A 72,089-nucleotide genomic window follows, 5' to 3' on the forward strand; every position below is an offset into this window, starting at 1 on the left:
GTTGACTCTCCACTTCGTGCACCATTCTTCTACCTGGGTCATTTTCTTTTGGAGTTGGACGAGAGCGTTGTTAGGTTTCCTGGATTTTTGTATGAGTGCGGTGTCATCCGCGTAACAGGCAAGTTGAAAGTTGCAGTCTTTCGAGAAGGTAGGAAAGTCGTAGACGTAAATGATATAGATAATGGGTCCTAGGATACTACCCTGGGCGACCCCACCTAGGATAGGATAAGGATTAGTAAGATGATCACCCTGTCTAACTGAGAAAGTTCGATTTTCGAGGAATGACTTCAGGATGAGGACGAGTTCTCTCGGGATATGCAGTTGTATAAGCTTATAGATGAGGCCTTCATGCCAGACGCGGTCAAAAGCTTTGGCCACGTCTAGCATGAGGAAAGCAATACTTTGTTTATTTCTGAGCGCCGATCCTATAAATTCAGAAATACGAACCAGCTGATGGGTGGTCGAGAGTCCTTTCCTGAATCCATGCTATTCTTTTGGGATGAAGTCAAGGTGGTTTTGCAGTCTATTGTAAATAATTCGCTCAAAAATCTTTCCCAGCGTAGACAGGAGACTAACAGGTCGGTAGCTGGTAAGTTTGTCAGGTGGCTTCTTGGGTTTTGGAATAAGGAAGATCGAAGCGTGTTTCCATACATTTGGAAAGTAAGAGTTCGTGAGACAGGCGTTGTAGATAGATGTTAGTTTGCAGATGACGCTGTGCGGGAGCTGTTTAAGTAGTTTATTTGAGATTTGGTCAGGTCCAGGAGCTTTTCTATTATTTGAGTTTTTGATTATATTTTTCACTTCACTTGGGGTAGTGAGTTTGATCCCAGTTTGTTCACATGGTACACTGAGCCAGTTTTTGACGTGGTCAGTAATGGCGGCAATGCTTGTTTGGTCTGCAGGGAAATCGTTGGGCGTGAATTGCTGGGTCAGGTGATCGGCAAAAGCTGCTGCTCTTTCTTCATTGGTGTACGCAATGTTAGATTGCGTTCTGATTGGATTCCGAGGATGGACAGCGAGGGTGACGGTCGCTCGTGTAACGAGCTCCCGCCAACGCAGGGTAATTCTCTGAATTTTTGTGAAAACAATGTGGTTATTGATGAAGATATGAATGAAGTAAGGGATCGGGCTCCCCCTGTGCAATCGGCGTCGCCAGATGATGAACGCATGAATCTTGTCATCCAGTTCTATGACCTGAAGCAGCAGTTCGAGGCGATTCAGCGACAGAAGAGTTTCATGAAGCGGACTCCTTCTCCGTTGGACACCAATGGATACGATCAACTCGACCGGGCGGGTAAGTCACTTTTCCACAAGATAAATGACATTGCTAATGCTCTAGATGTTCCAATTTTTCATCTTCCCTCAACTAGAGAGGAATTCTTAAATATATTGGAGAGCGAGCGCTTAGCCAAGATGGTCGCCGCTCAATCCGCAGAAGATCCTTGCAAGCACGAGGCATCTAATCCCACGCACGAGGTGCGGGGGAAACCAGTCCAGTCTACGTCATCGCGGAAGCGAAAGACGCAGACAATAGACTCAGACGGGTTTATCACCCCCGCGGCTCGAAAGCAAGGGAAGGCGCCTATTGTGGATCTTACAATAGATGATTTGGCTTTAAACGCTAAAGATAAAAATAGCTCTATTCCAAATTCTAAATTGACAGCCACTGAAAAAAATGCTACTCCTAAAAAGGAGAGGAACACCAATAAATATGAAAAGATTAAAAATTCCTTAATCAATAAGCAGTCTAACGAAGCAGAAAATATTACTGCAAGTAAAAGTGAGGGAGTTAATTCCGAGCAGGCACGGAACGTTCCCCCCCCCCACCGCAGTCTGAGATTCCGGCAATACATCTCAAAAGCAGCAAAAACTGGAAGACGCAAGTGTCTTTCATGAGAGAAATTGCCCCAAACTTACGGAGCATCCTGACTGGACCCTATCTCAAAATTTTTGTCCAGACAGAGCTGGAGTTCAGGGAGGTTACCCGCTGGATGAAGCAAGCCGGCATCCAGTTCAAAACTTTCGACTTAAAGCAGGACCGGCCAGTCAAAATTGTAATCAGAGGCCTCCCTGTTGAAACTGAAATCGGGGATATCAAAGAGGAAGTTGAGGCGATGGGATTTAAAGTGCATCGCATCGTTCGGCTTACTCAGCCTGGCTCCAGACACCCAATGCCACTTGTATATTTACAAGTTATCCCACACCCCTTCCTCGATCATCTGTTTGCCGTCACTGACATGTGGGGCACAGAGATCAGCATTGAGCGTTACCGCGGCCGCAAGGGCCCTACTCAATGCTTTCGGTGCCAGGGCTTTTACCATTCTTCGGAACTCTGCACTCTTCCAATCCGTTGTGTCAGATGCTCTGGACCCCATTGGGCACGTGAGTGTACCAAAGGATTAGATGTACCAGCCACTTGCTGCAACTGCGGTGGAGATCACCCAGCATCGTACAAATCTTGTCCCCGATACCCAGGCAACAAACGGGCTCGCGGTAAAAATTCCGCGCCTAGGACTAGGGCAGCTGCTCAAACAGCCCCCCCTCAGGGTTCTTCTAAACCCCCAGCAAACGCTGAGACAAGACGTCCCATGCCTGCTCCCCCGAGCAACGTCAGTTCACCATCTTATGCACAGATGGTGAAGAACACCACCGAGCACGGATTCAAATCCACGAATCCAAGACTGTCGGTTGCAGAAGCCCCTGCAGCCCCAGCAGTGTCAGCCACAGCAGAGTGTAGCAATGATTCAGACGACGTCTTCTCATCTACACTAAAATGCTTAATTGAAATCTCCCGCGACCCAGCGGTAGACAAGCATATTCTGCTCCTTGCCTTCAAAAAAGCAATGCCTAAACTCAGGCAAGCAGATGCTTTAATGAGGGCATTTTATATTTATGAAAGCTATGTTGAGCTTTCAACCTAATTAGGCTTTTTTAGACCCATGTCTTCTGTTTTTTCAGTGATGAACCTTTAACAACGGCATAAAATTCAATTGTATAAATAACAGTTCAAACACCATCAGAGAACTGACCATTTGCACATGGAATGCCAATGGTTTAACTTCAAAAACTCACGAAGTTCGTGATTTTGTTGTAGAGCACGATATTGACGTGTTTTTAGTCCAAGAGACTCACCTTACCCCAGGGAATACTCCCAAAATTGGGAATTATGACATTTATTGTACTGACAGGGTGTCACAGGGCAGAAATCCCTGTGGCGGCACTTGTATCTATGTGAAGCGTTCGTTAAAGCACCACATGATACCGACCCCTGATTTAAATTTTTTGGAAGCGACAATCATCAAAATTTTCCTTCAAAATTCCTCCCCGCTGACAATAGTCTCAGCTTATTTACCTCCACCGTCTACAGCACGTGGAAGGCCAGCTTTTCCTGTCAGTGATTTTGATAAAATTTTGAATATTTCAAATCACCTAATAATTGCTGGTGATCTAAATTCACGCCATACCGCATGGTTTTGTTCTAACAGGAACAGGTATGGTATTAGTCTAAATTCATGGTGCCAGAGTAACCATGTACAGATCATTGCTCCTACCCTCCCGACCTTTTACCCTCATAGAGGGTCCCCTGCAGTTCTTGATCTGGCTGCCTTTTATAACATATTCTTTCGGCATGAGATAAATGTGATTCAGGAATTGGACTCTGATCACTACCCCGTTTTGATATCCCTAGATATTCAAAATTGATACTCAAAATTAGAGGAGCAAGTCTCAACAAATTGGAACGACTTTAGATTTATTTTGGAAAAAACTTCACTCCCTCCCATCAAAATTTCCAGCAATTCGGACTTTGACAGGCATATCAAAAGTTTGGAGTCTTTACTGAAAGAAGCGAGAGCTGCGGCTTCAAAGCCACGTAAACATCCAGGTGCTAGGCTTCCACCTGAGACTAAATTCAAAATTAAGCAGCGAAATTACTTGCGAAGAATTTGGCAAAGGTCACGAGATCCCAATATCCGTGCCCAATTTCGCAAGATACAGAACGAGATAAGGACCGAAACCCGCTTATTAAAACAAGCGGAGTGGAAAACATTCATTGAGTCCCTAACGACTGAAGACAAATCGATTTGGCGCGCAGCCGCCCGATTACGCAAACATAAAACACAGATTCCACCCCTTCAAACGGCCGATGGCGCGCAGATGGCCTACACTGACTCAGAAAAGGCAAATGTCATAGCTGACAGCCTTGCAACTCAATTCACACCAAACCACGACTCCTACTGTAACCGCCCGGTTACACAGGGGCGCATACAAGCACGGGTTAAAGATTTTTTAACACAACCTATCACAACTGAACTCAGGCCAACGGACCCTACTGAAGTCATGGTTTTCATAGATAAATTGAAACCTGAGAAGGCACCTGGCATAGATTCTATTTCGAATCGCATGATCAAAAACTTCCCCCCTATGTTTATCGTATGGATCACGGTACTGATAAATTTAATGCTCAGGAGAAGCTATTTCCCCGACTGCTGGAAAATTGCAGCAGTCGTTCCCATTCCAAAACCGGGACAAAATTTAAACCTGCCCGTCAATTACAGACCCATCAGTCTGTTATCTTCTCTCTCTAAGATCTATGAATTTGTTTTACTTAATCGCCTGAATGAATTCTGTCGGGATCAAAACTTACTAATCCCGGAACAATTCGGCTTCCGACCTAAACACTCCACGGTACACCAGTTACTCCGTGTAGTGGAATTCATTCATGAAGGCTTTCGTAAGCGAGAGAGAACTGGAATTGTCTATCTAGACGTTGCCAAAGCCTTTGACAGGACTTGGCATGACGGGATTATTTACAAGCTCATGCGGCTTGGTTTTTCGGCTCATCTCATTAAAATTATTAACTCGTACTTGACCGGACGCAGTTTCCGCGTGCGAGTTAACCACGAATTCTCCTCTCCCCGCCCAATCTATGCTGGGGTGGCTCAAGGAAGTCTCCTCGCCCCCGCAATCTTTAACCTTTATGTAAATGATATTCCTAAGGCCCCAAATATCGATCTTGCATTATATGCAGACGATACAGCCATCATTTCTCAACACTCCAACACCCTCCAGGTAATCTCACAATTGCAGAGTTACCTTTCGACCTTAGAACTCTGGCTCCGTCTGTATAAAATCAAAATTAATGTCGCAAAATGTGCTGCCACCATGTTCATTCGAAGAAATATCCCAAATTTACCCAATTTAATGCTCTTCGGTGAACCTATTCCCTGGGTCTCTTCTTACAAATATCTAGGTGTTTTACTAGACCCAAAATTAACTTGGCAGCCTCACATCCGCAAAATCATAGCGGGTGCGACAGCTGTCAAGACCGCCCTACGCCCCCTCTTAGCTAGTCATAGCGACCTGTCAACTGTTAACAAAATCTTGCTCTACAAATCAATGATTAGGCCGGTTCTTACGTATGCGTGTCACGTATGGGGCCCATGCGCACTGACTAACAGAAAACATGTCCAAATCTTTCAATCTAAAATGCTTCGGCAAATTCTAAAAGCTCCGTGGTATGTACGGAACGAAGAGATTCATAACGACCTCAAAATTATGCCCATTATTCGCTATATAGAGCGACTTTCGGAAAAAATTTTCAAAAATATTCAACGTGTCGCTAATCCTGTGCTTCATATGCTACCCGTATACGATCCTGCAGTTGCTTCTTCCCGAAAGAGACCCAGAGCGGTACTCAATAGGGAATATTCGGCTCTGCCTTTTAAACGGGCTAGATATGAGCACACCGATAACCACGTGAATAATTACCTCTCGTTCCTTAACCCCCCCCGCCTCTAAAGTTCTTTAATGCACACGGCATTAACTCGAGGAACCTCTTTAACGTTTTTTTAACAAGAAACATCACAGTCAAATAGGACTGCTTTTACTTACTATCATCTTTCAACTAAAATAAAACTGAAAAAGTTCCCTCTAAAACTAAAAAATATTCTTTAAATTTTAACTTCTCTCTTCTTTTAAGAAGGAACTTTCTTAGGCGCTTAACAGCGTCCTTTTTGGCTTTTAAAAACCGCATTGACTAGCGGTCAAAAATAAAATGAAACTTCTCCCTCCCAGCTGATCACTGACAGAACCACTTTTTCGACCTGTAAACAGGTTCCCCCCTCCCCCCCACCTCGAAGAGCGCGCATCGGAATTCCCCTGCGTGCCCTTCATCTGACGTATGCCAAGAAAATGATTATCAGGGTTCAAGGAAACTTCACCTTTTATATTTCTAGTCAAAATTTTTATGGCTGCCCCTATCTAAATTATTCTGGCCCTTTTTCGGCGCAAAATTAAGACCTTCTGAGTTTTTTGCCTTTTTTTGACTCAGTGTGAAGGCACTTACTCCAAGTCATTCGGCTTATCAAAATTTTTACCCTATTTGACAATCCCCTCTTTCGGATGATTAAATTTCCTTTGAAGATGTGGAGGTAAAGGCGTAATTGCCTATGAACTCCGTAAATTGCACTTCCTTGATCCTTGATCCGTTCTGATTGGAGGGGTGCTAATTGTAGGGTTTTTCCGTTTACGAATGTACTTCCAGAAGGAACCGTCTTCAAGATTTAAGTTTTCAATTTTTAAATTCCAGGATTCGTTTCGATGCTGCTGGATACTAGATTTAATTTTTCTGGTGAGTCTATTGATAATTGGTTTTAAGGTAGGATCCCAGGTGTGATTGTAAAGTTTTCGGGTTCTGTTCCGTTGCTTGATTAATTCTCTGATGTGCATGGGTAGGGCGCCGTAATGAGAGGAATGCCTCTTTTCTGTAGTTGCTAATGCAAGGAAATCCTGAAGAGAGTTCGTAAAAATTTTTGCAGCTTTCTCTATATCAGTTGTGCTTTTTAGAGGACCCAGGTTTATGGGGGATGTAATTGCAAGGTTGTGAAATAATTTCCAGTCTACAATTTTCTCTTTCTTTGCATCTATCGGCTTGTTGTAACCCAGTTTTGCCATTACAGGGACGTGATCTGAGGTCAGCTCTTGAGTAACTTCCATTGCAAGGGGTATGTTGAAATTAGTGAGGAAAAAATCAAGGATATCAGGTCTTTTGCGTGGAGTGTTTGGGCGGTATGTAGTTTCTTCGGGTGTGTATAGGAAGATGGGATAATTTTCTACGTAGTCTCTGATGGTGTGTCCGTTTGCGTTGCTGTGATTGCAGCCCCAGTCCACATGCTTTGAATTGAAGTCACCTCCAATGATTGTGGGAGCTGAGTCTTGCAGGTAATGATGTAAATCACTCGCAGATATTTTGTTGTCAGGTGGGTTGTAGAGTGCACAAATTTTTGTATGTCCGATTTTGGGTAAAACCACATTAACACTGACAGTTTCGAATGCTTTTGTATTATCCGCAGATAATAAGCCAGAGCAAAGAGTCCTTTTCACGTAGATGGCGACACCTCCGCCACGGTGTCTGATTCTATGGCATCGATAGGTGCTATAGTTTGCGATATTGATGTTGTGCTTTGAATTTGCGTGCGTTTCAGTGACCAGGCAGATGTCCACTTCATGCCTAATTAAAAAGTCCTGAAATTCTGGTATTTTTTGAGTAATGTTCTGTGCATTCCACAGAGTAATCGTAATAGGAGCAAAACTTTGATGGGGATTAGTCATGATTTTTCTGAGGAGGCATGACTGAATTTTGCACTGCGGCAGCATTGAGCTGTGCAGTAGTGTCCTTTAAGATAGAGATAGCGGCCGTGAGGGTTGCTATCAATGATTTGGCCTCTTCGAGTTTTGCTGTGAGCTCGGCAATTTCAGATGGTTGCCTGTTTTGAGGTGGCTGAGCACTATTCATGACAACTCTGTCCGAATACAACATTTTTCCTTGTGAATATTGCCGGGGTTTGGGGAAATAACTACATCCACGAAAGGATGCAGTGTGGCTTAAACCACAATTTGCGCAGGTGTCTGGTTCATCCGATGGTTTGGTGCACGTTTTAGATTCGTGCCCCTGTCCGCACTTTACACACCGCGGAGGGAGGTGACACTGTGCTTGGGCATGGTGAAAATTTTGGCAGCGGTAGCATTGAGTGGGGCCTCGTCTGCCTCTGTAAGTCTCGACTGAGACACGAAGTCTCATCAGGTATTCAAGTTCATGAATCGTCCTGGCTTTGTCACTTTTAGGCAGGATGACGAGGCATCTTTTGGATTTCCGTGCCGCGCTTTCTCGTAAGCTGAACCACTTTATTGATTGTGAACCCTAGGTTCACAAGGGCTTCTCCGACATCTGTTGGAGGAGTATATGAGGGAATGCTACGGATAACTACCTTTAGCATTTTTTCGTCCGGCAGCATATGCGTGTAGTATTTGATTTCGTTTTTATCCAGTAAGGCAGTGATCTGCCTATGCATATCGCTACTGAATACTTTGATTTCGAAATCATAGTCGCTTTTCATTTTCGCTTTAAAGTCCAATTTTTCCTTTTCAAGGAGATCGTTTAGCTTTTTCCAGGTGATGTTTGTGTCCTGGACCATAATCGGAGGAATTTTTGTATTTCTCCTGGGGTACTGGAAACCTTCCGTGTCTGCAGAACCACTTAGCACTTCTTCCCGTGTTTCCTCATTGGTCGGAAGTAAGCTATTGGTTGGAGTAGCAGTTTCATTGGCTGCTGCCTGGGGGTTTGGTGTGCGGATGGTTTCCTGCGGTTTAGGCGTTCCAGAGATGGGTTCCTGCAATTTGGGTGATTTCATGGCTCCGATGGATAAAACCTTAGAAGCACTTTCTGGTAATTTTGGTGCTTTAGGTTTTGCCTTATTGCTTTTCTTCTTACCCTGCTTAGCAGAGATGTCGGTTGTCGTGGGGCAGTGGGGATCTTCCACATCATCCTCTAATGCGGAGAATTTGTTGTGATGCAGATTTTCCGTAGCTACCAGGTTTTCGTTATTGGGACTGCGTGGTCTCTTAGATCTTGTTTGGATGAAATCCGTGGAATCCATTACCTCAGTTTTTGATGCTTCCTCCGTAAGTGGAGGAAAATCCTTTGGGTTCAGAGCGGATGCCTCCGTCGAAATGAAATTCATCATCTTGTTAAGGATGCGGTAGGCAAATTCATCAGCAGGGGTGAGAGTCTCGTTTCTTTTAACGAGATCAGACAATCTTCCGAATTCAGTAACCAGTTGTTGAATGAAGGTAGCCATCAAGCTGATTATGCTCAACTACCTTTTAAACGGCGTCGGTATTGGAACACAGACGCCCAAGTGGATGCTTTCCTCTAGTTCCTAAACCCCAACCGCTCCCGCGTTAACAATGCGTAAGGCCCAAGGCCCAAGGCGTTTGACTTCCGGAGTACCTTTGCAACTTAATGCAATTACCTCCACAACTTCGATAAGGAAACTGAGTTGGATAAGAGAAAGCAATGGCTAAAGGAGAGATGAACAAACCATTAAGGGTTTACACAGAAAGAAATGAATAAGGAGTCCGCATATGGGACGAGCAATTCTCTCTGCTTTCAACTTGTAATTTAAGATTGAAAGAGAAAAAGGAGTTGGTTGAGGCGAATTCCGGAACGCATTGCGTTAATGGAATCGGAAAGGTTGGAAGACAATCAGCCGGGAAACATAATTTTCCAGGGCTTGGGAAAGGTAATATTAGGTAATACGGACAGCCGCAGTGATAGCTAATGCCTTGGGGATGAGCGGGGGGGGGAGTCTTACGACTAAAACTGGGATCCAGGGAAGAAAGAGCGAAGAGGAGGGGGGGAGAGTCTATTCAGGAAGGCGAAAAGTTCTCCGACCGCCCGTGGCGAGAGGAGAATAGGAGCAGCTACTGAAGCGGAAAAGAACCGTGAGGAAAGTTAACTGTGAAAAAGACGGAGAAATTATTAGATGAGGATTTAAAGGGACAGAAATAGAGCAAAGGAAGGGAGTAAGGGGAATTAAAGGAGGTGAGATTTAAATTTAATTATTGAAGAAGGTCTTGTAGTGATGAAATGCAAGCTTGTGATACCTGTGCAAAAATAAAGAATTGATAAGTTGTAGTTAGGTAAAAGGAAGCACTGCAGGAATGATTATAGAGTAGATTAATTATTGCTATATTATTTAAGTCAAAATTTTAATGAATTTAATAGTAGTTGAATAATTAAACTATTGCTGCTATTTTTAAAAAAATTTACTTTAATGTTATAAGTCTGGTCCGTGATATATGAAAAGGTGAGGTCCTGATAAATGGGCGGAGGTCATGTTTAGTGGTACAGATGTGGGTCGCGATAAACGAGGCCAGATTAGGTCTAGCGGGCAGTGATGTAAAAAAGAGAGTTAATTAAGGGTCGCCGGGTTAGGCCAGTGAAGTCAATGCGTAAGGGCATTGACCGGGGGAACCCTGTTCTTTAACTCTTTAAGAAGAGTCTTCTAACGTTTCTTTAACAAGGGACAACTTATCTCCGCAGCCGCACGCGACTGCACTTAATTTCTCAATAGCTTCTTAAAAGCTTCTTTTCCACCCGCTAAACGGGTTGCTTTCGACCCCCTAAGGGGACCTTTTAACGTCGCAATAAATAGCGACCAATAATTTTCTTCTCCTGCTTCAGTGTATCACACTGAACTGCTACCAGAACCCACCCAACGGGTTTCGCCCCCAGCCCTTTTTGCCCAACTCTCCGGATTGTCCTAAGGATTTTATTTTGCTGTTGATATCAAGAATCAAGGAAATGTATTGCACCTTTTTATTCTTTTCAAAACTTTTTGAATGTTGACTCCTCTTTCAAAATTTATTCCTGGCCCTTTTTAAACTCAAAATTTAATTTAAAGACTTTCTAAGAGTTTTCCTTTTTTCTCATGCGGAAGGCATTATCTGAAAAGCTTTTATTTTTATAATTAGGCTTCAAAATTTTCCCTTATTAGATGAATCCCTCTTTTGATGTAATTATTCTATCTCTGATGATGCGGAGTTAAAGGCCTAGCCTAGCGCACTCCGTAAATTAACTTCCTTGATCCTTGATTACGTGATTGGCTGAGAGTAGAGTGAGTCTGGTGATTTTGCATATTTGGGGAATTGTTTGGTGTTTCTTCATTAATTTTTTCAATATCTATATTTCCTGGTCTTTTGGGACATTCCTTACTACAAGATGCATGTCCTCCTCCACAGAGGACACATTTCGCAGGAAATTCTTTACCTGTTTGAGGGCACTGGAAGGATTTAAGATTCTCGGCGCATCTGACGTTTTGTCAACGAACGTTTCTTCTTAACACGTGTTCCTCAATTTCCTGTACAGGCGGTCACAAAAGTATTCGATTACCGGTACCCTATCAGAAAATGACAAGATGGCGTTTTTATTCTCTATCTCTCTCGTATTATTCCATCCTACGTTTTCTTCTTTCCCCATCTTGGAAAAGACTGAAAAATGGTCACTATCTCTCTTTGAATTGGGACGCCATTTTGAGAAAAGCGGACGACATCACCTTGGAGAACGGATATAAACATCATTAATTCCTATCTATATGATAGATACTTTGTCGTTCGTTATAACAACACTCACTCTACATGGAAAGTAACCCTTGCGGGCTTACCGCAAGGAAGTTTGCTTTCGCCCACACTATTTACTATTTATACGAACGACATCCCTCACAACCCTCTCACAACACTAGCACTCTATGCAGACGACACCGCGATCCTATATCAAGCTGCGTCTATGGCCGCAGTCGTACAACATCATTCGAGGGGTGGACGCCATAGGAGAAGGTTCGTCGCTGATATTGTGCCTGCCTCCGGTCCTGTATCACGTGTACGCCCTGCCTGATCGTTTGCGTGTGTTGCGGAGTGCGACCACGTGCTAATTACTATCCGCTTGCATCAGCATTTTTTAATGCTAATCCTCGGTTAGTATTTTTTTTATAAAAGCCTGGTTGCTTTTATTATTTTTCTATTTTGACTTATTTTAGGATTTTTTATATTTTTTTATGCCTGTTCTTGCGAATTAGCCTAATTTCTGGTACGAGTGATACCGCGCTTTATTATTACTGATTTTCGGCGCTATTTTTAGCGTAATTATTTTTGCATTATAAATTAATACATCTGATTTTAAAGTAATTGCGTGCGCGTAATTTTTAATTTTTGGATTTTGGTCGCTGTGTCTACTTAGTTACCCCCAGGCTCACGCTGTCAGGTGTGAGATAGGGGCCTAGTAGACTTTCGCCCGCTCATCCGTCTGCCGGAACACCGTCGAGTGGGTCCGGTTCCGGGGCGCGGGACTCTGGATTGCTGATTTGGGCGCAGGATTGCTTGTTTTTGGACTGCGATATGGATACGATTTTGGAAGCCGTGAGGATACAAATAAAAGAACTTGAGACTATTCGCCTGCAAAATGGCACTTTCACAGATACAGAAAGTAAGATGCATAACTTCTTACTGAGTATGGTTGATATGCTAGTTGTAGTTAATAATCAATTAACACAACAGGATTTGATTAAAACACAACAAAACACGTCTCAAGAAAGTAAATCTGAAACTGATAGGGATAGAAGCCCTATTAAAATACATAATAATGTCGACTCACTAAAGGAAATTTCTCTAGAACAACCCACAAGTTCGGACGAAGATCTCCCTAAAACTAAAAGAGACCAAACTGTCAGAAAACGTACCCAAAGACCCAATGCTAAGAAAATTAAGATTGGTAGTCCTGCTAAAAGTACTCCACAAAAACCACTAAATCAGGAAGGAAATACTGATACATCAGCTACGCTAGTAGAAGCCAATGAAAACACAAACACACAAAATAATGAAAGCATGGATACTACACGACCAGATAATGATAACTCCACTGCCACAAGTAATCCAAAGCAAAATAATAAAAACTCCAAAATTCCCCCAATTACGTTAAGAGAAAACATACTGAAATGGAGAGAAATAAGTGATATTTTCATACAAAAACAGATTAAATTTCATGGAGAACAGATTCCTAATGGAAGTATCAAAGTGATCACGCAAACCCCAGAGGATTACCGGACAGTTGTCCAAATTCTCAAAGAAAAACAGGTGGAACATCACTCATATATCCTCCCAGAGGACCGATACTTAAAAGTCGTCCTTAGAGGACTCACTGCAAACTCCCAAATTGAGGACATTAAATTTGAATTAGAACAATTAAATTACCAAATAAAAGAAATCAAACAAATGACCAGACAACGCAACGGGGAAGTTACTAAACTACCGTTATTTTTAATATCTCTTCCAAAAAATGAGAAATCTAAAGAAATCTATAATGAAAGATTTCTTTGCCATATGAAAATCAAAGTTAAAGAGTATATGGGAAGACAAGGACCGCTGCAATGTTTTCGTTGTCAGGGTTTCAATCACACACAGGCGGGTTGCAATTATGCACCCAAATGTGTCAGATGCAGCAAGGAACACTATGTGAAAGACTGCCCTGATAGAAATAATAGAGAAAAGCCTCCGGTTTGTGTAAATTGCGGGGGTTCCCACACTTCCAGTTTCAGGGGGTGTGAGAAATTCCCGAAAAGAAAAACTGATAAAACAATCAATTTCCCCAGTAGGGTTATTGAAAACAAAACTTATTCTAAGGCGTTGTCCTCTGGACTTTATTCTGACATTTTAAGTGAAGCCAAGCAAGTCTTCACTGACCTGGCGGAACTCGTTTCCGTTATAAAAACTGCTGGTTTTCAAATTTCACAGCAGGTCAGAGGAATACATGAAAACAATCAGGAGATAAAAACTTCCACTACAATTGTCAATGGGTCAAGTTAGACCTACGCTTGCTCCTATTAGAATCATGACATGGAATGCTAGAGGCATTGCTTATAAAACTACGGAACTTTATAACTTTTTCAGGGATAATGATATTGACGTGGCGATGATAACAGAGACTTTTGCTACGCCAAGCACCCTGATGAAAATCCCGAATTATGTTTGTTATAGATGCGATCGACTAACTCACCGTGGTGGGGGGTCGCAATTTTTGTCCGCAGCTCCCTACAATCCTGTCTTATCAATGACGAGCGATTTAATGGACACGAGCTGGTCACGGTATCTGTCCATCTCCCGCACCATGGAAATGTGTATTTTAATTCAATGTATAATCCTCCGAGAAACATTCTCGATGTCAATTACTTAGCAAAGATATTGGATATTAACAAACAGGTTATTTTGGCGGGTGACCTTAACGCAAAGAACGAAGAATGGAACTGCAGGAGGACTAATAATAACGGTATTAAATTATCGGAGTTCATTCAAAATTACCCGGTTTATTTACATGTGCCGAGTGAGCACACTTATTTACCCAATAACGGAAATTCGGGAGATATTCTTGACATCTTCCTTTCTACCATCTCACTATCTTTTAGCCTAGAGGTCTTACAGGACCTGGACTCGGATCACTGCCCAGTCATTGCGACTCTTGGCACGACTAAGGAAGTCATGGAAGAGCTTATCAACACGACGAATTGGAGGGAATATAATGAAATTCTCTCTGAAAGTCGCACAAACCTTATGTTACGCACTCCCGATGACATTGAACGTGCTGCGAGGCAGCTGACGACAGATATACAAGACGCTTATGACGCTGCCACCAGAAAGATCCCAAGAAAGCATATCACAAATAAACTGCCAATTAGAATTAAAAATCTAATCAGAGACAGAAACAAGATCAGAAATAGGTTTCACCTTACCTATGAACCGAACACAAAGAAAGACATGAATAGACTCAGTAGAGAAATCAAAAAACAGATAAGTATTTACCGTAAGGAGCTATGGGACGAAAAGATAGAAAGCTTTAATGAGCCAAGTAATTCTTTTTGGTCTTTTGTAAAACGATTAAAAAATAAGAATACGGTAAACAGACCAATTTATCACATGCATGGGATTGCACTTACTAATAGTGAAAAATGTAACACGCTTGCGGAACATTTTGAAAAGCAGTTTACCCAGAACACATCACCATCTAATCCGGATTTCTCTACCTTTGTAAACTCCACAGTTTCTAACTGGAAGGATAACTATAATTCGCAGAGTCATCTTGAGCTCACTTCACCCCAGGAAATACTTAGCATCATCAAGAAACTCAGGAACAGGAGGGCCCCTGGGCAGGACAATATAAACAATGTGGCGCTTAAGTGGCTGCCGATTAACATGGTCAACAGGTTCACAGGCATTCTAAACGCTTGCCTTTATAACAGTTACTTTCCGCAAATATGGAAATCTGCCAAGATGATAGTACTCCCTAAACCGGGAAAAAATCTTACTAAAACAGAAGGGTACAGGCCCATTAGCCTGTTACCTAGTATGGGTAAAATACTAGAAAGAATCATCCTTACCCGTATTCAGCCTCACATGGATAAACTACCTCTAGAACAATTTGGTTTTAGAAAAGCGCTTTCAACGACTAAACAGCTAGTTCGGCTCAACGAATTCATAGGCAGTGCACTGCATAACAAGAGATATGTTGCCTTACTCATGCTGGACGTGGCGAAGGCGTTCGACCGCGTCTGGCATGAGGGGCTTATTTATAAGTTAATCAGCTTAAAGTTCAGTGATGCGCTGATTAAAATTATTCATTCCTTCCTGACTAACAGAACTTTCCACATTCATATAGGAGAAAGTAAATCGATTATGAAAGAAGTAAAAGCCGGGGTCCCACAGGGATCTATTTTAGGACCAGTACTCTATCTTTTTTACGTAGCGGACTTACCTGCTGAACACCTTGATCAAAACTTCTTCATGGGGTGCTATGCAGATGATACAGCTTTCGCTGTCAAGTCTGGGACACCGAATTTTGCCCTAAAGAAACTCCAGAGATTTATGCCTAAGCTGGAACATTGGTGCGCCAAATGGAAAATAGCAATCAATGCTGATAAGTCCAAACTGCTTATCTTTAAGAAAAATAAGATGAATCATCCCTTGACAACACAACTGATACTCTTTGACACTGTAGTACCGGTTGTCAAAAGTGCTACCTACCTTGGACTAAAATATTGTTCAAATTTCTTATGGAAAGAACATATTAACTGCATTAGAGGAAAGACTATCGGAGTATTACGAAGTCTCACCCCACTTCTGTCTGCGACTTCCAGATTAGACTTAAAAAGGAAAAGACACATATATATGGCTATCATACGTCCTATCTTCTCATACGCCTCTCCCGCCTGGGCAACTGTACAGAAGAAGGAGATAGAAAAGTTACAGATTTTGCAAAATAAAGATCTTCGAATGATTACTAATGCTCATTATTACGTTTCAAATCACACCCTACACCGGGACTTAAAGATGGAATCAGTCGAGACGTATTTGCATAACACAAACATCAAATTCTTTAACAAGGCTCATGAATGTGTTCACATGACCGATCTTAATGTATTGGATTATGTGATTTTTAATGAAGATGCCTTGTTAAGACCACTCGCCAGGGACTTAAATTTCCCAACGTAAATTTTTTTTTTCATGAAGGGTACGCAATGCCATTGTACATATTGTATATAATGTAATTATTTTATTTTTGTTTTTTTTTCAACTGTAATTTAAGTTTTTCCTTTTACGTTTCAGTAGTAAATATGTAATAAAGTATGATATGTTTAATTGTTATGATGTGTCTTAAATTAAAATGACAAGATTGAAATTGTTGGATTTTGTCTGTGTCTCTTGATGCTCAACACAAACATGTCACACAGTTCCTCACGGCTCCTGCTTTGCGTTTTTCTTATTGCGCGCGCCTTTAAAGGATTTGCGACGCATGGTCGCCCCCTGTAAACACCTTTGACCTCTCCTAAATAGTCATGAAACTACAACGTCATGTGCCCTTTGGGCTTATCTTCAAGAGCCGGACAAGTTGCGCAGCCGCGCGACATTTCGGCTATAGTCGCACAGACTAGACTAGGCAGTCGTACAGGCACTACAAGAACACATCCATGCACTAGAGTCCTGGATGATTAAGTGGAAAATCAAGATCAATGTTGAAAAGTCGGAAGCTGTCTATTTCACGAAGAAAAGGATCTTCGACTTAAGTATCACCCTCAAAATGTATGACATCAGTATTCCCTGGGCCAAGCAAGCCAAATATCTCGGAGTCATTTTAGACCAAAAACTCACTTGGGCCCCACACATAACAATTGTTTTGAACAAGTTTCGGGGTACTAAAGCCTTACTCAACCCCCTAATTGCCCGAAACTCCGTTTTATCTATACAAAATAAACTTCATGTATATAGATCCATGTTGCGACCCATTATCACCTATGCCTGCCCAGTCTGGGGTTATGTGTGCAAAACCCACATGCTTAAAATTCAGCAAAGTCAAAATGTCGTGCTGAGGATTATATCCAACAGTCCCTGGTTCTTCAGAAACGAGGCTATCCAGAATGAATTAAATATTGAAAGTATTAGCATACACATAGCAAAAATAGCACGGAAATTCTTCAACAACATAGAAAAGATTAACAACAGTTCCATCCCAAGACTAAATTATGATTACAATAGCGAAGCTAATAAAAAAAGACCCGGAGCAGTTCTCCGGCACTTAATTTAATCTATCTACTGCTTTAATTACTGAATTTTGCATTTCAATAGCTATGTTATGTTTGCATTCCCTCACCATACATGCAATTCTCAAAAGCACACGCGCATGTGTCGCCATCTGTCATACAGAATAGGAACCAATAATGCATCACACCATCACTTGATATGTCCAATTTATCCTATTTTTATACTTAGTTCAGAACTCATTAAAATTAGGCCAACTTATTTCAGTCCAGAATCCCGTTACTTAATGTTATTGTATAGTATGTAGACAACTCTCTTTTTTTTTATTTCATCATATTAACGTACCCAGGATTTAAACGAAGTTTTTAACTTTAAAAATTTTCCCCACCAATGCCTGTCGAGCAAGGAAATGCACTCTCTTTCCAGGACTCCCATTGGATCGCATGACCAGTAGCTCCTCCCACTCTACCATGGACCTGCCCTGCTACCCGTTTCTCACTCATTTGAGCGCCGGACGTCGAAGCTGTGACTGCTATATCTCTCCTGACGGACGTTCTGACCCTACGAGTTGTGAATACGCAAGGCTCAAAATTTAATACCGTCAATTGCTTATCACTTACTTATGCCATGACTCAACAATCACTGAACTCTCTTGAGGAATATTCTTCCTCTATTATCCTCTCCAACATGTTATGCCAGGAAAGACATGCTTATCCAAAATGAATTATGCACAGGATATGGCTGTCCCAGCCTAGGAGCCTGATGAAGTGCCCAGCACCTGAGCCTTGGAGAACGGATATGACCCAAGGAGGTTAGAATATAAGGAGGAGGGTTCGCAGTTTCCTCCACTATCGGGAAATGAAACTATTAGCAGGGTGTCTCTCGCGGAGGTAAGTCGTCTATGGATGCCATTTTTGGCTTGCTGCAGATAAAACGGATTAGCAGGGTGTCTCTCGTCGAGTGAGTACGTGCGACAATGAGCTCCCCACAAGCCACCTGCAGTGACGCGACGCCGGAAATCATGGCCGGCAACCCCTCCGAAGCAAGCGCCGAGATGGATACATCGACGTCTACTGACTCGACTGTCCCTGTCTCAGACATCAATCTTGATCAGCAAATGAATCCGGACGACCTCTTAATCCAGATAAAACAACTCTACCTACTCAAGGCCCGTTTTACTGACCTAGAGCAGAATTTGTCAAGAGCAAGGAAATCAACACCGCTTGCAAGCTTCGACCTCAAGTGCGTGCAACAAGAATCAAAGGTAACGCTTTTTAATCTTACCACTCTTGCTAAACGCCTTAATCTGCCTCTCTTTGCCATTCCCCCAACTGAGGAAGAATGTATAAAGAAATTACTAAAATCGGCTAAGGAACTTAGTAATGATGAAATCTCGCTAAAATCTGATAACTTGGATAAAAATCAAAATTCGGCCAAAAATCAAAATTCTAAGCAAATAATAAAACCGGCTAAATTACAAGCAGAAAAAATACTAACTAGCACTAAAAAAATCCAGAAGCTAACTCTAAATTCACGAGAAAACTCAGATTTCCCGAAAACTAAAAAGATTAGAAAAATAGATGATGAAGGTTTTCAGCGGCCTCCTCGCCATCTTGTTACACGAGGAGCGCAGATTTCCCCAGTAAAACAGGTCCCGAACAATAGCCTGCCTCCATTTTGGAGTGAAAAACCAGAGGAGGAATTGCCTCCCACCCAACCTGCGGTTAGGGTGGAAGAGGAAAATGATCTCGTGGAGCAACCCGGCGACGGTACTCCCCCCCTACTGAAAGCTCTAACAAAGCTAAAAGGAAAATACCTTTCTTCTTTGTTGAACCCAAAGATTTTGAGTTTCTAACATCTCTGGTCCAAGCAACTGTGCCTACGGCTATTTGCAGAATGACAATGAGCTCCCCACAAGCCACCTGCAGCGACGTGACGCCGGAATTCATGGCCGGCAACCCCTCCGAAGCAAGCGCCGAGATGGACACGACCGTCCCTGTCTCCGACTCCGAACCAGCTCCAGAGGTGAATCCGGACGATTTACTTATCCAGATCAAGCAACTCTACCTACTCAAGGCTAGATTTACAGATTTGGAGCAGAATCTGTCCAGGGCTCGAAGATCTACTCCTCTTGCAAGCATCGATCTCAAGTGCGTGGAACAAGAATCTAAGGTAACGCCTGAATCTGCCTCTCTTTGCCATTCCCCCAACTGAGGAAGAATGTATAAAGAAATTACTCAAATCGGCCAAAGAACTAACTAATGATGTTATCTCGGGAAAAAATAATGCTAATTCTGATAAGACTCAAAAATTAGATAAAATTAAATCCAATAGCCCAATCCTAAAACCTGCAAAAGTTAAATGCAGAAAAAATCCTCCATAGTGCTAAGAAAATCCAAAAATTATCTTTAAATTCAAGAGATACTAACGATTTTCCCAAAAATAAGAAAATTAGAAAAGTTGACGAAGAACGATTTCAGCAGCCTCCTCGCCATCTTATAGCACGTGGTGCGCCAAATTCCCCTTTTAAACCGCAATCAAACAATAGCCTACCTCCATTTTGGAGCGAACAACCAGAGGAGGAATTGCCTCCCACCCAAACTGCGGTTAGGGTGGAAGAGAAAAATGATCTCGTGGAGCAACCCGGAGACGGTACTCTCCCCCCTACTGAAAGCTCTAACAAAGCTAAAAGGAAAATTCCTTTCTTCTTTGTTGAACCCAAAGATTTTGAGTTTCTTACATCTCTAGTCCAAGCAACTGTGCCTACGGCTATTTGCAGAATGAAAGGCAAGTTTTTGCGCATTGAAATGCAGTCCGAAGAGGACTATCGTTCGGTGGCCCAAATTCTAAATAATCAGGGCGCCGAATATAAGTCATTTAACTTGAAACAGGATCGGCCCGTAAAGGCTATACTTCGTGGCTTACCTAATTCTGCAAAAGCTGAGAAAATTAAGTTCGAATTACAACTTTTAGGATACTCTGTTATCAGTGTGACTCAGCTCCGTAGGCACAGGTCCCGCTATCCAATGCCATTATTTCTAGTACAACTAAATCCTGCTTTAAATGTCTATGACATATTTGAAGAAACTACAATGTTCGGCATTGAGATTAAGTTCGAAAAGCATATTGGGAAGAAGGGACTGAGCCAGTGCTGGCGCTGCCAAGGCTTCTTCCATAGTTCCGCAGTGTGCACACTGCCAATCCGGTGTCTGAGGTGCGCCGGCCCGCATTACGCGTACCAATGCACCAAAGACCCGGAGGAAGCCAACACCTGCGCGAACTGCCTTGCGCGGCACGCAGCCAACTGGTTTCACTGTCCCCGAAACCCAGCAAATAAAAACAAACCCCCCCCCCTATTAGATCGGATAGCGGGATTACAAAATTTGTACCGGCTCCGGTTAAAGCTCCAATTAGCAACACGGATCCCTCTTTTAGTGATGTCGTTTCCGGACGGAAAAATCCCGGACTACCATCATCTACCAAGGAACCGAAGCAAATACCTGCGACGAAGCAAGCGCCGAAGCACAGTCCTCTCCTCCAGCCAACTCCACCGGCCCAGGCTCCAGACCCGACCGTAGATGATGGAAGCTGCACAGATACCCTCCGGAGCGTCTTCCAAATCGCCTCGGAATTCGGTATAGAACATAAGATCCTCATCGAGGCTTTTAGAAATGCTCTCCCTAGGCTCCGAAATGTCTCCACGGGGCCTGAGAGAGCATTTTATATTTATGAGGCATACTGTGGCCTCTTAAACTAAAGGCCTCAAGTTCAACTGTGCAACTAGTGAAGATTCTCTCCTGATCTCCTACTGGAACGCTAACGGAATCAAGAAGATTCACGAAGTCCGGGATTTTATTAATGAGCATCACATGGACCTCTTCCTCGTTCAGGAGACACATCTGGTTGAGGGACTTAGCGCGAACATCGCGAATTATTTCTGCTACCGAAATGACAGAGAGGTATGCATCAGTGATACTGTTCGTGCTAGTGGCGGTACTAGCATTTATGTAAAACGCTCCCTAAAGCATTCTAGGATACCCACGCCACCACTGGAGGCCTTAGAAGCGACTATAGTACAAATTCATATTCCAAATTGTCCCCCAATAGCAGTAGCGTCCTGCTATATGCCTCCGAGACAGGGACCCGCATTTATCTCTGATCTCAGAAAATTAAGTGGTGTAGCAAATAACCTGATTATCGCAGGAGATTTAAATGCCCGTCATAGAAGTTGGGATTGTGTCACTGCCAACAACTATGGCGATAAACTCAAAATTTGGGCTCAGGACGCCCGTATCCAAATTATTGCGCCAAACACACCTACCCATTACCAGTTTCCTGGGGGGTTAGGTGCTCCTTCCATTATTGATTTGGCCTTATTTAAAAATATTCCAGTAGATTATTCGATCGAAGTGATTCCGGAATTGTCCTCTGACCATTATCCGGTTCACCTCACCCTTAAAACATCCAAAATTAACCAAAATTTACCGGCGCAAGTCTCCACAAATTGGGACAACTTTCGGTATGTCTTGGAAAATGGCATTCTCCCCCCTATCAAAATTCACGATAATCAGGAGGTTGATTTTGCCATTGACAGGCTCAACCTAACCCTAGGAAGCGCATTTACGGCTGCTTCCAAACCCAAATTCAGGCAAAATTATTATAAATTACCTGATCACATTAAAGATAAAATCAAAATTAAAAACCGCCTTCGCAGAGACTGGCAAAATACACGTTTGGAAAACTTTCGAGTGCAACTGCGAAGGATCCAGAATGAGATCAAGTCTGACATTAAGAAATACACAGACGAAAAATACGCAAACTATCTTAAGTCCTTAAAGATATCTGATAATAGCCTCTGGGTTGCTAGCACACGGCTTCGCAAACCAAAACACGACATTCCCCCCCTAATGGGCACGGTCAACGACCGGATGGCATTAACAGACACCGAAAAGGCTGAACGCATAGCAGACAGCCTTCAAACACAATTTTCACCTAACACTGGACTCATGTTCGATTCCTGTGCAGAGCGCACGCATGAAGTCCAACACCAAGTTGAAGAATTTCTCTCCTCAGATACAAATACTGAGGAACCCATCAGCACAACAATGACTGAGATTTCAGCTTTTGTCAAAAATCTCACCCCTGCAAAAGCACCTGGCCTGGATAGGATCTCTAATCGCATGATTAAAAATTTACGAGTAAAATTCATATTTTACCTAGCAGTTTTGATAAATTCAATGCTAAGGCTAAAATATTATTCTCATAGCTGGAAGAATGCATTAGTCATTCCTATTCTAAAATCTGGAATGGACCCAATGGTCCCTCAAAATTATAGGCCGATCAGCCTTCTGTCTTCACTTAGTAAAATTTACGAAGCTATACTGCTTAGATACCTGAATGATTTCTGCCGAAACCGAAATATTATTATTCCTCAGCAATTCGGCTTTCGTGCTAAACACTCAACTCAGGCCCAGCTACTGAGGGTAGTTGAAATCATTCATACAGGTTCTCGCAGTGGAAAGCCTACAGCTATTGTTTATTTAGACGTAGCAAAGGCTTTCGACAGATGTTGGCATATCGGAATTTTATTCAAGCTCATGCGACTTGAAATTTCGGCTAATTTTGTGCACATAATGCACTCTTACCTCACTAATCGTACCTTTTCTGTCAAAGTAAAATATTCTGTCTCTTCTGCTCGCCCTATCTTTGCTGGGGTGCCTCAGGGAGGAATTCTTAGCGCTACGCTCTTCAACTTGTATGTAAATGACATACCACAAACACCAAGTGTCGATCTAGCACTCTATGCAGACGACACAGCCATCATTTCACAGCACTCAACATTACATGCCACTCTCAATCACCTACAGCTGTATTTAACAGACTTGGAGTCCTGGCTCATTACCTGGAAAATCAAAATTAATGTCGCAAAAAGTGCCGCCACAGTTTTCTTTTCGAGAAAGAGGAATGTCCATAGTCAACTCCCTCCACTCAGATTATTTGAAGAAAATGTACCCTGGGTGGAATCTTACAAATATCTGGGAGTTTATCTAGATGCGAAGCTGCTCTGGAATACCCACATCAATTATGCCATCTGAAAAGCTAGAACTACAAGTACCCAATTGATGTCTCTCCTCAAAAGAACCAGCAACCTCTCCCTCAATAACAAGATCCTTCTATACAAGAGCACCATCCTACCGATCCTGACGTACGCTGCTGTCGTCTGGTCAACTGGTCCCAATAGCCACCTGAAGAAAATTCAAGTATTCCAGAGCGTAACGCTTCGTATTTTGACAAATGCTCATTATTTCGTCCGTAATGAAGTGCTTCATAACGATCTCAAAATTCTACCCTTTGATGCCTTTTTCCGGCAAAATTCGGCCAAATTCTTTAATAGATTAACACAGATCGAAAACCCAGTCTTGCATTCACTTCCTGCTTATGATCCAGCTGAGCCCAGCTCAGCTAAGCGACCTAGGAGCGTTCTTGATAGAACTTTTGCCATCTTTCCTAGGAAGCCAAAGCGGAGGTGTCTGCTTGACTAGGAATTCTCTCTAAAAATTTTTTAAATTAACAAGCACTTCACGGGCCTAACCCGGCGACCCTTAACTATTTCTATATTTCCACATGCCCGCCGGGCCTAATTCGGCCTCGTTCTCGGTTTTATATCCGTGCTGCTATAGGTAACATGCTCCTCCACTTGCCAAGACCTCATCTTTTCATAAAACACGGTCCAGACAATTAAGAATCAGATTTGCAATAGTTTTAACGTTTCTTTATTATTTTATCATCTAACTTAATTATTCAACTTAAAATGTTTAATTATTAAAATTTAAATTAATATTCTAATCTTTAAAACATAACTCCCCCATATGCTACTCAAAACACTTTTATATATGTATTTTTGATTCCAGCAAACTGCACAAATGTACAAGCTTGCATATCTTCAGTCATCATCTGCAATCAGGTAATTCAGATTAATCCTGTCTCTATTTTTATTTCTTCTCCCCTTTTTAATCCACTTTTCCTCGCTTGCCTTCCCTTTAACTATCTTAAAACTTCTCCGTCTTTTCTACAGTTAACTTTCTTCACGGTTCTTTCCGCTTCAAAAGTTGCTCCTATTCTTCTCTCGCCACAGGCGGTAGGAGAACTTTTTCGCGTCTTGAATCCTTTTCCCCCCTTCTTTTCGTTCCACCATCCCTTGCTCCGAGCTTTAGTCGCAAGACTCTCTCCCCCCCCAGCCCATCCCCAAGGCATTAGCAATTACTGCGGTTTTCCGTATTACCTAATTTACCTTTCCCAAGCCCTGGAAAATTAAGTTTCCCGGCTGATTGTCTTTCAATCTTTCCGATTCCATTAATGCAATGCATTCAGGAATTCGCCTTTATTCATCACCTCTCTCTCTTTCAATCTGGTAAAACAGGTTGAAAGAACAAAGAATTTTTTCGTCCTTAGAGTGGACTCCTAATTCACTTCTTTCCCCGTAAACCCTTAATGGTTTCCTTCATTACCCTTTAGCCAGTGCTTACTCTTAATCACTTCAGTTTTCTTAACGAAGTTGTGGAGGTAATTGCATTAAGTTGCAAAGGTACTCCGGAAAATATCGCCTTGGGCCTTGGGCCGGCGACGGTACTCCCCCCCTACTGAAAGCTCTAACAAAGCTAAAAGGAAAATACCTTTCTTCTTTGTTGAACCCAAAGATTTTGAGTTTCTAACATCTCTGGTCCAAGCAACTGTGCCTACGGCTATTTGCAGAATGAAAGGCAAGTTTTTGCGCATTGAAATGCAGTCTGAAGAGGACTATCGTTCGGTGGCCCAAATTCTAAATAATCAGGGCGCCGAATACAAATCATTTAACTTAAAGCAGGATCGGCCTGTAAAGGCTATACTTCGCGGCTTACCTAATTCTGCAAAAGCTGAGAAAATTAAGTCCGAATTGCAATTATTAGGATATTCTATTATCAGTGTGACTCAGCTCCGTAGGCAGAGGTCCCGTTATCCTATGCCATTATTCTTAGTCCAGCTAAATCCGTCTCTGAATGTTTATGATATTTTTGAAGAGACTTCAATGTTCGGGATTGAAATAAAATTCGAAAAACACATCGGGAAGAAGGGGCCGAGCCAGTGTTGGCGCTGCCAAGGCTTCTTCCACAGTTCCGCAGTGTGCACACTGCCAATCCGGTGTCTGAGGCAAAGAATCTCTAAGGAGAAGAAGTAAAGGTTTCCCGAAGCAAATGTGGCTCCGCCAGACTGAAGAGACACTCTGTGTATGTCCCTGAAGCTTATTTTAAAGGGGCAATCCATCCACCCTCCGTACCTTTCTGCGCATGTGCGAAATAGCAGGCAAGAAACCGGCATGTCGTCAGCCATATTAGCAATCTTTTACCACGTTGTTCGAAGAGGTTCATTGAAAGTTTTTTTCAGTTCTTTTCTCTGGTTATTTAAGCTGATCATAAGATGGATGTTTCGCAAGGACGATCACCGGAATTCACCCGATTCTCTTTCTGTGAGGTAAGCTTGCTTTTTTAATTCGAAAACCTATCATAGATTTTAAAAATTGATTTTGTATAGTACATTAATTTTGATTCCCAAGCTCCAAAAATATTTTGTCTCATTGTATCACACAGCAGCTAGATTTTCATTCTTAATATATTAACTTTGCATTTTAGCATATGAATCTCAATTTATATAATTAATCATATGACAAACAAATACTAAATTTTTTGCAGGCATATTGCTATTTCTTTCCAAATTTTTTTACTGAGTTTTAAGCTTTAAAGTCAACTAATAATAATATTACGACAAAACGAGCGATCAGGAATAAATTTGTCATTTATAATAATGCGGCAACTAATGGCATGTATGATTGCATAAATTAATTTTATTAATAAATTATATTATGCTTCAGCTTTAAATTTATGCTATAATTACCAAATAATTTATCTGAGAAAATTTATAAACTTAGTTAATATTAGTGGCCACTGAAGACTATTTTTAATGTAGTATATTGATAGTTATATGCAATTTTTCGTATTTTATGATTATTTTTGAAAATTTTATATTCATTATTATAAAAATATAATTTTGATTTCTCTCAATATTTGATGTGGTTTAGTGAATAACAGACTAACTCAATCTATCTTTTACTTAGCAAACAACCCAAATCCTGGTATCGCTGTAGTGTTTGTGGGACATCTCGAAAAACACCAGACAGGAAATTTTTCAAATTTCCTAAGGATCCTATTAGGTAAATCATTTCTAAGTTTAAAAGAAACTAAGCTTTGATAATTAATAATATATATATATCTCAATTTTTGATAGAGAAGCAAATATTTCATGTATTTGGAATAATTTAAATAAATAGCTTGTTTTTTTCCATTAAGTGTTCCTCATCATGGACAAATAGTTCAGTGTTCTTCTGTAAATATTCAAGATAACTGTGCTTGTGATACAGTTGCTCCCAAAAGTGTTCATACACTTTAAGAATTTGTAAAAAATGCGCTGTAGCCCGGAATTGAATTTGATTATAAAGCCCAATATTTTCTCATATCTCGAAGTGATTTTGAATAAAACCAAATTTTTTAAAAATTTTTTCTTCTAATATTTTAGAGGATAATTTTTGTAATTTATGTATTACAAGCTTGAATGCTGCAGGATATCCTACAAAAACTGACAGAAATTTAACTGCAATATTTCGTAATAGTGTCTGCAGATTTCTTTAAAGTACACGAAGATTTTTGTGAGGTAACTTTTTTGTTACTTTTTAATTATTAATTCCCCCCCCCCAAAGTTTTACTGTATTCTTATAATACTTTTATAGAGTTTTGCTAAGATAAATTTATAGATATTAAAAAATTCTCACAGCACTATTTCACTGAAACATAAGTGTACGAACACTTTAGGGAACCACTACATATTAGTGTGAATAAGGAAGGAAACATTTTAAAGATGCACTTTACGAACAATGTGTACTTTTTATTGGTGCCTTATCCTTTTTTAGTCATATTGTTAACAAAACTGTACAAAGAAATGCTAAATTGTTTAACTAGATACTATGACCGGTAACTAAAATTTAACACAATATCTGCAAAATTATTGGTTTTCGTACATCAAAATAAAATTAGATGAAATGCAATCGTTTCAGAATTTGTTACTAATGTAAAAGGAATTTTTTAACAAGGTTAAATTTCTAATAACACTGAAAAGAGGTTCTTTTAATTAAAGAAAATAAAATTGTTTTTTTTTTTTGTTTTCATAGATCAAAATAATAGAGAATTAGTATAAATATGTCAGAAATGTAATAAATCATATTATGTACATGAATTTTTCCTTAAATTATAATTTAATGTTTGTTCTTAAAAAATATATAACCCTTCTCGAGATTGTGTAACTAATGTATAAGGAATGTTTTTAGTTTGCTATTTTTCTACTAACACTGAAAATGGATTTATTGAAATTTAAAATATAAAATTAATGTTTTCATTTTTATAGATCAAAACAATGGGCTCCCGCATGCAGTAATCAAGACTTGTTAAATATATCACCAACTAATTTGTATAAAACTGCACTAATATGTTCCTCACACTCCAAAGATCATGATTACTGTTCACCAAAGATGCGATATTTACATCCCTGTGCAGTGCCGACAAAATTTGAACAAACAGGTATCTACAGTGTTTACTGTTATTATTTCAATATGCTTAACAATAGTGCCATCTAAGAAATAACTCATCAATAATAGTGGATCACCTGTCATGTTATGCTCAAAGAATACTGTGCAACAAAATTGATGGTTTGGATCGCCTGTCAAGACTTGTTAAATAAATCACCAACTGATTTGTATAAAACTGCACTAATATGTTCGTCACATTTCAAAGATCACGATTACTGTTCACCAAAGATGCGATATTTACATTCCTGTGCAGTGCCGACAAAATTTTGAACAAACAGGTATCTACATTGTTTATTGTTATTATTTCAATACGCTTAACAATAGCACTATCTAAGAAATAACTCGTCAATAATAGTGGATCACCTGTCATGTTATGCTCAAAGAATACTGTGCAACAAAATTGATGGTTTGGATCGCCTGTCATGTTATGCTCAAAGAATGCTGTACAACAAAATTGACGGTTATTAGTCGAAATATTGACTGTTGATTTTTGGCAAAATTAAAATTATGTAAAATCCAAGCATACAGCATTTTTAGAATTATTATATGTATAGTGAAGGTGGAAAATAGGCATTTCTTGCAATTGCTATTTAAAAGAATTAATTTCTAATTTCATAATTTGAAACAATCTTCATCAGGATGAGCTGCAGCAATATTTATTTGATTCAGTGGATTATTTACAAAACTTCTTAATACCTATAGGTTTGATTTTCAAGTTAAGTATTTAATCTTATATTAATAAATGTGAGAAGTATTGAATATTTTATGAACAAAAAGAATGAAATTAGTTATTTTAGTAATTTATGTGCAACTTATGTAAGACTTTTTAAATGTAATCTTGTATTTGTTAATTTAAGTGAAATGCTTTTGGCTTTTGGTTGCAAACTTTGCTCTTTTTTCATAATGGTCATTCCAAATAATTAAAATTTCTCTTTTTTTTTCTTCTTTAAAGTTGAGGTCAGATAATTGTAATGTATTTCAGTGTTTTCAATTTATTTAGGGGTACTTTTAATTGTTTTTAATTATTTTTTCTGTTTTGGTTAGTTATATGCAAATTTTGCTTGTAAAATTTTAAATATGGATTCATAAAAATTCATTATGTGTTGCATGGTATGTGTTTTCTTCTTTTTTAAGCTTACAGAATTAAATGTACTCATTGGTCAAATAATTCTTTATTAAATAGATTTTTGGCAAAATTAAAATTATGTAAAATCCAAGCCCAAGCATACAGCATTTTTAGAATTATTATATGTATAGTGAAGGTAGAAAGTAGGCATTTTTTGTAATTGCTACTTAAAAGAATTAAGTTCTAATTTCATAATTTGAAATAATCTTCATCAGGATGAGCTGCAAAAATATTTATTTGATTCAGTGGATTATTTACAAAACGGCTTAATACCTATAGGTTTGATTTTCAAGTTAAGTATTTAATCTTATATTAATAAATGTGAGAAGTATTGAATATTTTATGGACCAAGAGAATGAAATTAGTTATTTTAATCATTTTTGTGCAACTTTTATAAGACATTTTAAATGTAATCTTGTATTTGTTAATTTAAGTGAAATGCTTTTGACTCTTTGTTTTCATAATAGTCATTCCAAATAATTAAAATTTCTTGGTAATTTTTTTATTTTATTTTTTTATTTATTTATTTATTTTTTGAGGTCAGATAATTATAATGAATTCAGTGTTTTCAATTTATTTAGGGGTACCTGTAATTATTTTTAATTATTTTTTTTGTTTCAGTTAGTTATCATGCAAATTTTGCTCATAAAATTTTAAATATGGAGTTATAAAAATTTATTATGAATTATATGGTATGTGTTTCTTCTTTTTGAAGCTTACAGAATTAAATGTACTCATTGGTCGAATAATTCGGGATTAAATAGATTTTTGCAAAATTAAAATTATGTAAAATCCAAGCTACAGCATTTTTAGAATTATTATATGTATAGTGAAGATGGAAAATAGTCATTTTTGTAATTGCTATTTAAAAAAATCAATTTCTAATTTCATAATTTGAAATAATCTTCATCAGGATGAGCTGCAACAATATTTATTTGATTCAGTGGATTATTTATAAAATTTCTTCCCAGGTTTTAATAACACCTGGAAGGTTTGATTTTCAAGTTCAGTATTTAATCTTGTATTAATAAATGTAAGAAGTATTGAATATTTTATGAAAAAGTAATGAAATCACTTATTTTAATAATTTATGTGAAATTCTTTAAAAGGCCTTTTAAGTGTAATTTTGTATTTGTTAATTTAAGTGAAATGCTTTTGGTTCTTGGCTGCAAAATTTGCTCATTGTTTTCATAATGGTCATTCCAAATAATTGTCTAAAAAATGTCTTGGTATTTGTGAAGATGCTTAAAATTATTTTGCATATGTATATTCTAAAACTTGAGAAATGTCAATAAAAATCATTTTTTTACCTCAAATGTGTTATTCTTTGTTTTAATATTTAATAATATGCTTGATATGAAAAGAAAAATAGCGTTATTTATGTAATTAATTGCAGATTTGTTAGAAATCTAACATCACAGCAGTAGTTAATTTTGTTTTCTATTAATTCTGATGTTAGTTATAAATTAATGCTAGATATTACATCAAAAGAATAACAATTCTGTGAGTTTACAGAAAGAAGAGTTAAGGGGTAAAATAAGGAATATAAAAATAATAAAATTTATTTATTTATTCATTTATTTTGCAATTGAATTTTAGGATGTTCTATGCGAAACATCTAGGCGATTAAAGATTAGAAGATAAAAGATCAGCTACACAATTTATCTGAAATGTATGAAAATAAAACATTTGAGGAATTTCAAAGTAAAAAAAATTACTATCTCCTCGGACTGCGCTATTTAAATTTCACCCTGCACTGCTGTTTCACTGCATAGCAGCCGTGGCTCCTCGATATAGCGGCGCAGAGGCGAAACAAGTTTACATTGCGTCTATGGAAGCTTTCATTCTTTTCCTTACAGATTCTTTGTCTGAGGTGCGCCGGCCCGCACTACGCGTACCAATGCACCAAAGACACGGAGAAAGCCAACACCTGCGCGAACTGCCTTGGGCGGCACGCAGCCAACTGGTTTTACTGCCCCAGAAACCCGGCAAATAAAAATAAAACCCTCCCTATTAGATCGGATAACGGGATATCAAAATTCGTACCGGCTCCGGTTAAAGCTCCACTCAGCAGCACGGACCCCTCTTTTAGTGATGTCGTTTCCGGACGGAAAAATCCCGGACTACCATCATCTACGAAAGAACCGAAGCAAGCTCCTGCGTTGAAGCAAGTCCCGAAGAAGAGTCCTCTCCTTCCGCCACCACCACCGGCCCAGTCTGCAGATGATGGCAGTTGCACGGATACTCTTAGGAGTGTATACCAAATTGCATCTGAATTTGGAATAGAGCATAAAATTCTCCTGGAGGCTTTTAGAAATGCTCTCTCAAGGCTCCGAGTCTCCACGGGGCCTGAGAGAGCATTTTACATTTACGAGGCATACTGTGGCCTCCTAAACTAAAGGCTTCACATTCAATAGTGCAACTGGTGAAGACTCTCTCCTGATCTCCTACTGGAACGCTAATGGAATCAAGAAGAAGATTCACGAAGTCCGGGATTTTATTAATGAGCATCACATGGACCTCTTCCTCGTTCAGGAGACACATCTGGTTGAGGGACTTAGCGCGAACATCGCGAATTATTTCTGCGACCGAAATGACAGAGAGGTATGCATCAGTGACACTGTTCGTGCTGGTGGCGGTACTAGCATTTATGTAAAACGCTCCCTAAAGCATTCTAGGATACCCACGCCACCACTGGAGGCCTTAGAAGCGACTATAGTACAAATTCATATTCCAAATTGTCCCCCAATAGCAGTAGCGTCCTGCTATATGCCTCCGAGACAGGGACCCGTATTTATCCCTGATCTCAGAAAATTAAGTGGTGTTGCAAATAACCTGATTATCGCAGGAGATTTAAATGCCCGTCATAGAAGTTGGGATTGTGTCACTGCCAACAACTATGGCGATAAACTCAAAATTTGGGCTCAGGACGCCCGTATCCAAATTATTGCGCCAAACACACCTACCCATTACCAGTCTCCTGGGGGGTTAGGTGCTCCTTCCATTATTGATTTGGCCTTATTTAAAAATATTCCAGTAGATTATTCGATCGAAGTGATTCCGGAATTGTCCTCTGACCATTATCCGGTTCACCTCACCCTTAAAACATCCAAAATTAACCAAAATTTACCGGCGCAAGTCTCCACAAATTGGGACAACTTTCGGTATGTCTTGAAAAATGGTATTCTCCCCCCTATCAAAATTCACGATAATCAGGAGTTTGACTTAGCCATTGACAGGCTCAACCAAACCCTAGGAAGCGCATTTACAGCTGCTTCCAAACCCAAATTCAGGCAAAATTATTATAAATTACCTGATTACATTAAAGATAAAATCAAAATTAAAAACCGCCTTCGCAGAGACTGGCAAAATACACGTTTGGAAAACTTTCGAGTGCAACTGCGAAGGATCCAGAATGAGATCAAGTCTGACATTAAGAAATACACAGACGAAAAATACGCAAACTATCTTAAGTCCTTAAAGACTTCTGATAATAGCCTCTGGGTTGCTAGCGCACGGCTTCGCAAACCAAAACACGACATTCCCCCCCCCCCTAATGGGCACGGTCAACAACCAGATGGCATTAACAGACACCGAAAAGGCTGAACGCATAGCAGACAGCCTTCAAACACAATTTTCACCTAACACTGGACTCATGTTCGATTCCTGTGCAGAGCACACGCATGAAGTCCAACACCAAGTTGAAGAATTTCTCTCCTCAGATACAAATTCTGAGGAACCCATCACCACAACAATGACTGAGATATCAGCTTTTGTCAAAAATCTCACCCCTGCAAAAGCACCTGGCCTGGATAGGATTTCTAATCGCATGATTAAAAATTTACCAGTAAAATTCATATTTTACCTAGCAGTTTTGATAAATTCAATGCTAAGGCTAAAATATTATCCTCATAGCTGGAAGAATGCATTAGTCATTCCTATTCTAAAATCTGGAATGGACCCAAAGGTCCCTCAAAATTATAGGCCGATCAGCCTTCTGTCTTCACTTAGTAAAATTTACGAAGCTATACTGCTTAGATACCTGAATGATTTCTGCCGAAACCGAAATATTATTATTCCTCAGCAATTCGGATTTCGTGCTAAACACTCAACTCAGGCCCAGCTACTGAGGGTAGTTGAAATCATTCATACAGGATCTCGCAGTGGAAAGCCTACAGCTATTGTTTATTTAGACGTAGCAAAGGCTTTCGACAGATGTTGGCATATCGGAATTTTATTCAAGCTCATGCGACTTGAAATTTCGGCTAATTTTGTGCACATAATGCACTCTTACCTCACTAATCGTACCTTTTCTGTTAAAGTTAAATATTCTGTCTCTTCTCCTCGCCCTATCCTGGCTGGGGTGCCTCAGGGAGGAATTCTTAGCGCTACGCTCTTCAACTTGTATGTAAATGACATACCACAAACACCAAGTGTCGATCTAGCACTCTATGCAGACGACACAGCCATCATTTCGCAGCACTCAACATTACATGCCACTCTCAATCACCTACAGCTGTATTTAACAGACTTGGAGTCCTGGCTCATTACCTGGAAAATCAAAATTAATGTCGCAAAAAGTGCCGCCACAGTTTTCTTTTCGAGAAAGAGGAATGTCCATAGTCAACTCTCTCCACTCAGATTATTTGAAGAAAATGTACCCTGGGTGGACTCCTACAAGTATCTGGGAGTATATCTAGATGCGAAGCTGCTCTGGAATACCCACATCAATTATGCCATCTCCAAAGCAAGAACAACAGGAACCCAACTGATGTCTCTCCTCAAAAGAACCAGCAACCTCTCCCTCAATAGCAAGATCCTACTGTACAAAAGTACCATCCTTCCAATCCTGACCTATGCAGCCGTCGTATGGTCAACTGCTGCCAATAGCCATCTAAAGAAAATCCAAGTATTCCAGAGCGTCACGCTTCGTATCCTGACAAATGCTCATTATTTCGTCCGTAATGAAGTGCTTCATAACGATCTCAAAATTCTTCCCCTTGACGCCTTTTTCAGGCAAAATTCGGCCAAATTCTTTAATAGATTAACACAGATCGAAAACCCAGTCTTGCACTCACTTCCTGCTTATGACCCAGCTGAGCCCAGCTCAGCTAAGCGACCTAGGAGCGTTCTTGATAGAACTTATAACATCTTTCCTAGGAAGCCAAAGCGGAGGTGTCTGCTTGACTAGGAATTCTTTCTAAAATTTTAAATTTACAAGCACTTCACGGGACTAACCCGGCGACCCTTAACTATTCCTGTACTTCCACATGCCCGCCGGACCTAATTCGGCCTCGTTTCTCGGTTTTATATCCGTGCTGCTATAGGTAACATGCTCCTCCACTTGCCAAGACCTCATCTTTTCATAAAACACGGTCCAGACAATTAAAAGACACAATTACAATAGCTTTAACGTTTCTTTATTAGTTTATCATTTAACCTAAACTATTTAATAATTAAAATTTAAAATAATTCTCTTTAAAATTTAATTCCTTCTTATGCTACTCAAAACACTTTTTATATGTATCTTTGTTCCGGCAACCTGCATACAAATGTACAAGCTTGCACATCTTCAGTTATCATCTGCACTCAGGTAATTCAGATTAATCCTGTCTTTATTTTATTTCTTTCCCCTTTTTAATCCACCTCTCCTCTCCTTCCCTTTAACTATCTTAAAACTTCTCCGTCTTTTTCAAAGTTAACTTTCTTCACGGTTCTTTCCGCTTCAAAAGTTGCTCCTATTCTTCCCTCGCCACGGGCGGTAGGAGAACTTTTTCGCCTCTTGAATCCTTTTCCCCTCTTCTTTTCGTTCCACCATCCCTTGCTCCGAGCTTTAGTCGCAAGAATCTCTCCCCCCCAGCCCATCCCCAAGGCATTAGCAACTACTGCGGTTTTCCGTATTACCTAATATACCTTTCCCGAGCCCTGGAAAATTATGTTTCCCGGCTGATTATCTTCCAATCTTTCCGATTCCATTAATGCAACGCATTCAGAAATTCGCCTTTATTCATCACCTCTCTCTCTTTCAACCTAGTAAAACAGGTTGAAAGCAGAAAGAATTTATCCGCCATAGTTTGGACTCCTTATTCACTTCCTTCCCTGTAAACCCTTAATGGTCTCCTTGATTACCCTTCAGCAAGTGCTTTGTCTTAATCACCTCAGTTTTCCTTAACGAAGTTGTGGAGGTAATTGCATTAAGTTGCAAAGGTACTCCGGAAAATATCGCCTTGGGCCTTGGGAAATGAAACTCCACCGAACAAGCGGCGTCCATGTTTGTAACTTCAAAACATTGCATTACGTCAGTGAAAAGTACGTGTTTTTAAGCTGTTCCGTGCATGTATTTTTCACTAAATATATGTAAAATTTATAATGAAATTTTACATATTTTATATATGATATCTTATAAAGATGATAATACCCGTAATTTACTACGTACAGAAAATCATTAAGAAATAGTTCGAAATCTAAATGCATGTGCATAACATTAAAGCCTTTAAAAATAGAATTTGTTTAGGTTTTATTAGCAACCTGTTGGGTGTACTTTCCAGTTTTTCCTTTAAGAAGTGATATTTCTGATTTATTCACAGTATTGTAAAATTTTAAAGAATCATTTAAAATATATCTAACCTGAAATTAATAGCAGATAATTTTCTAAAGAAATAGTCACAGGTTGCATTTTTTTTAAATGGAAGTTTTAAACTCTTTTCACAACTAACAATCTTATAACAACAAGAATATAAATATTTATAAAATAAAACAGATTTATGTGAATTCAGTGATTTCAGTTTATGCGCGTTTAATATTTAAGAATCTGAAAGAAATTGCCTTGAATTAAGCTAAATTAGAGAAATATACCTATATTTTTGGATACATCTTTACACATGTTCAGTTGTGTAAATATTTTACTTACTTTTATTGCTATACTGCCCACAAATTTGTAAATTTATGCAAAAATATTTTAACAACAGAAAAGTTAGTTTATCTTAATCAAATGCACAAATTATATTCTTAACAGTTCAAAAATTTTAAATTGAATAATAATTAATACATAAAGAAAAGCATTACTTTATTTAATACCTTTAAAAACCATAAAAATAGTAACAATTGGTGTCTAATTTTTCATGAAAATTATCAAACGAATTACCTAAAACGTTCAAATTATACAGTTTAAATCCTAGCATACATCATTGTGTGTTAAGGAACAAAGATTCCAGCTATAAACAGAAACATTACAATGTATTTAACATATTTTGATTATTATTAAGTCCCTTTTTTACATCTGGAAAAAAAAAACAACATGACACTGTGATATTTTTTTTACCATAGTTATCAAATTACATAAAAAAAAAAAAGAAAATCAATACTTACGCGTGAAAAGTAATCCCAGGAATCTTTTTCAAAAATCTTTTTGTGCATCCATATACAACACAAGATGACATGCTTGAAAAAGAAAAGAAAAAAGAAATATTCCAATTACAGACTTCCTTGCACAAGTCACAGCGATAACAGGAACATGGCCGCCAAGCCTCATCGTTTGAGTTGAACCTTCCCGCCTTCTATTCTAACTTCCTTGATATGACCAAAGAATATGTATTGTTGTTGCATAGACATTCTTTGTATCAGGATAAGTTTGACTGTTGCAGAGGTAAGTGCACCATTTTGTTCTACATCCCTTAGCAGTTTCCCAGCATTAACCAGTATTCCTTCTGTTCTGAGTACTCATTTGGGTAGTAATCTTGGTGCTTCTGTTTCCAAACCACTCTTTTCAGATGTTGTGAAACGTTCTTTAGTTTCCAGTGTTCGGGTTTGTAATTCTAGAGATTTTTTGTGCCATGTTTCTTCTTCTAAACCGCTTTATTCAGATGTTTTAAAGCATGATTGTTTTACTAGCTCTGTTTTGAATACTAATCCCTGTATTCCGAGTTTATCAGATTTTCCACTTCTTGAATATTCACTTGGCACTAGTGTAAATGTTTTGGATCCACCTCCTAAGCCACTTTACTCAGATGTTTTAAAACATGGATTTTTTAGTATTATCATCTCAACCTGCAGGCTCTTCGGATTCCAATTCATCATCATCTCATCTTGGTATCAGTTTCAATTCTTGTACTTCCATGTCGAATTTTCCAGTTTTTAAGGGTTCATTTGCTCTGATTCAGATTTGCAGAAGGCTACTATATCTGTATCTAAATTTTCTTTTATGTCGTTAGTCACTTCTCAGCCTACTGGCTTTTGAGGCTCTGTTTCATCTACTCAGCTTGTCACCAATTCCAATACTTGCCCATCAGTTGTTGGTTCTTGTGCAAATTTTAATTCTTACCATCCATATTTTCATTTTAACAAGTTTTCTATTCTTAAAAATTATTCAGAATACTCTAACATTAAGTTTGGGGGTGCAAATGATTCTAATCAGGGTGAAAGTAATGTACAGAAATCTGAAAATGGGTATGTTCAAGAAAACTGCAAAGTTATTACCTCTGTTAACCCAGATATAAAGACTATAATTTGTCCATGTTGTAAGAAAGATTTCTCTTGTAAAGAAACTTTATCAAGACACAAACGTAACAGTAAAATTTTAAATAAGGATAATTTATGTACTACTATAAAGAATGATGAAATAGAAAATAAATATCCAAGAACGTGCGAGGTATGCATGAAGTCATATGCTTCAAGACGGTCATTTTTTAATCATAAAAAAAAGGTGTAAATCTGTGTCTTCTGAAATTGATTCAAAATCATATATTTGTGACAACTGTGAAATAGACTATAAAACCCGCAGTAACCTTTTTCATCATAAGAAGTTTTGCTGTTCTAAAAATAATTTAATTATTCGTAAACCGTGTGTTTTTCCTGATTGCAAGGCATCCTTCCAGTTTATTAGTGATCATAAACATTTGGCTGAATTTCACAATTCTGAGATGGATGTGAAGGAGCTTACATTTTCATCAATGGTGGAGTTTCAGCTGTGGTTAGAATGTCATTCTAAGGAAACATTCAGTTCTTTTAAGAAGTGTTCTGGGAGTAAACATAAAGTTAATAAAGCATACCATTATTATTGTTGTCACTTCACTGTAACACAAAAAAACCAGTGCCAATTTCAAGTAGAAAAAATCTTAAAGGTTCTTTACCATTAGGCTTCAGATGTCCATCCAGAATTTTAGTTTCTGAGGAACAAGATCTTGAGACAGCTATTTTTTATTCAGATCACAATCATGAGCTGTCGTTTGAAAATACCAAATTTCAACAGCTTAGTCAGAATTGTCGTGATCAAATCAAAACTTATGCTCAGTTAGGTGTTTCCACCTATCAAATTCAAGAATTTATCTGAGATGGAAGTGGATCACGTGATAATAGAGAGAGCTTAAGTATTAAAGATAATTTTGTAACATGTAGGACTATAAATTACTATGTAAAGCGTATAATGATTTCTTCTCTTAGTGATGATTCACTTTCTGTTGCTGCCATAGATGAGAAACTTAGGCAGGAATCGTATGACCCTATTCTTATTTACAAACCTCAAGGAAAACCAACATTGTATGGTCCGAAAGGCCTTGACACTCTGTCTTTTGCACTAGGATTGCAGACAAAGGAGCAAAAAGAAATGATGATTAAAGGTTGTAGCAGGATTTTATGTATAGATTCTACTCACAAAACAAATCAGTATGATTTTTATTTGCTAAATTTAATTGTCCCAGATGAATTTGGTAGTGGTTACCCCCTAGCACATTTTATTTAAAATCAGTTGGATCAGGATACGATGTACAATTTATTTCTTAGTATCAAATGTGTAATACCTGAGCTTAATATTAATTGTTTAATGACAGATGATGATAAAACTACACATCCTGCATTTGAAAAACCATTTGGTCCAGGTATTAAACATATACTATGTAAATGGCATGTACATCGTGCATGGCAACGTAGTTTATTTCGAATGGTTTCAAGTCAAAAACTTAGGGATGAAATTTATTTTAATTTAGTTATATTGCTTGAAGAAACTAATTCTTCTTTATTTATTTCTATGATGGATAATTTCTTTCAAAAGTTTCTAGCTGTTGCACCATCGTTTCTAAATTATTTTCAGGAGTATTATTATTGCCGAGCAAGTCTGTGGTCAATGGCATACAGAAACTTCCCTCATGCATTCACAGATACTAATATGTATTGCGAGTCATTTCACAATAAATTGAAAACTATGTACTTAAAACGTAAATTTAACAGACGCCTCGATAATTTCATTAATGTGCTTTTAAAAATTGAAGAAGATATTTACATGGCTTATAAGTATAATAAATGACATGAATCTGGAATGAAAATACCTGATAGTGATGTAACAGAAACACATCCTTGTTTGTGATCTATAAAATCACAGACACGTAAAAATATTCAATATATAGTTAAGCGGTTGCATGAACTATGTTCAGAAACAGATCATTGTTATTCAAAGTGTATTAACCTCTCCTGTCTAAATCTGTGTCATCATTTATATAATTGTAATTGTCCAGACTTCAGCACACTATGTAAACACGTACATAAAATACACTCAATTACATGCAGGCAACCAAGTTCATGGCCGGCAACCCCTCCGAAGCAAGCGCCGAGATGGATACATCGACGTCTACAGACTCGACTGTCCCTGTCTCAGACATCAATCTTGATCAGCAAATGAATCCGGACGACCTCTTAATCCAGATAAAACAACTCTACCTACTCAAGGCCCGTTTTACTGACCTAGAGCAGAATTTGTCAAGAGCAAGGAGATCAACACCGCTTGCAAGCTTCGACCTCAAGTGCGTGCAACAAGAATCAAAGGTAACGCTTTTTAATCTTACCACTCTTGCTAAACGCCTTAATCTGCCTGTCTTTGCAATTCCCCCAACTGAGGAAGAATGTATAAAGAAATTACTAAAATCGGCTAAGGAACTTAGTAATGATGAAATCTCGCTAAAATCTGATAACTTGGATAAAAATCAAAATTCGGCCAAAAATCAAAATTCTAAGCAAATACTAAAACCGGCTAAATTACAAGCAGAAAAAATACTAGCTAGCACTAAAGAAATCCAGAAGCTAACTCTAAATTCACGAGAAAACTCAGATTTCCCGAAAACTAAAAAGATTAGAAAAATAGATGATGAAGGTTTTCAGCGGCCTCCTCGCCATCTTGTTACACGAGGAGCGCAGATTTCCCCAGTAAAACAGGTCCCGAACAATAGCCTGCCTCCATTTTGGAGTGAAGAACCAGAGGAGGAATTGCCTCCCACCCAACCTGCGGTTAGGGTGGAAGAGAAAAATGACCTCGTGGAGCAACCCGGCGACGGTACTCCCCCCCCCCCTACTGAAAGCTCTAACAAAGCTAAAAGGAAAATACCTTTCTTCTTTGTTGAACCCAAAGATTTTGAGTTTCTTACATCTCTAGTCCAAGCAACTGTGCCTACGGCTATTTGCAGAATGAAAGGCAAGTTTTTGCGCATTGAAATGCAGTCTGAAGAGGACTATCGTTCGGTGGCCCAAATTCTAAATAATCAGGGCGCCGAATACAAATCATTTAACTTAAACAGGATCGGCCTGTAAAGGCTATACTTCGCGGCTTACCTAATTCTGCAAAAGCTGAGAAAATTAAGTCCGAATTGCAATTATTAGGATATTCTATTATCAGTGTGACTCAGCTCCGTAGGCACAGGTCCCGTTATCCTATGCCATTATTCTTAGTCCAGCTAAATCCGTCTCTGAATATTTATGATATTTTTGAAGAGACTTCAATGTTCGGGATAGAAATAAAATTCGAGAAACACATCGGGAAGAAGGGGCCGAGCCAGTGTTGGCGCTGCCAAGGCTTCTTCCACAGTTCCGCAGTGTGCACACTGCCAATCCGGTGTCTGAGGTGCGCCGGCCCGCACTACGCGTACCAATGCACCAAAGACCCGGAGGAAGCCAACACCTGCGCGAACTGCCTTGGCCGGCACGCAGCCAACTGGTTTTACTGCCCCAGAAACCCGGCAAATAAAAATAAAACCCCCCTATTAGATCGGATAACGGGATATCAAAATTCGTACTGGCTCCGGTTAAAGCTCCACTCAGCAGCACGGACCCCTCTTTTAGTGATGTCGTTTCCGGACGGAAAAATCCCGGACTACCATCATCGGCGAAAGATCCGAAGCAAGCTCCTGCGACGAAGCAAGTCCCGAAGAAGAGTCCTCTCCTTCCGCCACCACCACCGGCCCAGGCTCCAGCCCAGTCTGCAGATGATGGCAGTTGCACGGATACTCTTAGGAGTGTTTTCCAAATTGCTTCTGAATTTGGAATAGAGCATAAAATTCTCCTAGAGGCTTTTAGAAATGCTCTCCCACGGCTCCGAAATGTCTCCACGGGGCCTGAGAGAGCATTTTACATTTACGAGTCATACTGTGGCCTCCTAAACTAAAGGCTTCACATTCAATAGTGCAACTGATGAAGATTCTCTACTGGTCTCCTACTGGAACGCTAATGGAATCAAGAAGAAGATTCACGAAGTCCGGGATTTTATTAATGAGCATCACATGGACCTCTTCCTCGTTCAGGAGACACATCTGGTTGAGGGACTTAGCGCGAACATCGCGAATTATTTCTGCTACCGAAATGACAGTGAGGTATGCATCAGTGACACTGTTCGTGCTGGTGGCGGTACTAGCATATATGTAAAACGCTCCCTAAAGCATTCTAGGATACCCACGCCACCACTGCAGGCCTTAGGAGCGACTATAGTACAAATTCATATTCCAAATTGTCCCCCAATAGCAGTAGCGTCCTGCTATATGCCTCCGAGACAGGGACCCGCATTTATCTCTGATCTCAGAAAATTAAGTGGTGTTGCAAATAACCTGATTATCGCAGGAGATTTAAATGCCCGTCATAGAAGTTGGGATTGTGTCACTGCCAACAACTATGGCGATAAACTCAAAATTTGGGCTCAGGACGCCCGTATCCAAATTATTGCGCCAAACACACCTACCCATTACCAGTTTCCTGGGGGGTTAGGTGCTCCTTCCATTATTGATTTGGCCCTATTTAAAAATATTCCAGTAGATTATTCGATCGCAGTGATTCCGGAATTGTCCTCTGACCACTACCCGGTTCACCTCACCCTTAAAAAATCCAAAATTAACCAAAATTTACCGGCGCAAGTCTCCACAAATTGGGACAACTTTCGGTATGTCTTGGAAAATGGTATTCTCCCCCCCTATCAAAATTCACGATAATCAGGAGGTTGACTTAGCCATTGACAGGCTCAACCAAACCCTAGGAAGCGCATTTACAGCTGCTTCCAAACCCAAATTCAGGCAAAATTATTATAAATTACCTGATCACATTAAAGATAAAATCAAAATTAAAAACCGCCTTCGCAGAGACTGGCAAAATACACGTTTGGAAAACTTTCGAGTGCAACTGCGAAGGATCCAGAATGAGATCAAGTCTGACATTAAGAAATACACAGACGAAAAATACGCAAACTATCTTAAGTCCTTAAAGACTTCTGATAATAGCCTATGGGTTGCTAGCGCACGGCTTCGCAAACCAAAACACGACATTCCCCCCCTAATGGGCACGGTCAACGACCGGATGGCATTAACAGACACCGAAAAGGCTGAACGCATAGCAGACAGCCTTCAAACACAATTTTCACCTAACACTGGACTCATGTTCGATTCCTGTGCAGAGCACACGCATGAAGTCCAACACCAAGTTGAAGAATTTCTCTCCTTAGACACAAATTCTGAGGAACCCATCACCACAACAATGACTGAGATTTCAGCTTTTGTCAAAAATCTCACCCCTGCAAAAGCACCTGGCCTGGATAGGATTTCCAATCGCATGATTAAAAATTTACCAGTAAAATTCATATTTTACCTAGCAGTTTTGATAAATTCAATGCTAAGGCTAAAATATTATCCTCATAGCTGGAAGAATGCATTAGTCATTCCTATTCTAAAACCTGGAATGGACCCAAAGGTCCCTCAAAATTATAGGCCGATCAGCCTTCTGTCTTCACTTAGTAAAATTTACGAAGCTATACTGCTTAGATACCTGAATGATTTCTGCCGAAACCGAAATATTATTATTCCTCAGCAATTCGGATTTCGTGCTAAACACTCAACTCAGGCCCAGCTACTGAGGGTAGTAAAAATCATTCATACAGGATCTCGCAGTGGAAAGCCTACAGCTATTGTTTATTTAGACGTAGCAAAGGCTTTCGACAGATGTTGGCATATCGGAATTTTTTTCAAGCTCATGCGACTTGAAATTTCGGCTAATTTTGTGCACATAATGCACTCTTACCTCACTAATCGTACCTTTTCTGTTAAAGTTAAATATTCTGTCTCTTCTCCTCGCCCTATCTTGGCTGGGGTGCCTCAGGGAGGAATTCTTAGCGCTACGCTCTTCAACTTGTGTGTAAATGACATACCACAAACACCAAGTGTCGATCTAGCACTCTATGCAGACGACACAGCCATCATTTCACAGCACTCAACATTACATGCCACTCTCAATCACCTACAGCTGTATTTAACAGACTTGGAGTCCTGGCTCATTACCTGGAAAATCAAAATTAATGTCGCAAAAAGTGCCGCCACAGTTTTCTTTTCGAGAAAGAGGAATGTCCATAGTCAACTCCCTCCACTCAGATTATTTGAAGAAAATGTACCCTGGGTGGACTCCTACAAGTATCTGGGAGTATATCTAGATGCGAAGCTGCTCTGGAATACCCACATCAATTATGCCATTTCCAAAGCAAGAACAACAAGAACCCAACTGATGTCTCTCCTCAAAAGAACCAGCAACCTCTCCCTCAATAGCAAGATCCTACTGTACAAAAGTACCATCCTTCCAATCCTGACCTATGCAGCCGTCGTATGGTCAACTGCTGCCAATAGCCATCTAAAGAAAACCCAAGTATTCCAGAGCGTCACGCTTCGTATCCTGACAAATGCTCATTATTTCGTCCGTAATGAAGTGCTTCATAACGATCTCAAAATTCTTCCCCTTGACGCCTTTTTCAGGCAAAATTCGGCCAAATTCTTTAATAGATTAACACAGATCGAAAACCCAGTCTTGCACTCACTTCCTGCTTATGACCCAGCTGAGCCCAGCTCAGCTAAGCGACCTAGGAGCGTTCTTGATAGAACTTATAACATCCTTCCTAGGAAGCCAAAGCGGAGGTGTCTGCTTGACTAGGAATTCTTTCTAAAAATTTTTAAATTAACAAGCACTTCACGGGCCTAACCCGGCGACCCTTAACTATTTCTATATTTCCACATGCCCGCCGGACCTAATCCGGCCTCGTTTCTCGGTTTTATATCCGTGCTGCTATAGGTAACATGCTCCTCCACTTGCCAAGACCTCATCTTTTCATAAAACACGGTCCAGACAATTAAAAGTCAGAAATACAATAGATTTAAAGCTTCTATATTATTATCATTTAACTTAAACTATTTAATTATTCAAATTTAAATTAATATTCTAATCTTTAAAATCTAACTCCCTCATATGCTACTCAAAACACTTTTATTCCATGAATTTTTGTTCCAGCAATCTGCATATATACAAGCTTGCATATCTTCAAACATCATCTGCAATCAGGTAATTTTGGTTAATCCTGTCCCAATTTTTTATCTCTATCCCTTTTTTAATCCACCTCTCCTCTCCAACTTAAAACACTTTTCCTAGCTTCCCTTCCCTTTAACTATCCTAAAACTTCTCCGTCTTTTCTACAGTTAACTTTCTTCACGGTTCTTTCCGCTTCAAAAGTTGCTCCTATTCTTCTCTCGCCACGGGCGGTAGGAGAACTTTTTCACCTCTTGAATCCTTTTCCCCCCTTCTTCTCGTTCCTCCATCCCTTGCTCCGAGCTTTAGTCGCAAGACTCTCTCCCCCCCAGCCCATCCCCAAGGCATTAGCAACTACTGCGGTTTTCCGTATTACCTAATATACCTTTCCCAAACCCTGGAAAATTATGTTTCTCGGCTGATTGTCTTCCAATCTTTCCGATTCCATTAATGCAACGCATTCAGGAATTCGCCTTCATTCATCACCTCTCTCTCTCTTTCAACCTAGTAAAACAGGTTGAAAGCAGAAAGAATTTATCGTCCATAGTGTGGACTCCTTATTCACTTCCTTCCCCGTAAACCCTTAATGGTCTCCTTCATTACCCTTCAGCCAGTGCTTTGTCTTAATCACCTCAGTCACGAAGTTGTGGAGGTAATTGCATTAAGTTGCAAAGGTACTCCGGAAAATATCGCCTTGGGCCTTGGGCAACCAAGTCCTTCTGTAATTGCAACAGATATCCTTAAAGCAGAAAACTCCTCCCCTCTAGAATTGATTAAAAAATCTAATGCTATTTCAGATAGTGTTGTGTGTAACACTGAACCTAAAATTAACACTTGTAAGACTTTAATGTCTGAATTATTAGTTATGTAGCCGCATCCGACAATCCAAAAGATATTAATACCTAGTATAACAAAGAATTTAAAAGATATAGTTTCTAATTGTAAAGGTGCAATAAAATCAAACCATTTGAAAGATTTTTCTGATAAAATGCCATTTACTCAGGTTGCTCCAAATTTAAAATTATCACGTCAAACTTTGTTTCGTACAACATCTGTGAAAGGTATAAAGCGTAAAATTCTAGATTATCCCGATACTTATAATAAAAAAAAAATGTCAGGCTAGTTTGTAAGGGTTATCAAATAATATTAATGTGAATGATCATAAATCATCACAGGATACCACAATTAAGGTTAAGGGTAGCAATTTACTTAAATATAATTCTTTTACCTCTGAGCTTAATGTATCCGATATTTCAAAATGTGTTCTGCGAGCTGGGGAAACACTTCTAACATTTCTCGATATAAAATCTCTTGATCCTTATATTTCAAATGAAGAAATTTTAGCCCTGAAGGCTGTAAATAATAATTTTCAGCTTGGCTGGCTTAGTGACAATATTATTGATGCTTTTGTTTTTACCATTCTTCATAATACTTCTTCCATAGCTGCCAAATGTTACCATACACCATTTTTTTCAGTCAGGTAATAGAACTCAAAATGTATGGAAAAAAGCTGATTTTGCATCTGTTGATTTCTTTTTTATTCCAGCTCTTATCAATAATAATCATTGGGTTTTACTTGTTGCAAAGATTAAAGATAGAATGTTTCAGTTTTATGATCCACTTGGTTTTAATGCTGTTCAAAATTCTGTGTATTCATTATTCATTTGTGGCAAAGTATCCTTAATAATGTTTTAGATATATGTGATAATTGGTATTGTTTGTTTCCCAATCACGCTATTCAGAATGATGGCATGAGTTGTGGAGTATTCATTTGTTATCATGCCTATCACATTAGCAGAAATTTAGATGTTAAACAGGCTTTCAATTCATATGAATTTAGGAAGTTTATTTTTACACAATTAGGTGGAGAGATTGTGAAAATATAGATGTTAAATATATAATTCATTTGTTTTAAATATTATTTAATTTTTGTTTTCTGACCTATTGATGTAGCATTAAACTCACGTAGGTAGTATTTTATCTTGTGTTTCCTGTGCCCTAAGCTTTTTTTATATATTTTACTGTCGTAACTTGTAAATTCAAAGACTGCATTTAGTATGAATTTTCTTGCTTTAAACCTTGAATTGAGTGTTTGTAAAATTTAATTCCGAAATGTATTTCCCATATTAAATTGGTCCTGTCTTGTTATTTTTAGTAACACTTGATGGTACTTAGCTTCAAAATTGGCTGTTTAAAGCTTTGGGTTGATCTTTACAATATGGTAACTGGTAGTTTGGCGACATTTTGGAGGCGATAAAGGTTACTACCTGGGACTTTGGTAATAATGTGAGCAGTACTCAGTTCCGATTACGCATTATTTTGCGTGAGGGAAATCAGAGATCATGGGATATGTCATGTGATATTAATGGACGAATTACGGTTCTTTAATCGGAAAAGGGGGGAAATCGGGAAAAAAATGTGGAAATTTTGTATTTAGCTTTATTCTGTGTTGTGTGAAACAGTGTTGTGTAATTTTTGGATCCCATGGCCCTAACTAAAGTGAATTTGAAATGGGTATTTAGGCATTGTGATAAAGAGAAGTTTGCTTTTTATTTAGCGGAGGAAGTATGGAGAAAAAATTCGCAGAAAAAATCTTTCAATAATTTTATTGAATGAATTAGAAAAGTGTATCCGCCACGTAATCAAGATTCTGAAGAAGATTAGGTAAGTTAGTATTTTTAATTATTTGAGGATATTATTTTTATGCATTGTTCTAAATGTAAGGTGCAAAGGAATTTGGTATTATTGGGAAATTGTTATTAGCAATGATTTACTTTAAAGTAATTAGGATTGTAAGGTAATTTTTATTAATTTAATGTATGTGCTCATTTATATTTAAAGTAGTGTTTTTGAATTTAATTATATTATAATGAAATGATAGTTATTTTGTGAATTTTATGTTTGTAGGAATTTGGTACACGTTTAAGTTGAAATAAACGTGCATGGAAATAATTTAAATATTTGATACTAAGTATTTGTAATACTTGCGGTATGAATTCGTTGGTGACGTGTATAATGTAATAGATGATTTAGAGGTAAAAGTTTTTGGATATTTTATTTATTTTATATGTGGAAATGTTCATATTTGTAAAGGGTAAATACATTTTCGCGATCAGGTAATTTCATATATGTTCTTTTTACCGGGTTTAAAGATTGAGAAAATTGTCATGTATTTTCGTGAAATTTTTCTAATTTATGAGAAAAAAGCAGTGTACATGGATATAGTGAAGAGTGTGCGCAATGCCATTTTTGTGCAATTCTGGGATGTTTTTTTAAGTAAAAATAAGTCAACGTGTACATGGTTTAGTGATATTTTAATTAAATGATAGTTATTTTGTGAATTTTATGTTTGTAGGAATTTGGTATACGTTTAAGTTGAAATAAATGTGCATGGAAATAATTTAAATATTTGATACTAAGTATTTGTAATACTTGCGGTATGAATTCGTTGGTGACGTATATAATGTAATAGATGATTTAGAGGTAAAAGTTTTTGGATATTTTATTTATTTTATATGAGGAAATGTTCATATTTGTAAAGGGTAAATACTTTTTCGCTATCAGGTAATTTCATATATGTTCTTTTTACCGGGTTTAAAGATTGAGAAAATTGTCATGTATTTTCGTGAAATTTTTCTAATTTATGAGAAAAAAGCAGTGTACATGGATATAGTGAAGAGTGTGCGCAATGCCATTTTTGTGCAATTCTGGGATGTTTTTTTAAGTAAAAATAAGTCGGCGTGTACATGGTTTATGTGTATGTGTTATTTTGAAAAACGCGTAAGGAGTATGGTATTGTGCACTTTTTCCCAATTTTGCAGTGAATATTTGTCATGATTAAGCAGTTTTGTTTGATAAAATTTCTAGCAAAAGTGTAATTCGGCTAGGAGATTGTTGGAAGAAGTGTTCAGTAGATAAGAAGAAAAGAAACATGTCTTTACTTCGTGAAGAGAAAATGGCGGCGGGGAAAAAAAATAGAGGGTTGCTGTAGGAGAGTTGGTTGCCAAATTTTTGCCAAAAAATCGCCAAGTTACCATAATGTAAAGATGAACCAAAGCCTTGTAACATAGTTTTTATATAGGCCTTAAATTATCATTTTTCTTTCAACTAGCTGATATAATTTTCTTTGAATGTTCAGAATTGACGTTACCAAAAGAGCAGCTATGTAAAAATGTTAGTTTAGGGGAACCAGCATGGTAACGAGCTTGCACAGTACCTCTTGGGTGGCATGGAAACCTGTGTATTTTTATATTGTCTCAATGGATTTGAAAAAAAAAAAATTTTAAGTATTCTTTATAGTTAATAAGTGATACTTCGGTTCCTTTGCAAAGTAGTATAAACACAAAGTAAAGATCCAATTTAATTCAAAAAGTAAAAACTCAAAATATATGAAATACTAATTAAGAAAATTAAAAAATGGTGAAAGCTTAATTTGATTCAAAGTTTAAAGTTTATATGTATGTAGAATAAAGTTTAAGCTATCTCAAAACATATTAGAAAAAATACTACAAAAAATGGTGAAAAACAAAAACTACTACTAAGCAGCAGTAAATGGGAAAATGCAAAACGACGCTGCTTAGCTGTAGTTTTTTTTTTTGGGGGGTAGTATTTTTTCTAATGTGTTTCGAGATAGCTTAAACTTTATTCTACATATTAACTTTTAAGTTTAAATCAAGTTAAGCTTTCTAATTTTCTTAACTATTATTTCATATATTTTATGTTTTTACTTTTTGAATTAGAATTGAATCTTTACTTTGTGTTTATACTACTTAGCAAAGGAACCAAAGTATCACTTTAGCACATAGGCAATAGCTAGAAGAATTTACTTTTTAAATTTTATTTACATAAATATATTTAATGTACATGTAAAATTTCTTTTTCATACATTCTTAATGTTAAATTTTCATTTTTGTCTTATGAGAATATGTTTTTGTACACTTGTTTTTACAAAGTTTGCATTGTTTTTAAATAATCAAAGGCAGAAGTGTCATAAAGCAATTTTTTCAGGTAAGAAAATAAAACTTGCTCTTATAAGAATTATATATTCCGATTTGAAGATTGCATTTCAAGTTTGATAGAATGACCAGTTTCTGTTTTTTTATGAGCAATTTGAATAATTTTACCAAACAGCTTTTTAAATCTTGATTTTTACTGGAGAAAAAGATGAAACTCTTTCGCATCTATTAATTATAAAAGTCAACTAATTTCTAGTCAGGACAATAATTACTTGGTTTGTTGATTGCACTTCGCTTTTAATTCCATTTTAAATATGTTAATGAGTAAATTCATTCCTTTTAATAGAATTCTATTTTTATTTTTCAAAGAAGAAAATGTATTCAATGCACCTATAAACTGATGAAAGGGAACAAAACAATGTCTCCCTTCGGACAACTATAAGAGGAACAAAAACTTGAGTTTGTTTTGTTGCTGCTGGTCACTTTCTTTCTGAGAATTCGTTAAGAAATGCTCTGTCCATGGGAACTTTCAAAGCCACCATTCTTTTTCTCAGAATGTTGTGGTGGTCGATACAATAGCTTAAGCCGTTACAATGCCCTGTTCTGTTAATCAATTAAACATTAACTTTTGCAAAATTTGAACATAGATAGATTTTTTTTTTAACAGATCAGTGCATATTTTGCTGATTGGAGATTTTTCTCTCTGGGAGCTATAGAAAAAGTTATTTTTTTAATCAAAATCCTCAATGTCTTGGAGTCAGTCTTCATCTTATTTTGAAAAATTCCATAAGTGGAAGAATGTATATTGGATCAGTTTTTAAGCTAATAAATCAGTTCATGTATACATAGGGTATGAAGAAATATGCTCTGTGTAAGTAAACTGAAAGCATTTTCCCAAATAACTTCAAAATAAGAATCGCAAAAAAACGCTTCTTGAAGTGTTACATAGCAATAGGTAATAAAGAAGAAATATTAAGAATTATTTCCTTCAAGATTGAGCCAACTTGAATAAAATGTAAAATTATTTACTTCCAGGCATTCTTCCTTTCAAAATAAATCTGAGCATGTAACTTAAGTGAAGATTGAAATATCAAAAAATTCAGTACATAAATGAAATAAAATTTGTATATTCAGTAAGCATTAGGGATGTAATTTTTAAGCTTTCTCTTTTATGTAGGCAACAAAAAAAATCTATCCCTAACTAAAATATTTTGTGAAAATAATTAAATTTCAATGAAATGGTAAAATTTGGTTTAACTGCAGTAATTAAGTTTGTATGATTTTATTGCTATTTTATTTGCACATTTACTAAAAATTTGTATATTCAGTAAGCGTCAGGGATGCAATTTTTAAGATTTCTCTATTATCTATCCCTAACTAAGGAACAAAAAAAAAATCTATCCCTAACTAAAGGAATATGTGAAAATGATAATAAAATTTCAATGAAATGGTAAAAATCGGTTTAACTGCAGTAATTAAGTTTATGATTTTATTGCTATTTCATTAGCACATTTACTACTATAATAATACATATTTTGACTCTCGTATATATTACACAGTTAGAGATGGACTATGAAATGCTTGGGATATGCAAATTCTTGATATATAAAATGCAATTGGCAAAAAGTTCTGTTAATGGAGAAAGAAATTTCAGGTCTAATACTATAAAAACTGTCTTCTTATTTGTTATCAGCTTCTAATCAAAAGCCTACAATTAATTATGTAACGTTTAAAAAAAACTTCACACATAAATTTGTATGTATTTGCTATGCTTTTGGCATATGAAATTAAAATATCTTATTAAATGTCATCATGAAAATTAAAGGAGATGTTGCCAAATTTGCACCATTCATTCCAGTGGGAGCTTAAAGAAAATGGCCAATTTTTATTTAATATCATGATTCAAGTTAAGGATATAGCATATCAAAAACTTAAATTTTGTATGATAATTTTGCACTTTGTATCACCATTGTTCATTCATTTTTTCCCAGTTTAATGTCATAAATTATAATTAATCCAATGCTAAATTCTTTCATTAAATTTTGCTTGTTTTCACCTTTTTCAAAACTTAATTATTTTGTTTTTTATATGTTGAAGAATCTTCCATTTTTGCAGTCAAGTTCTGGCAAAGATTTTCAGTCAGTATATGGATAATTAATCAAAATAGATACAATATTAATTTCCTGTCACACTAAAAGATGTTTAGAAATTGTTACCTATAGCCTATTCAACTTGAGGACCAATTTAATGAAAAATCTGTTAGTAAAACAGGTGAAAACAATTTCTGATAGAACACCTGTGTTCAAGTGCACTTCCAAATTCCACTCTATGCAGTGACCTTGGTCCTTTTTGCTCACCACAAGAAATCTATGTTCCCCTCTAGTAGTAACAAAGGACTTCTAATGGGAACTGAACTGTGTAACTTCCCACAACTGGTGAGAAGAATCAGAGCCAACAATAAGGACTATTATAGTTACTGTTAGCCTTGGGTGAGGCCTATTCTCTGGAGGAATTCTTAGAACAGTATGATGTATGAACAGATGGATGATAACAGTGGGGAAGAGGGAATGTAAGAAAGGTGTGTAAATGTAAATCTGTTCACAATTTAGAAGTTATCAGCAGGGTTTCTGGAGGCCTGTCCCTGCTTTATATGTCACTTAAATTTTCTGAAATTAAAAATTTTCCAGTTAGTTGATAGTCCAGCTTTTACTGTATTTTAACATTTAAGTGTTATGGATATATAATATTGCTGTATTTAATAATTATTTAAGTAAATTATATTCATAAGTGTGTCACTGGCTGCTATCAACATAGGTATTTGTTGCACGGGCAAGTATCACAATGTCCAGTGGTCTTTTATCCGGGAACCTATTTTAACTTGTTCTGGAATTTTCAAGTATATTTTAGGAAATGACTGAAAAGAATTAAGCATAATTTCCTGCTTTTCATATGAAAACCAGATTTCTATTTTTCGGTAACTTATTGGGAATTTCTTCTTGTATGACTGGTTTCATAAAGGCTGATTACATACAAAATATACAGATGATTGATTAATTAGATATTAATGAAGTTTTTAATGTAACAGGATATTTAATCTTGATTGTGCTGTTATTAAGGATTTAAATTTTGTGTAACATTAAAATTGAAATTATAAATTTAAGTTTTATTGTCTTTATGTAACATTTTTTTTTTTATGCTTTAAAACACTTTTTTGTTGAAATAATTTTTTTTTTTTAGTTGCATGGTAGCTGAATGATCTCTTATATGGATGGATGCCATGCCAGTATAAGAAGAGATTAAGTCCCAATGGCAATTGTTTTTGTGATTGACTGTGCAATATATTTGTAAAGCTTTCAGAAAATAATTGCTTTTAGGACATATAAAAATATGTTCCCCATATAGAATTTAAAGAACATCTGGTAAGGTTACATTTGAATTCTTGTTAATTGTTAAAAAAGCAGATGGTATATTTCACAGAAGATGGATGATATGTTTCACTTGTTTTTATTCCAGATTTCTGTTATTTTCAAATATTGCAACTAAATATTCCTCAGATTTAAGAAATGTGGCCAGCACATCTCTAACCATTTTGAAACGTGGAATTGACAGAATAGTAACGAGCTTTAAGTGAACTATCAGTATCTAGTTGATCATTTATAAATGAAATCTAATTAATTTGTTAACTTTATGGCTCAGTCTTAATTATAAACACTAGTCATTTTTTAGTATTCATTCTTCCCATCAAATATATATAAAAAAAAATAATAATGATACATGAAGTCATCCTGTGGTCATATATGGTTTCGGATTCACAAATCAATGACTTAATCATATATTTTTTTAAATCTTTAGAATTCTCAATATAGTGTCAACTATGTCAGTCTATTTCTTTGTATAGTTGCTAAATTGTATCCTTAAAAATAACACATAACAGTAACATTTGGTGGAAGCATTTTTATTGGAAAAGTGAAATAAATATGAAATTATGGACTAAGGCTAATACATTTAATTGCTTCATAATGAATTTATTCTCATAGCATTTAGCACAATTCCAAAATACATTTAACGCTTATAAATATAATATGTTGTTCTCAATCACGTACCTATTTTAAATACCAAATTTCAGAAGTTTCTCTTGTCTTTTTACAAAAGCTTGTTCCAAGTGTTAAAAGTATCACTTCCAGTGTATTAATATTAAGAAAAATCTAGTTGTTCCCATTGATATAAAAGTCTTAAATGCCAAAATTGGAAAGTAAGAAGATGCAGATTTGATATAGTATGGAGAAAAACTGTAAAATTAAAAAAGATATGAATGGGTGCATTAAATACAAAGTGGTGGTTTTTGCTTATTATTAAAGCAAAAAGCATTACTTTGTATTTAATGCACCCATTCATATCTTTTTTTTTTACTTTATATCTTTTTTTATACTAAGTTCCAATACAGCTTGCAAAAGAATTTTTTTCCATTAAAAGAAAAAAAAGATAAGACCGGATTTTAACCATATTTAGGCATAAAACTCTTGAAGCAGTTCTAATTGAAAAGTTAAATATAATGGGAAAAGAAACTTTATTTAAAAAATTCCATAATTTAGAGCTTAATCTTACTAAGCATACTACCTATAAATATTTATATTCATTATTTGTAAAGAAATTATAAGTAATTTTATGATCATTATATGTACTATTCTTCTGTATCTAAAATTCAATTTTTTTTTAAATTTTATTTTTCTGTAGAAATCAGAATTCAGAAATCTAAATATATATGATTTATGGATTCTAATTTTCTCTATGATTATTTGTGATTTAAAATATTTGCATCAATAATGTTTTAGTAAATTTTGATATTTCTGCTTTAATAAAAGGAAAATTTCTAATAAAATATGCATATAATTTATAAGATTTTTATTTATTCAATTTTATATAGAGAGATATTTTAAGCTAATCTAATTAAATGGATTACAATTAATGATTTAATTAAAAATTAATAAATGGGTAATAAAAAATATGCTTTATATGCACATTTTCAAATTTGTAAAAATGTCATTCACACATTGACTGCTGACAAGTTTTGCTCTTGGTTGGAGTATAAGTAGTGTAAACAGGCCTTATGAGCTTCAAGCAAAGTACCACTTCTAGTTGTCCAATTTTGCCCAAAATCTAATCAACTCTTTATGTATGAATGTAGAAAGCTTAAATATGGAAAATGGGAATTTTTGGAAGTTTCAGCAAGCGTTATTGTTGATGAAAAAATTTTCACACACAAACAGACATCATTCTAAAAACAGCTGAAACATGTTGTTGAGTTCCCTAATTCGCGCTTTTTCGTGGAAAACATCCTTTAGAACAGCGAAAAAAAGGTTGTAAAGCCCTTTAGAAAGGCATGATCCAAATCACTTTTCTGCGCTCCTTTATTACTGTTCCCTAATCAGAAGAGTCATTATAGGGGCCCACCAGCGGCCGAGCGCTAACGCCGCTGAACACTGGTAGTTCGGTCCGAAGTTCGAATCCCGCGAACGGGCTGGCTGCATGGGCGTTTTCGTGGTTTTCCCTATGTGTAACGTGTATACAAGCTAGTTTCCCATAAAAAGTCCTCCATGAAGGCATCCCTCCCTTAAGGCAGATAGCCCTCGAGTGCTTTGCCGTAATCTAATAAACCAAACCATTATAGTGGTTATTTGTGCCCTCCCCATGAAAGTAGTAAAATTTACAGAATGAAAAACATTCTAAAATTTCGTAACATCAGTTTGACACCTGAAGAGATATGTAGCTAGCCACTGCTCAGGAAAATGAAATGTAAGTGAAATATAAACGCATAAGTATAGGGCCCGTACGCACTTGGGGCTATAGGGCGTATGCACTTGAGGTTACGCATGTGTTCCTCAGCGGACACATGCGTTAAGACGGCCTTGGCATAACTACACTGAAGTGCAAAATTAAGAAAATTTGCAAATTATGTCTATTTTTACAAAAAGTATTGAACCAAAGATACTAATTATGGCTCTAAAGAATTATGATGAAACATGTCGAATATAAAGCGTACGCATATCTGCGGAGGGTACCTAGGCCGCACGAAGGGTTTTCGGCGATTTGTGTACTTGTACTTCTTCACAACATTTGCTGTGTTTCTCGCAAGAGTGGGGGTAAATTTTATGACGTATCAGGTAAAATTAGTAGCCAAGAATGTATAGATGGTGGAATAAGGGGGGAATTATCAGTAGATTGGAGATAGGACAGTCAAAAACGCAGATGGCGGCAATGTAAAGTCCAGTGTCATTTGCAATTTCCGGAAGTAGTTTCAGTACAATGGATCTATATCGTTCCTATTTTATATGCACTTCCGAGAAGTACACAATGGATCTATATCAAGAAGACCTGGACAAGGTCCACAAACATTTAAAACGATGAAAGAATCATAATTTAGCACATTCAGGGTGGCGACACAGGACCGCTACAGCTGTTACGTGAGATGTGTGCTGTCAATGTAACTCGAGGTTTACGGTCTACAGTTGCCTCAAAGCTTCGTGAGATAGGGCTGTATGCCAGGAAAATCTCTGGTTGCGTTCTGCTCACTGCAGCACGGAAGAGAGCATGTTTAGCATAGTATAGATGACACGTGCCTTGAGCCAGATTTCAGCAGAGCAGCGTGCTTTTTCACAGGTGAGCCGCGATTCATCCTGGGGCACTGATTCTTAGCGTATCTTTATCTGGAGAGAGTATGCAACAAAATACCACCCCCTCTTCATCAGAAAAAAGATCATTATGGTTGTGGAAGTGTAATGGTTTGAACAGGCATTATGTTGAATAGCCACACACCCTGCATGTGTTTGACAAATGCTTCCAGACTATTACAAGGTACAGAGAGACCTTAGAGCTCTCTTTTCGACTTTCCAGGAGCGCAGTTGGTGGTGGGTTCCTGTTAATAAACGATAACGGTCGTCTATAAAGGGCTCAGCTAGTCAACCATTACTTGTAAAGTAAGTATATTTGTCAACATAGACTGGCCAGCTAGATGTCCTCAGCTTAATCCTATAAAACATGTCTTCGACGACGCTTTTGGTAGTCCAGTTTAATCTCGCCATTTCCCCCTCCAAGAACTAAAGCGAAGTTGAAAACTGCCTTGCTGTAGAAGTGGGATCGCCTGACACAGGGATTCCTTAACTGCCTCATGTCCAGTATGGCGTCACCTTGCGCGACCTGTCTGGCTGTGAGAGGGACACATAGCCCATATTACACTTATTTTTAGTTCGATATCACAACGTGGATTTTCGACATCCTTGCATCGTGAACTTTATTGACAATCGCGCATATATAATATGATTTTTGAATAGTACATCTCTTTCTCTGTTATAAATGTATATTCATAACAAATTTCGTTAAAATCTGCTCATTAGTTTTCAGAAGTTCATTGCTAGTTGCTTAAAATATGGATACCTTTGTGGAGAAACCCACCAGCGAAAGAGTGGTAAGATCGCTGAACACTGGTAGGTCAACCGGGGTTAAAATTCAGGCGAACATGAAAGGTTTCATGGCTTTCCTCATATAAAACGTGAATGTGTGCCTGCTTTCCTTAGGAAGTCTTCTACGATGGCATTTCTTCCCACACAGATAGTCCTCGAATTTCTTTAATTAATTAATTTAACTTTTAAGTTCGTCGAAGACTTCGAGAGAAAGCGGCTTATAAATCACGTTAGACACGAGGGAAAAGCAACAAGCTGCAATTTCGAGTTTTGACTTCCCAGCAGCTACACTGACTACCAATAAGTATTTGGACACCTGTGATAGAAAAGAAAAAATAACTTTATTCAAAATCAATAATTGGTAGAGCCTCCACGAGAGGTAATTACAGCGTGGACCCTCCAGGGCATACTTTTCACAAGTCTTTGTATGACAGCTAGTGGTATATTCTTCCACTCGGCTTGGAGAAGACATAGAAGTTCCTTCGCCAATTTTGCACGGGTATTGCACCCCTGAATTCGGCGATGCAACTCTTCCCAGAGGTTTTCGATAGGGTTCAGGTCTGGACTCTTGGCAGGCCAGTCCATTCGATGAACTCCATTGGCACCATACCAAGCCTTGGTTAACGTCGAAACATGACAACTGGCATTGTCGTCCTGAAAGTAACAGGGGTCCAACCCGTAAAACTGCCACAACGTAGGAAGCACATTATCATCCAAAATAGTGCAGTAGGCATCGGAGTTGAGCTTACCATGAATGGGGACCAAGGGTCCCAGCCCATACCAGGAGAAACACCCCCAGACCATAATTCCACCTCCGCCGAACTTGACTGTTGGCACAATGCATTCTGGCAGGAGACGTTCTCCAGGTAGACGCCAGACCCAGACCCTGCCATCCGAACGGTAAAGGGTGAACCTTGATTCGTCACTCCAAAGAACCCGTTTCCACTGATCTACGGTTCAATTTCGATGTGCTTTGCACCACATTAACCGAACAGCGCAGTTGGACTTTGTGATCAAAGGCTTATGGGCAGCATCACGACCATTAAAACCAAGCAAACGTGCTTCCTTACGGATGGTATTCATTGAAACAATACTCCCGGATGCCTGTAGAAACTCCTCGCGGATGAGGGACATTGGTTGGGTGTGGTTCTTCCGAATTTCTCTGGACAGCACTCGTCAGTCTCTATCTTCCAGTTTCGTTGGTCTGCCGACTCGGGGCACATTCCGACAATCATCGCACACCTTGCACTTCTTAATCACATAGGCCACTGTCTATGTACTTCAGATCATTAGATATGTCCCTTAAGGATCGGCCACATTTGTGATACCCGATAATTATACCTTTCTCGAAATCAGAGAGCTCCGAACTGCGAGGCATCTTGCACGCGACTAAAGCCGATGCTGTTTCCTACACGATATATACCTGCGGAGTCCGTGACGTACCTTAGGACCGCAAATATCGTCATTTGCATAGGTGTCCAAATACTTATTGGTAGTCAGTGTATAACCACTAGATTATGCATATAAATCAACATGAAAATATCAAGCTTATTTTTCCAGCGTAGAGTTGTCATCCCATTTGTGAAACGCACTGTTCGTTTCTCCTCTATTCAGATATTTTTTTCCTTGTATCATTTTGGATATGCTTCCTATACAGAATAATAGTTCAATATGCATTTGTTTTATTTTCATTTAATAAATTTTAAAAAAAGTTTGGGGGATGAAAAGAAATTACCCATCAATAATGTATGGCCTTTGTTTTTAAGTGCCACTCCTTTCTTTCACGACATTATAAGATACCAACAAAATGCTTCGTAACTTGCCCAGAAATATTATCAGTAAATTTGCCAGCATACTTAACGCCTATTTCACACTAAATTACTTTCCTGATCTCTGTTATCAAGCAAAGACCTTTCTTCTCCCCAAACCTGACGGATATCGACCTATCAGTCTGTTATCCAGCCTAGGAAAAATTTAGGAACGAATTATACTTACAAGAATCGAGCCATATTTTTCATCTTTTACCTAACGATCAATAAGGCTTTAGAAAAAATCTTAGCATGACTTGCCAACTCGTGAGAATTGTTGAATTCGTCGGATCTGCATTTCACAATAAGTGTTGCGCTCCTTATGCTGGACGTGGCAAAAGCATTTGACCGCCTCTGCCATGAGAGGCTCATCTTCAAGCTTATCAAACTAGGACTTCCTAGAGAACTTATTCTTCTGATCTTCTCCTTTTTGCAAAACTGTACATTCTTCGTTGCACAAGGAAATGAAAAGTCAACTCCAAGACCTATAAGATCCAGTATCCCGCAAGGCAGTATCCTTGGTTCTGAGCTTTACCGCCGAATTTCGTGTTTTTTTTAGGGATGCATGCCGCTCCAAATCTGCAAGAGTAACGATGATTTTCGCCAGCTAAACGCTTTTACTTACTGCTCAACAACGGCCTGTATGCCCTCAAAGCACACATATTCCATTACAAAATCTCTTTATTTCATCCCCTCTCTCTGCCTTTCATTTTTGGCTGATATTTTTTAATCACTTTGTATATGTGTATGTTTGTATAAGATAAAAATTCTATTTTTATTTCAGGCCCTTTAATTTTTAATATGGAAATTCTTCCTTTTTGAATTGCGTTATATACCAGGCTCTGTTTTATTTCAAATAAAATTTAAGAAGTAAACATTATTTGCCGATAGCTTTGAGGGAACGCTTTGATGATTAAAAATGTCTTATTGCAACATAATCTCTCTCCAAAAATTCAAAATATTTTAAAACGCGGCAAACTCTTCCAAGCCCGCATCTGTTAACATAATTAGTACCTAATTTACCTGCTGAAATCTACATGTGTGTGCAAATTAAATGCCCATCACTTGAAACTGTACGTTGCTAAAAACGAAGGATCAAATATTTCGAATCATAAATTCGTCACAATCAAGAATAACGCCATAATAAAAAAAAACTGAATGATTTTTTTTTTTTAAAGTACAAATTTGGCAAATTACTTTAGAAGTTCCAAAAACCCTTGATTTGGAATATTATTTTTCGTCCTATCTAACGGTACAAAAATCGAAATTCTGCACTGTTTAAAACAAGGATATGAGAGAAAATACATTACCCAACATTGGAAAATGCAGCACCAAGCAGGACAGGCCTGAAAATTACGCAAATGTCAGGGTAGACGCACCTCACCGAATTATGCGAATGATGTGAAATGTGCAGCTCTCCAACGCACGTTGAAAAAGATATAAGGGAAGGAACCTGCAGAATGTTCAACTTTAGTGCCGATATTTCTGCTAGGGAAATCATCGTACAAAATCTGTTCTTATCTTAGAGGACGCGTCTAATACCAGAGAATGCCAGGCCGTCAACGGAGGCAGTTACAGCAGAATTTAAGAGGGGCATGGTGATCGGACTGAGAAAGGCAGGTTGGTCCATACGGCAAATCTCAGCTGACACACACCTTGATGCGTCCACAGTACCAGCTGTGGCAACGATGGTTGGAACAAGGAAATGTGCCAAGCTCGACGGGTGCCGATGCAGCCAGAGTGACGTCAGCACGTATGGACCGACGCATTCGACGACAGGAGGTGGTGCACTCGCAAGTCACTTCTACCTCCATTCTGCAGCATGTTCAAGACAACCTGCATGCTCCAATATCGACCAGAGCTATTTGCCGTCGATTGGTGGCTAGTGGCCTGCATTCGTGGCGTCCGCTAAGAAACTGCAATTGACCCCACATCATACACTCCAACGTCTGCAATGGTGCCGTGCTCGAGCGATGTGGACGACGGAATGGCACAAAGGTCGTGTTCTCAGGATGAGACAAGCTTCTGTTTCTCCAATGATAGTCTCCGCGTACGAGTGTGGCGTCGATGTGGAGACAGGTTCAATCCCGGCAGCAATTGTGGAACGCTCCACTGCGCGACATCATGGTTTGGGGGCCAACTGCTTACGATTCCAGGTCACCTCTAGTTTGTATTCAAGGCACTATGACGGCCCAATGATACGTGGATCATGTGCTGCGGCTGCTGACACTTCTGTACCTTCAGGGAGTGGCCAATGCCGTCTGTCAGCAGTACAACGCCCGACCACACACTGCTCGCATGAGCCAACGTATTCTGGAAGGTATCTTTTTGTTAGTCAAATTGCGCTTTGCGACGCTGCCAACGGGCTCACAGGCCACAGAACAACCCTCTTTTCGGCCTGTGTTATTGAAGTAAATCCACTTTTCATCACAAGTGACGATCCGGTCCAGAATTTTGTCCTTGCGTTGATATTCGAGCAGATTAGTGCAGCCCGAACACGTATATCCTTATCTTTTTTAGACAGTTCATGTGGCACCCAGCGATTGAACTTATACGTCAAGTTTATGCGACGTATAGCGCGGCTAATGGATATGGGACTGACGTCTAACTCCTTAGCAAGCTCTCGATGAGTTCTATACTGATTTTCTTCTACAAGTTCTCGCAAGCGGGCCTCATCAACGTCAGTAGGCCTGCCAGAGCGCTCTGCTTTTAAGTCCAGTTCTTGTTTTTGAACTTTCGGTTCCAAACCTTCACAGTGTCATATGTTACGACATTAGTACCTAAAGCTGTAGCACATGATTTGGTGACATTTTGTAGCTGATTTTTTGAAACAGAATTGGAAGTAAATGATGGTTCTAATCTGGTAGCGTGATAGTTCTATTTCAGACACCTTGTACTTAATAGTAACGATAATTTTTTACAAATTTCACAACACAGTGTATAAGCTAGTTCTCCCGCCTTATTAGCATGCATTCGCAGTTTAGTGGTCAGCACGCTGGGCGCGTATTCCATAGGTCCGTGGTTCGATTACCGGCGAAGGTGTTGCTCATTTTTAACTTCTCTTGCTCCCAAAACATACCTAATATCTCTACAGTGGCGCCCGAACTAAAAGAGTGGTTGATGATGATTCTCCACACCCAGGATTTGGCGATTGGGTCCCCTAAAACCCCAGACGCCCTTTAAAAGGGAGAGTATATAAAGAATTTCTCCTGCCTTCGTAGTGTAGTGGTCAGCACACTCGGCGAGTATTCTAGAGGTCTGTGGTTTGATTCCCGGCCAAGATGCTTGCTAATTTTTCCCTTGTTCTGCTTCCAAAAAATACCTAATATCTCTATGAGTGTTCTAAAACAAATCTCTTTTTTTCAAATGCCAAAAACCATTTGACAAAATATGATTAAACACGCCAGCGTATTATGTTTGCGAAGACGATATTTGCGGTGGCGGGAAAGTTTCGTTAAAACCCAATATATATGTATGTTATTATGATTCCCCTTAAAAAGTCGGGATCTGTCCATGGAATCAGCAATAATTCTTCTGCTTTACTCTACTATTTAGTTTTTATTTACACTGCTGTACCTTTATTTATAATCTGGTAGCTTATATTCAAATCTAAAAATGCTTTCTTAATTGCCAATTATTACCACAATAGCCCACTTTTGCATTCTAAATTTCATTTCGAATTTCCCAGGAGAAAATTTCCTTTATTTTGCTTTGTTATTCTCCCTCCTTTCAGCATGCCTTCGTGATGTAACGGTTAGCACACTCGTTTCGTATTCGAAAGGACGAGGGTATTTCTCATTTCCCATATCCTCTTGCTCGAAAATAACCTAATGACTCTACAGTGGCCCCGACCTAAAAGATGGTGGATGATGATTCTTCGATCAGGATTTGGCGATTGGGTTCCCTAAGGTATTTTCCCCCTCCTTTCTGCATGCTTTCGTGGTGTAATGGTAGTACACTCGGTGCGTATTCGAGAGGTCTAGGTTCGAGTCCCGGCGAAGGCATTGCTAATTTTTCACATCTCCCATATCAAAGAAATCCTGACAATCTACAACTGAATTGAATTATTTATATAAATATAAAAAAGAGGGATTGCCACTGATTAGAATGAAGACATAAAATTATTTCTGAAAACATTTTTTAGAAATTTGTTATTTAGCTTTAAATATAAGTAACCTAATCTGAAGAGAAGGTGAAAATGTAATAAATTGATAAAAGAACTAATTTTGTAGGGGGGGGAATTCTCGTAGTAGAAATGAAAGAAGTAATATACGTTTTAATCTTACAACAACAACAACAACAACAACAACAACAAAAAAAAAAAAAAAAACTGAGATATGTAAATTTAACGAGTTATCTTTTGACTTTCATTTTCTAATCAGTGAAAAATTAACATTAATAAAATTTAAGCTATCCAAATGAAGAAGCTTATAATTTAGCATTTAAATACCTAAATGATATACAAATAAAAATTTCACCACAACTTTCTAGCTTTAAAAACCAGTTATTTGAACAGTAAGACTGCTTTAAATCCTTTGAAGATAATTCTCTAATTACAGTCTAGTTCAATCATAATGAAATTTGAAGCTGAAATAAGGCTAATATTCCCAGTTACTGTTGCTGATGGTAAGAGAAGCTTCTATAATCTTAAAATAATAAAAAATTATGAAACATCTTCAATTATTCTCTGTATAGAATATGAATTAAGCTATCAAATTCCTTCTGGAAAAAATATTGATGATTTTGTTCTATAAAGGTAAGGAGAATTAAATTATATACAGTCAAAAGTCTTTAATCCGGACTCGTCGGGACTTCGGCGATTCAGGATTATCGATTTTTCCAGATTATAGATCATCAGTTTAAATCTGGTAAGATGGCATGCAGAAGTTATAAAATTAAAAATATGAAACCGTAATTTATGAAATAAAGAACAATTATGATCTAAAGGATATCAAAATTTACAAAAAAAAAAAAAAAAGCTTAATATTTATTTGTTTTTTTATTAAACATTTCTTTCAATGTAAGCTGTTTAAGTTGCTTTGTTTTATGTGATAATACTTTCTCTTTAATTCTATAAACAGACATAATTTCTTCTTCAGTTACAAAGTTCCGCTGGTCAAGTCCTATAATTGCTGTGTCGAGAATACCGACTAATTTGTCAATCGAAATTTTTTCGTTTTCAATAACCTCTGTGTCACTTTCTTCACTATCGGAAGCGAATTATAATGAGGAGGAATTTGATTTAAATCATATCAAAGACGGAGTACATCGAGATAAAATACTACATTTAGTAAAGAATTATAAGACAAATAAAATAAAAACATCTGTCCTGAAGATAAGGATAGTGCTGACAGATCAACTTCTAATTCATTGCGCGCCGTGTCGTTTCCCTTCCCCCGCAGAGCAGCGTGAAATTGATAAACATATTTCGGAATGATTAGATAATCAAAGGATATGCCTTTATCCATTTTTTGCAGCAATTCCACTTTTGGTTTAATGGACTTCGAAACATACTTTCGCTTTGTAGATCCTTTACATATTAGTAAATATATATCGGAAATTCTATTTGACATAATCGAAAGTTCAATCTTACTTTTATAAAATTGCTGTAACAGTCTGCAAAAAATAATAAGCCGGATCCAATTCGAAGATTAAGGAACAACGCAATCTGCAACATTACCTGAATTAGATAATTTCAGCTTAGCTTATACCGTCCGTTATACATTAAACGCGCTTGCGTAAACGTATTATGCGCATGCGTCAAAACGACGCATGCGCAGAAAGTTTGTAGATTTGAGGTCCGGATTATAGATCATTCCGGATTATGGGTGTCCGAATTAACGACTTTTGACTGTATATAAAATTACATAATTAGTACAGCATTTTTTACATTGCTATCTGTTCTGTTTCTTTGATATTTGCTATTTTTTAAACATTTCTCAGTTTATAAATATAGATCATTAATTGTAATATAATTTTTCTGAATATATAAAGCTATGATTGAACATATTATAAGTGTTAGAATGTTGTGATTTGAAATATTTATCTTCAATGAATATGAAAGCGTATAAATATCATTAATTTCAATAAACATAGGGGTATGCCTCTGCTTAAGGCAAAAAAATATCTACGTAATTCTCTACTTAGTTAGAGTCAGCATTGCAATATATGTTTAAAAAATTCCTCAGTGTAACCTCAATATGTATTGATATTTATAATTATAAAAACACATAATTTCTAGACCTTTCACCAGAAAACGTTGAGGCATTATTTCCAATTCAATCAGTTCTTATGATTCAGAGAACGTAAAGAGATAATATAAAAATCAGCTCTGTGCTTCAAATCCCTAATGCATTATTTATGGAACTCCTAAATGTATTCTTTTCATGTGGTATCTATTGTCATGACTTTGAACACACATGTTTGGGACAAGAATATTTGCATCTGATAAATGTTTGTTAATATAAATATTCAGTTTAAATTGAATTTTCAGAATATATTTTCATATGTGAAATTTTCAGAAATTTTTATACATGGAACATACCTTCATCCACATTAAGAAACCTTATAATGTATTTTGCTTATATCATTTAATGACTATTATCTAAAAATATGTCGCATTCCTGACTGCATAACTTTTCTTCTGTTTTATCTTCTCAGAAACAAAAAAAATCGTTATATTTTAATGCTTTTCTGCATAAATTATTTTCTTTTATTTAGTCCCAGAAATAAAATAAACCAACTTACTTTAATGTTTTTTTCTGAAATAATTTAAAGTAGTCTTTTAGATATTTTCAGTAACAATTTGGATATAAAAGTTCAGCTGAACTTTGGGAAGTGGCCATTACATGTTTTGCTATGCTTTTGTACACTAAAGCCTACATTTAATAATTTTATTGCATCGAATCTACTGTCTCTCCTTTTAGATTACAAGTGAATCATTTGTTATGGGATTCACGATTAGGCCTTTTCAACACTAGATTTTTTTCCCACTTGTTGTAATCTCAACTATTTGTAAATGTTAGGTTAGGTTATTTAACTATGGCAAAACCTTGAGGGCTATCTGCCTAAGGGGAGGGATGCCTTTGTGGAAGACTTTCTAAGGGAAACTGGCTCGTATACATGTTACACATGGGTAAAACCACGAAAACGGCCATGCAGCCAACCCATTTGCGGGATTCGAACCTTGGACCGAACTACCAGTGTTCAGTGACTTTACCGCTCGGCTGCTGGTGGGCCCCTATTTCTAAATAATGTCATGTGGTGTGACCGCACAGATTCTAGTGCCAGCTCTCATGAGGTTTCAGGTGGTTTTTAGATGTCTTTTATTTCCTTTCAGAGGCAGATGTAAATGCTCCAAGTCCTTATATGCATCATAAGAGAGTGATTTTTTATTACTGAAAAACAGCTAAAACAGAAGCAAAATGCATGGTCTTTTTCTTCACTATGATTAATTAATTATGATCTCCATTGTTCAAGTCCCTGATGCAATGATTTGGTGAATATTTTCTAAAATAAAATAATTATCCCCTTTCTCTAGCAGATCTTTCAGTTCTTTAGCATCACTTACAGAAGGATTCTATCTTACCACATCAATGTTGAAGTACATTACTCAATTTCTTTTATGAAGAGAAAAATGCTAAAGCAATGCAATTATTGCTCTCATTATTACTAATGTCAAAATTACTAGGATAACACGTCCTGATTTTGGTGGGACAGTCCTGCTTTTTGGAGGACTATCGCGTGCCCCACAGATTTTTAAAAATATCCCGCTTTTTTAGAAAACATCTGCATTTCTTATTTTAAATGTACTGTTAAAATATATTACCTATTATTTATTAATTATTATAGTAAATATAAAGAAATAAAAAATACATAAATAAAAAAAACACATAAAATGTATGCAGAGTACACTAAAATAGGCGATGTAACGAGTTAGATTTACTCGGTGGTGTTCGATCATTGTCGTTACATCTCGTCAAGGAATATCTATTGTTAATGGAGGAACAGCTAGCATTAGCTCAAGGGCTATTTGCTTTCCACACTATAAACCACAATCAAAGTTTCAGATCAATTGATTGTACATCGTAAATGATCAAAACATTGTACGACAAAAAATTTGCAGAAGCAACGACAAAAACTGAAGCAATTATTTGTAATGTTTTTTCACTATATTCGTTTTCACAATTGCAGAAACAATTAGATTTTAAATGCACATTTATATCCATATATTATGATGCTTCCAACCACAAAAATTTAAAATTATTTTCCACAATTGTTAAACTTTTTGATCTAGAAACAGAAATTAAAATTAGAATATTAGATTTTATTTCACTGCCGGGTGAAACTTCAGAAATAATTTTTGATTCAATAAGTACTATTTTAAAAAATAATAATTTGAACTATAAAATCATTGCCTATTGTGAGGATAACACTAATGCAAATTTTGGTGGAAAAGCTAGAAGAAGCATCAATAACGTTTTTACGAACTTAACAAACATTTGAACCACAAAATTATTAGAGTAGCTTGTTGGAAAGATGGAATGGAAGACACTCAGATGTATCCCCAGGGGTGTTCTCTATCAAAATTTGGATAGCTGCAGCATTAGCGCAGTGGAATTATACCTGTATGACCAACAGTTTAATTCGCATATTCCACCACATGATGAAATGATGCTTGGTACTGAATTTGGAAAGAAATGAAGGACAGAAGATATGCTTCTAGTTCCATATAATATTAGTCTAACACTGACATACAGTGTGTTCATTTTAAAGCAGGTAAGAAACAAAATCATTATTTCAGTCTTGTATCTCTATTATTACAGTTGTTTTAAAGGGAGAATCAAGTAATAGAAAATAAAATAAAAAATAGAAATGCAAAACTCAAATAATGATTTTTTTAAATGATCTGTCTTATAATAAATGCACTGTGTTATGAATAACACAACATATTGCATTACACTTTACTCATATCTCATCACAAGCAACTTCAGTCCCGTCTTCCCTAGGATACTATGTTCAGCTGTTTCTTTGTAATATACATGTCAACAACCTTATATTTATGTTAGAAGATAGGGATGTAAATGTATTGATGTATGCTGAAAATTTGGTGACATGGTCTTCCATCCTCAAAAATGGTACACAGAAATAGTTAATTAAATGATGTCATGAAGACTTGAGTACTTGGTGCCAATTAAATAACATGCATAGAAACAGAAAAGCCTGCCTGTATAACTTTTGTATTGTGTCACAAGCCTTTTGACTTGGAGTTTTATATAATAATATCCATGTGCCTCAATACTAAACTTTTAACTAAATGGGAATTGTCCTAAATAGAAATTTGTCTTGGAATTAATGGATTGGAGGAATTATGATTGAAATAATTGTTTCTAAACTTTTAATTACATGGTAATTATCTTAAATAGGAATTGGTCTTGGAATTAATGGGTGGAGGAACTAACGTTAAGGATAAATAATTTTTTCAATGTAATTAAACAACAGGAGTAAGGTGGGGATATGCGACTTCCACTTTATTTACAACTTACAAACCTACTTACTGTTATGAAATATTCCAGCACTCAATTAATAACTGCCTTTGAGGATTTGAAGAACAAATTGGAACAAATGCAAAATCAGATTCTTCGCCTTGACTGGCATTGAAAAAAACAACCCTAAGAGTTACTTTTATACTGAACTGGACAACTGTGCATGTCTCATGAGATACAAATTTCAAACTCAAGTTTCAACAACATTCTTAGACTTTCATAGATGTCTCAGATAAACTTTGAGCCACGAAGCTTAAAATTCAGCAGGGTTTTGTTTAATTTACATTGAGGGAAAAACAAGGATTTTGATGATTTACTAGACTGGTGCCCTTGTGAAGATACAATAGTTGTGTTTTGATTAGCAGTGGAATATCATTGCTGGGCTGTCCACATGAGTAAGACTGGAATTTTTAATAGTCTTGATTATCTCTGCCATTCTGGATTTATGGATAGTGATCACTTCTTTCTTTGTCCTGCTCTAACAAAGAATTCTCTACTTAAACATAATTGGGAAGCTCGAAATAACATGAGACTTTTTTCACACTATTTTAAACTTTAGTAATTTAAATTTAGCATTTTAAACTTTAGTAATTTAAATTCTGGCTTGGCTATTGAATTCTAATTTTATGCTTATATGCTACATTTTAATATTGTTTTATCACCTAAGGACAAATTTTCAAAGGTTTTTCTTTTTAAGTATATAGTTTACGAAATTTAACTCATAATATCCTAAAATATGATTTCAACTAACAAGGAATAAATAACATTTTTATGACTTGAGTATCAAGTATAATAACTGAAATTCAAATATTTCTTATTCGTAACATATTTTACTTGTATTCACTATCAAACATGCCAAACTTGAATAACACTGAATCTTGAAGGATCTTAATATCCAGTACTGTAAGCCTAAATACAGATGATACTGTAAGCAGCTTCTGTTTTATTACTTGATAAATACAAAGTTCTAAGATTAAAAACGAGGGAAAAAAAAAAAAAAAAGATTAAAAACCTAGGAATTGAAATACCACAACATATAAGGTAGAGTTAAATAAGCACGTAACTAATAAAATAAGAAAACTGTAGCATGTTTTTCTTTAGTACTACTACTTTAATACATTTTATTACCTGTTACAACAAGTTTGATTGTTATGGCATTTGGATTTACAAAGTAGATCAGCTGATTTGCACAAACAGATGTTCGTAGTACACTTTTTTTAACAGCTGCATTTTCTAAGTCCTTGTCCTCCAACTAAAGAAATTTTTTTTTTTTTACTATTTCACATACATTTACTTCTTCTATACCAACTTCTTCAATGTTCAAAAAATTTTTCTTTTCAAAAAATAAACTGCTTTCCTATTTAAAACGATTTTAATTTACTGAACTTACTATCAAAAACATAAAAACTCATCATCTTAAATATCTCTAATAACGACTATTATTGATTTTGAATCCATTTTTGATCTATCAATATCAGGTACTTTTATTTTAACATTTTTCCAAAAGTATTTGTCCAAATGTAGGTTTCGGAAAGTTTTTAGTAGACACAGTCTTCATCTTCTTTGCCTGCTTCTGAAGTCCTTCCTTAACTGTCTCTCGAAACACTTTCACATTTTGAGTTTTCTTGATAATTGCACCCGTTGTGTCAGAGCATATATCTGGTTCTTTCATTTCAATTCAAACTTTAGTATCTGCTTCCATTGTTATGTCTGATTATTTTTCATATGCATTATTATTATCTTGCAATTCTAAATCAACTGTTGATTCAAGATTAGTTTTCCCATTTTCTGTATTAACCACACATTCATTAGTAATACATACTTATAACTTTTTTCTAAATCCTGTTCAGTGGTCATGTTACTAATCAAATTATGTGGCAAAACTGAGTTAGCAAGTCCTAGCTTCATAAGACAACTTTGCAGGACATCACAGGATAGCTTCATTAAGATGAACATTTGAATCCCTCCTGATATGCTTTGTTTTTTTATTTTTGAACAAATTTTAATCCTTCTGACCAATTTCCTATCTTATTTGTTTCCAACATGTTCTCAACATCTTGGTTCGACGACAGAACTTTGTGACTGACTGTGTCTCGGTTTTCAGTGAGCTATTTTTATATCACTCCACATTTCACATAAACTGTTTATGATTTGATTTGGTTGCAAAATTCCCTCCTATTATCAGAATGAAGAATGCTCAGGGCTTCAAAAGCTATGAAAATATCCAGAAAGTGATATGCTACTTCAACAATTCTTTTACTGTGTAAACTTCGGAGTAGGACAAATTGTGTAAGATGATCTTGATGCACTCAAATGAATTTCATATCATGATCAATATTGGACTGCATATCTATTAGGTTGACTTGGCATCGAGAATTCATTTCACTATGCACAACTGATTTAATTACAATCCCATCTTTCACAGTTTTTTGTTTCTTCTGACATGGTTCGCATAGTCTTAAATATGTGAAAATAGGTTCTACTGTTACATTCTTGTACTTACGATTCAGTTCTTTAATCATGCAAGTTCTTTCACCATGGCCAATTGCAATATGAATGCTGTGTTGAAGACTTCATCAGTTGTAACATAATATAGGATTTTTGCAAATAGTGATATTATAAGTTTTCCTTTCCTCCAATTAGAATACGACAGCGTTTCAACCTTCTGTAATGAACTGTTTGTTTCTCCATCACATATTTCTCACTTGTTAAATAAAAGCAGTTATCAGGCTTATTTTTTACAAATTCAGACAAAATGTCATAATCTTTTTCCGCATAACATCACTCATTTCCCATCAGCAAAATAAAAAAAGCAAAGTATGTAAAAATGGAAACAAACTTCAGGGAAAGTGCAGAATCACCCCTGCTTAGCGCATTTCTCAAAATCGCCAACTTGAAAATAACAAGTCTAAGAATTGCACAAACTCAGTGTCCATGTACACAACGACCTATTTTTGCTTAAAATAACATCAGAGAATTACACAAACTTGGCACTACGCACTCCCTTGACTTTGTCCATGTGAACATCGATAAGTGGGCTATTCTGCACTTGCGCCCAAACTTCTTCTTTTTTAGATCGTAGCTGCTTACACTTGTTTAAATTATGTCCAAGTTAGACTGCGAATGGTGCAAATAAGGAGAGGCAGGAACAGAAAAGTGTCATGACGGAATTTGTGTGCGGAGGCTTATTCAAGGTTGATTTAAATCCCTTGTTTCAGGATTTTACCAGAAGGCATTGGTAACTCCTCGGTTTTACCTCAAAGGCTGAAGTGGAATCATATTAAAGCATACTTCGAGCTTTTAACAAGCTACTTTGGTAAAAGCTAGGTTTTACTGGTAAAACCTAGGATTTACCAGACTTTAGGATCTTACAGTAACATATCTCCATTCATACTGCGTATAATATTTTACTTGTAAAATGTATACGATTCTCTTATATTCTTATATATATTGATTCAAATAATGAATAAAACTTAAATGCAATAATGAAAAACAAGTGCAAATGATTTTTTAAAAAGTACGTAGCTTTTTC

The 72,089-nt window shown here is 37.3% G+C and overlaps 1 protein-coding gene across 1 annotated transcript; it reads left to right on the plus strand.

Annotated features, from left to right (window-relative positions):
• The first annotated feature begins 25,650 nt into the window (after positions 1-25,650).
• Positions 25,651-30,529, plus strand: LOC146993186 (uncharacterized). The gene is made up of 3 exons (XM_085807351.1): positions 25,651-25,926; positions 26,567-26,662; positions 27,907-30,529. The coding sequence occupies exons 1-3, from the start codon at positions 25,685-25,687 to the stop codon at positions 28,133-28,135; spliced, it is 567 nt and encodes a 188-aa protein (XP_085663477.1). The 5' UTR covers positions 25,651-25,684; the 3' UTR covers positions 28,136-30,529.
• Positions 30,530-72,089: the final 41,560 nt, after the last annotated feature.

This window comes from Stegodyphus dumicola, chromosome X1 (genome assembly GCF_044657685.1).
Source record: "Stegodyphus dumicola isolate Sdum_Otavi_A_Nest chromosome X1, ASM4465768v1".
Taxonomy (NCBI): Eukaryota; Metazoa; Arthropoda; class Arachnida; order Araneae; family Eresidae; genus Stegodyphus; species Stegodyphus dumicola.

Coding starts and splice junctions, on each gene's coding strand:
- LOC146993186 (XM_085807351.1), top strand. CDS start 25,685: ATGTCCCTGAAGCTTATTTTAAAGGGGCAATCCATCCACCCTCCGTAC. Junction 25,927..26,566: donor CCCGATTCTCTTTCTGTGAG/GTAAGCTTGCTT, acceptor TCTTTTACTTAG/CAAACAACCCAAATCCTGGT. Junction 26,663..27,906: donor TTTCCTAAGGATCCTATTAG/GTAAATCATTTC, acceptor TCATTTTTATAG/ATCAAAACAATGGGCTCCCG.